This window comes from Pseudonaja textilis, chromosome 2 (assembly GCF_049901715.1).
Source record: "Pseudonaja textilis isolate UNSWEBS1 chromosome 2, rPseTex1.2, whole genome shotgun sequence".
In the NCBI taxonomy this organism is placed as follows: domain Eukaryota; kingdom Metazoa; phylum Chordata; class Lepidosauria; order Squamata; family Elapidae; genus Pseudonaja; species Pseudonaja textilis.
This window is the reverse complement of record NC_141991.1, coordinates 98,417,122-98,481,157: the sequence shown is the minus strand read 5'-3', so window position 1 is coordinate 98,481,157 and position 64,036 is coordinate 98,417,122. Positions and strand designations below refer to the sequence as shown.

The window sequence follows — 64,036 nt, the reverse complement described above, 5'->3', positions numbered from 1 at the left end:
GAGCTTTAGGTCTGTCCTGCAGATAAAAACTCTTTTGCATTTACCATTTCTGTAGGTACATATTTATTAAAAGAGAAATAAGTATTAGATTATTATATTATTTTTGTGTTTGGCCTTCAGGAACTCTGTGCCCTGAATGCAAAGGAAGGGATATCTCATTAATTCAGACACATAGGCCCAGGGTAGTACACTGAGTAAAATCTAGGAAGGAGGTTAAAAACTAATTTCCTCCCATTTAACACAGACTCAGCATGCAGTTCTTTTAAAGTAGCTCTTAGTTCCCTTTTGGCAATAATAGAAACAACTCTAAAACATTCACAACTGAAGACTATAAAGTACTTTGATCCTATTTGTCAAAAAGCACTCTGTTGTAAGTGCTGCGTTCAACTGACATTTTCTGGCCCCTTCTCTCGTTTCAGCCACTGCTACAATATTAATTTAAAAGGGGGTGATCAAGTAAGGCTTAGATCACCTGCTATAGCCTACTTAAAAGTATTTAAAGAAGGGGCACGCTGGAAGAGTTCCCCCTCCCCCCATTACGCTACTTCCTACATAAAAAAAGATAGAAGCGTATTACTCATTGGATCTCAACTTTTCTCCGGCACCAGTTACCAGGCTTAGAATAGATCGGTTCAAGTGGGGTTGCTGGAGCTCGTCCAGTAATTAGGAAATGAGGTTTAAAAGCTCAATTCATCCCATAAACAGATGGAATATGGATTGCTTAGTAAATTTACAATGGCACTAGGAGCTAATTGCGTAACTTAAAAAGGTCTTCTGGCTACTCTGTGCTTGCATCTGTGGGAGGTTTTCAAGAAACATAGCAAGGGCTTCAGGGCCTCACTACTACAAGACAGTGAAATTCACCTGTGCTTTTCCACCAGTTTTTCATTTGGAAGAGAATTTATTTCAGAGATGTTTTCAAAAGAGAAGAAAATTTCAGAAGAGGATTTGAGGGAAGTATTTTGTTACTTATTTAGGGACAAAGTGGGGGAGAATATTGTGTCAATGTTTCTTGGTGCTAGAATCTTCCCTCTAGCTGTCTGGTATCCCTTGGTTAACTATATAGGCTTCCTCATACTGGATTTTTCCACAGCAATACTAAAATTACTAGCAAAGGGAGTTCAGCTCTTGAAAGGTTGTTCGACCCTTTCTTTTCTTTGCAAAAGGTCAGAGAAACTGCCTACTACATTTGGAACCGCGTGCTCAGCTCTACTGTATAAGTTGTTCCCTCCAGTAGAGGATGAAATGATGGGAGGAAATGGAACCAAATTAAAATGGAAAGGCATTGCTCCAAAAATATACTGCAAAATTGTGTGTGATTCATCTTTGAAGCTCTTTTTCAATAAGTGACTCCCATTTCCCGCAGAACAAAGTCTGGCGGGGAATTGGACTACCACCACCATTAGCCCTAACTATCCTACTGATAATCAGGTTATGAAAATGGTTCTCTCTAAGCTGCCCTAGAGCAGTTTATCAAATTGCGTCATATGGAACCTAAATGGGGTTCTGCGAGAGACTAAGAACTAAAAGAAAAGAGGAAAAAAGTTCACTTTAAATGCAACCATTCTTTATAACTAAAACTTCTCCTCTTGCTCAGGGGTTCTTAGAAGGTTCAGTGGCCTGAAAAGTTTGAAAATCTCAGCCATAGACTGCATTCCTCTCTGGTATTGTATATAATTTGTGGCTTATACAGGCAATCATGGAAACATTTACCTTCATCTGCAAAAGATGCTGTAAGTGCGCAAACGGAAATCTATAACATTGCTCAAAGGACTTAAACAGCTCGTTGGGAAACAAATGTTTCCTTTGCTTTGGGCAGTCATTTTCTTTTACCAAGCCAGAAGGGGAAAGTACATATGGCTCTTGCACTAGAAGCTTTTGGCAGTGTAGCTACAGAAGTCATTCTAAAACCATCTTATACCGCAGCTCCTTCCTTGCTGCTTTTCCTAGGCAGAAAGGCATCTAGATGGGGGCTATCAAAGAAGCATTTAGCACCAATTTGTCCCTGTCTGTCGGTTTGTCACACACATTCCCCCTCTTCCGACCCACTATCCAGCTCAAGACAGCTGCTTTACAGTAATTATCCAAATGGATAGTAATAGCAATTAATTCCCAAGCAGGAGTCAGGACTTAAAGCTTTACACAGGGCAGATTGTGCGGGGGTGTCCAAAAAAGATCTGCAAGAGGACATCCTATGAAAACGACTTATAGGATACTGAGATCTCAACCCCTTTCATCATATGGGAGTTTGCCAGGTGGGAGTACATAAAAGCTGCATTATGTACTTCCAAATCTAAAAAAATGAAGCCTAGCCACAACACATAGGGAAAATGCAACTATGGGAATGAGAAATTGATTCACACACTAAATCAGACAATAGCTTCTAGTAGTCAATGCATCAGCCATATTGTAGCCCATCTCTGATCATTAATGTTGCCGCATAATGATGGATGCGTTTCAAACATCCATCATTCATGCATATACAGTATGTGTTAAAGATGACCATCCTTCATTTTCAGATGCAAACATTTATCACAATGTTATATTGGTGTAAAAGTATTGAAGCAGAATAATGTGCCATCATTTTAAAATACATTTGTGCAGTTATGCACTATGTTCCTCGCACTTTAGGTAGCACTGTCCATTCATGCAATAGTTGGCCATGCTCCATACATAGATATGAATCCATTCTAAAAACTTCTGCTTGTACTTAACTTGTATTTTACCTGCATTACTCAGAGATGCAACAGAGTATAAATAAGGGTTAGCTAGAACCCCCACCCTGTTGTAGATGTAACTCAGAAGCTGGAACATTAACTGACAAAAATTATTCTTTCCTTGTTATGATTATGCTTTGGGCTTGACGAATCAATAGGATTCTTAATATGGGTCTAGCACTAAATCAAAAGATGTACCTATTTTCTTCTCACGGCACAGCTGTGAGTTGAGGTACCCTATGTTCTTGACTATTATCCTACTTAGAAACAAAGTAAAATAGACAGGAAGACATGGGAGCTGGCTAAAGGAATCAATACACTTTAGAAAGAGAAATCTACAATTAATTTGCAGTGGTGGATTGTTGGTATATGCTTGTAACCTTATGAACTTTTTTCAAGAAAAGGGAAAGGAAAAAACTTTTGAGCAATACAAATTTTTTGCAATTACATATTTCTCCTCCTCTTCCTCTTTTTATTATTAATGTACTTGTCAATTATGAGGTTGTATTGATCCTTTAATATTGTTATATGTACCTGTACTTTTGCTGATTAATTTAGCATTAAAATATTAATTGAAAAGGACCTCTCTACTTGCAATTATCACAGGATGTAAAGCTACTCCATGTTTAGCACTAAATCAAACGACGTATCTATTTTCTTCTCATGGCACAGCAAATTTTTCTTTTTTCTATTTTTATTTTGACTCTGTAACAGCCAATAGCTACATTCTGTCTGGGCAGTTCAGTGAATGCAGCTTAAATTTGTACAGCATCAGATAATGCAGATAACATACCCCCTCTAAACATTAAGAAACAAATACACAAGAAAGCCTGAATAAATCTGTGCCATAGAAAGAGTTAAACAGTTCAAATGTAGATTAAAAAAAAAAGACAAAGCCTTGTTTATTTTCACAGGCAAATTATTCTGGCTCCAAGGTGATCATTTATGCCAGATAAGTCTCTCTAGAATGAGCGTCATCATGGTCTCTGTCTCATCTTTTGGGAGGGTGTCGGAGTTGGACCATCTGAAAATATCTCTAATAACTTTTAATTACAGAAATGCATAAATAATCTTTACACATTTATTGAAATTTATAAATTTAAAATACTGTAACATCTTTTAATAATAAATACGTTAAATATCTGAAGGTATTCTGAAGATAATCTGGACAGCATGCATGAAAAGAGACAGCTCTGGTTAAATGTTTAATTTGAACATTTTCAACTAAGGCCAGAAATACAAGCAAAGACACTTGTGGAGTGTAAAGCAGTAGCATACATTTCACTGCATCATGAACAGTCTTGCTGCCACATTTTTGACCAAGTATTGTTTTCATGCAGTTATCAGGAAGCCCTTTGTAGTATGTTGTGGAGCAAGGCCAAAATAAAGACACTCATAAAGAGTGTCTTTATATTTCAATTGGCACAGTAACTTTCCAAGATGAAGGCTGACATACCCAATTTGTAATATGGGAAGCAAAAATTATCTTTTTGCCTAACACAGCTTGGAATCTCCTCTACAGAGGAGGACAACAATCTTGAGTTTCATATTTATTTAAAAAATTGCAATTCCTCAGCTGAGCTGTGCAATCTTTATAAAGAAGACAGCACATGACCGCTTCAGCAAAATCAATCATCCTTTCAAGCTAAGTGTTAAAAGAACAGCCAAATTTCTAAATGTGGGAGTCCAGAAATGACAGTTTGTTCCAGAACACTTCCATAAGGGAAGAACAAGCAATCACTTTTGCTGATCAATTTCCTTTGCTGGGGAAAAAAAGGAAAGAAAAAACAGGCTCTGATGAAGCCCATCAAAGTTGTGTATATCAAGTCTAAAGAACTGATTTCTTGACAAGTCCTCATATAATGGAACAAATAACTGCTAGGCAAGAACAGGAGAGACTTATTCATGAATTACATAGCCTCTCCTTCTTCCCTTATTTGTGGGAGGGCAGGAAAATAAAGGGTTATCCAGAAACCACATCATAATAAGAGATGAAGATGAAGATGAAGATTATCTTCAGCCTAGGCCCTGGGCGAGGTCCTTCCAGTGTCAATTCAATCATGATAGCTGGCTAAAGATTGGCTCAAGATAGGGCCAGCCTCAGAAGAGTTCAAACAAAGACATCAATGAGGAAGAAGCCATCTTGATGAAGAAAAAGGTAGCTAATGGAACTACTGCCAGCAAGTCTCTTAGGGGCTAGGAGAAGTTTTAGCTCTTCAGGGGTGCCTGCTCAGTCAGGTTGCGCACATCTTCCAGGAACTGCTTGGGAGTCAAGATGTGGGATGAGCCTGTTGGGAGAGGAGGATTACAACAGAAGCCCATAAAAAACAAGACACGTGTGAGGAAACAGCCTATCTACTGGCTGTGCGCTTACCAATCAGCACTTCCCATTTTCCATCAGTAGCCTCCGTGACTTCATAGGCACAACGCATCTCTGACATGGTAACACCGCCAAGCACATACAGGATAAGGCGGGGTCCTGTCCTATACTCAGTTGCTGTCTTGGTCTTGTGCCAATGTCCAAAACGGGCACTATGAAACAAAAATGGATGTGGGCACAGGAACCATCTGCAAAAAGACTGTCAGCCAAGCAATCTGGGAAAAGCAGCCTTTTCTTGCATGCTAGACAGCTCCCTGGGAACATGCAACACCAAAGCTGGCCCAAGATATGAAGGATTCCACCCTTCCAAATGTACATAGAAAGAACCAGCTCTATTATATACTCTTCAGCTGTTCAAGGATAGGCGATGTTGCACCTACAATCCTTTCAAACAGGAGCATACGTGATGTGCGAGTGCTCTTCAACAAAGCTTAAGTGGAAAAGCAAGTATCTTTATGTAAGAGGTGAGTAAATTTTCTCCTTATCATTGACATTTAGATCTGGTCTCTGTGTTAAAAATGGCGCTGCCTTATGCTTTCTTCTGCTTGGAGCATCACTCACCTCACAGCAGTTTGGGAACAGGGACCAGGGGCAGGGCAAGACACATAGGGCCAGACCTTCCTATCCAGCTTGTCTTCAATGGCATCCTGTGTCAAGATGAGCAAAAGCAAAAAGACAGGTTCACTTTTTTTCTGGTTTGATAAAACCTGGGAATGTGTAAAAAGCTACAGAAGCCATATGGCTGATCCTGACTGCTCAGTTTGCATGTCCGGGCACAGCCATTTTCATTTGTCTTTTTCCCTGTTCTCAAAAATTCCATCCTGAAGACAACTACTGTCTAAGCAAGAAGCCAAAGTTGTGCAGTTTGCCTGCACAATAGGTCTGGATTACAGAACAACATAGTAATGATGATTCATCTTTCATCTTCATGATTCATCTTTCACTGATTTTCTATGGCAATAGCTTAATATCTTTTTTTGTGCAAACCAGGTCACAAAGATACACAGGGTAGATAGATTCTGAACTGGATTTGCCTCAGGACTGAAGCCAAATCCATCTTCAAGTACACAACCAACACTCAAGGCAGCCAGCTCCCCCTCCCTCCTTCTGTTTACCTCCATGACATCCTTAAGAATGGGAATCCACCGGGAGAGTTGATAAGTAGGCTCTAACCGCACTTTCCTCACAGGCTTCAAGTTTCCACCAGTGTCCTGCGAGTAAAAAAAAGCCCATTGAAAAAGTAAAAAGAGCAGGAACTGGCCCTGTTGAAAGAAAGACAGGAGGGGATGGACAAGATGGCTCAGGAAAGTTCAGTGTTTAGAGGAAGATGGAGTTGCTTACCTATATGGCTCCAGCAGGACTGGCTGACGGATAGGCAAGTGAGGAAAGGAGCAAAGAGAAGAATGAGTAGAGAAACATACAACACTGGAAGACTTAAGAGAGATTCTCGTTTTCATCAATAGAATAGCCAGAGGTTACCCTTGTCCTTGAACTGCCAGGGCCATCATTCAGGCTGCACTAGTGAGTGGTAACTATGCACAAACCGCACAGGCACAAGCTACCTGCCCAACAAATGTCACTAGGCAGGTGCTTATGTAAAATACCTCTGGCATGATGGCAGCTCCCAGACAGTGCATATTGTAGAGGATGTCTCTCTCCTGCTGGATGTTGGCATGTTGGATGAGCTTGGTGAGGTTTTCCTCATTAATACCTAGGTAAAGGGAATACAGCTCAAGCAGAGGCATCCAGAGTTTGATAACCTTTGCTTTCTATTATATTATCCCCTGCTATTGCCACATCAATAATCCACATTATATTTTTCTCAACCACTGTTAAATCTGATGTATTATGCTCCAAGGGTTTATCAGTTTGTATCTGGTAATCCCACTATATTTTAACTTGGCCTATACAACTACTTTTCAATTCAACCAATTTATTCCCACCAATTTTTATAGGTGCTGAAGTGAATATTTTTGTGAATCTACTGTTTCTTCTGCTTCTTAGCACAATCTGCATTTTTCAATTGGAAGTCATCGCCTAGTTTCCCCACAAGATGGTCTTCATGTCTAAGGGATTCTAGAACTCCCAGTCTCCTGGTTTCTTGGCCAGCACTTCTGTTTCTGTTGCCATTTCAGTTTTCATCACCCAGGATAGGAAGTAGATGAGTACTAACCATGAGTGTGATGGCTCTGATTGTGCTACTATGGATTTTTATGGTTTTTTTTAATGTTCTGCAGAAACAAAAATTAAAAACAGAAACAAGAGCCTTCTTTTCTGGGGTGGCTTAGAGGATTTTAAAATGGCAGTTGAGACAACCTCCCAAGACTTAGGAGTTTGATGTAGCTAGTCATAGAGGAGATTGAACACCTCCTAGGAAACAGATATAACACCTAGCAGTGTTGTGTGAACATGGCATCTGGGTATGGGCAAGAAGCGCCCTGAAATTTCTCTTCCTTTTGGTCCTTGCAGGGGACCGTTTCCCTAACCTAGGCAGCTGAGAGAGAAGTTATCCAGCAACAGTACCATTCTGGAGAAGTATGCAAAGCAGGATAATGCGAATCTTATCAAATGCCTCCACACTGGTATCAAGGACAATTGGCACGATACTCTTCATTGGGTTCTTGACTTTCTCCCCTTCAGCATCTGCCCCCGTGGCCAGGTCCTGTGAGGAGGGAGAAGAGATGTCCATCAGAATCGATCCTTTTCACCAGGGAAGAGAAGGAGACACCCAAAGTAGGTTGTACTTCACTGTGAATACACAGAATTGGGCTGCCATGGCCATCCTCTCTTGTTCTCAGCTCCTCTGAATTCATAATATGCCTACCTGCTCCACACCGCACAGCTTCTCTATGGTGCCCTTAAAGGCATTCATACAGTCTTCAGCCAGATGCAAATGGGTGGAATACTGCAGGATGAAAGAGGATGGTAAGAAATGGGCTTTTTGCCACCATTAAAGTTTTTCCCTCCTGCTGCTCCAATGAACAAAAAGTTGCCTGTAGCTAATGAGCAAGGCAAGATCGAAGAGACTCCTGAAAAAATAGCCACATTCTGCAATAGCTAGAAATGCCATGATCAATAAAAGATATACACATGAAATTAAGCTGGTCCCTGTGATTATTCTGAGAGGGAGGGAGAGCAAGCGATGAGATTCTCAGGGTGTCTCTGGATAAAGATTTTGGCTCAGCACAGCATGTGGAAAATGACGATTTTGAAGACAACACAAAATGAGAGATATCTTTCTCACAACCAATTATGGTTCTCAAAAAAACAAAACAAAACAGCTAGCTTCCATGGAAGCTCAAGGAAGCAGCAGCAGTTTGGTGCAGAACATTCAGAAAGTATGAGAATAGTGCCAAGATGGGACTGGCTAAGTTTTGCGGAATTCGTAACAACGGGGATTGTAGTCTTTTGGAGCTGTCATTATAAGCTGTCATCCATGTCCTGCCTCAATTCTTTTAGAGCTTAAATTTAGCCAGGCCATTTACATACACAAGGATGGGTGAAGGAATCAAGCTTTTTAGTTTAGAAGTTGTAAACTTATGTTTCTACAGGTTTGCAGATAAAGAACTGGAAAGACTGTATCATGTCAGTTGAAGTCAAAGAGCCAGAAGGCAGGGTGAGGCAAACATTCTTACTGCTGGGAAAATTATAGACCTCCATGTCTATAAATGGGAAAAAGTGTTTTTTTTTTCTGATATTGGATTTGCTGCAGGAATCGAAATATATTAGCTCAGCAATTAAACATAAGTGAACAACATGTCCAGATCTGATTTTGGATTGGTGCAAGAGTCTATGTGGACATGCCCTCAGTTCCTTTTATTCAGCCTTTTAGTGTCAGATTTAATGACATTTTAGAACATGAAACAATTTTCACTGTATACTCTAATTTATGCTAATTGATAGTGGCTGATTATAGGATTGACTTACTTTAAATCACTTATGTAACTGACTGCAGCACACAAATAATTATCTACAGGCACATGATACATTTTGCATCTTTTACCTTGTGAAGTTCTTTCTGGTATTGAGGCATCTTCTTCAGGATCTGAGAGAGGTCTTTAATGTTAGCCTAGAAAGAAAAACAGCCATTGCCCATGACGAACTCAGGGTAATCCAAGTAATAGTACAATTTTAGATAGAAGCAACTCTTTCGTCTTACAACAGCTGCCTACAACTTGACTGAATGAGCTCCTAATACTCCTAGATACCCTGGACTTAGCCCCAAGGTATGTGCAGGGTATTCAGGTTAACGAAAGCTGTCTTACAAGACTTACAGGCTGATAGTTGCTCTGTCTTTTAAGTCTGGCTAAGTAAGCTCTAAATTTCTAGAGCAGTCACTCAAGATGCATGAAGAAACTCAATGTTAAAAGTTCAAAGAACAGAAATAAAGTAATTTTGTCCAGAATTTCAGTTTGTATGCAGGCTCTATGGAGGAATGTCATTCCCAATTCTATACTGGCTCTTATTCTCCCAAATGACTTCAATGTCACTTTTGTTGCTCAGCCTCATTTTGGTGTACCCAAAGGCCCTCTTGTTTTCGCACCATCTGTACCCCTCAACCTTTCTTGTGCATTGTGCACATAACTGGGTTTTCAAAATGTTGTCCAGAACAAATGAGATCAAGTTAAGTAAGGTTGATTTTCCTCCTTGAAAAACCAAACAGCAATCTGATGTTTTCTTTCACTGTCACATAACTTGAATCAAAGAAGCCACACACCCCCACCCCCAACCCCACACAATGTATGTCTCTCGGTAAGGCAAATCACAGTCAAGGCGAAGCTCTGGGCATCCTACCTTATCCGTGGTGAGCCTTTTGCTTTCACAGAAGGTACGCAGGAGCTCAGTCACTTTCCTGTGGAAAGAGGTCACATTCAGGACCAACTACAAACACCCATCCCAAAAGTGCAACTCTTCATCTCTCTCACAACAATGGATTCTGTGCAGCCTTCAAAATCCAGGGCTCTCTGCACCAGAAATGGCAATAATTCAGGATTAGCAACATCCCCTCCACCCTCTTCAAAATGGACACCAATGGCAATCCAGATCAGTTTAGGAAGAAGGGCTCCAGCAGGGTTATTTCACTCCAGCCAGCTATTGTTCTGCCTGATTCACAAACCCATCAGGTAACCAGGCAGTTGTATGTAGGGCTGCATAGATGGGTAAGGTCTCACTTGGATACGTCTGCGATGTGCATATGGCGTAATTGCACCCAGAGGTCATCATCCTCATCCAAGAGTACTACCTTTTCTCTGGAGTCACTAATGCCTGTGGCTTCATACCTGAAGAAAGGCAACATAGTAATATTCTGTAAGAAACTTATGTTGGGTCTCTAAGTGGGAAGGCACAGAATTATTTCATAACTCTCTTATTTGTTCTTTATCCCCCACAATAGCTCTCACCGGTAAGTATCGCTCTCAATGTTGAGCAAGTCGTAGGCCATGGCTTGAAAGGTGAGCTCATGAAGAAGTGGTGACACCAGATCATAGCTGCGGTCAACTATCAGAAGCTGTGATCGAGATTTGTCAGGGCCCTGAAAGCAGAAAAAGGGGAAGACAAAGAAAAAACAAAACAAAACCCCAACCTTGTGATTTTGGTCTCTGTGTTATGCTGCATCTTTCCCTGCTAAGCAGAGTTCTTAGGCATGGTCTGAAAGTCATCCACAGGACACACCTTGCATCTTAAGAAATGTATGAAACCTGGACAAGATTGATTTAATCTGTAATCCTATTTGGAAATAAATTTCCCCAACCTCAGACTGCCACAGAGCTGCACTGCTAATTATTTAATGGCAGCCCTGCTACAGGCACTAAGGAAGAGTGAAACAGCTGAGTAGTGCAGACCCAATCTCCCCTCCAAACGTGGTTGACTGCGTGCAGCCTCTCTAATCATCTTTGGTAGGGATCCTGATCAAAAATTTATTATTCAAACAATGCAAACCCCCTTCCAAGTAAAGTAAACAATCCCATAAGTACAATGGACTTATACTCTGAAAGCAACGAAACAGGCAAATAGAGGCTGTTAATTCTCTATTGTGCAGATTCTGCTCTAAAGCCATTTGAAACAAGTCATTTAGATTCTACTTGGACATCCCGCCATGTCCACAATATCTTTAACTGACCTAATAAATGCCCTGAGTTTTGAGGGTACTTTGGTTGTGATGACTGGGAGAGGATGGCAGGAGAACCCAGTTTTATCTAAATGTCGCCAGCTGTTTAACATCCAGCTAAGACATTTACAAAGGCAGCAGCAAGGGCATCATTGTTACCAAGGCATTTTCAGCATGCACAAGGGCTATTCAAAACAGTTGTAGCACTGTTGGGCCGCAGTACAATGCAATATATCACTTAGCCTGCAGGTGGCGTGCAAATAGTGTATATGGGCATTAATCTTCCTTTCAGTGAGTACAACAGCCCTCCAGATGCAGAAGGTAGGTTAGAACAGCCTTTTCTAAACCAAGTTCCTTGGTTATGTTGCAACTGCACAATCTCAGGAATCTCAACCACACAGGTACTAGCAGGGGAGAGCTAACATATCCAAGCATTACTGATGCAGAAAGATAAATAACATCCTTTTTCATGCATTCAGGAGTTTAATGGCTACTTGATGACTCATAAAAAAACTCATGCAAGGGCTGTAGAAAATATATTGTCTCAAAATAGCTTGTTATAGATAAATCAACGTGAAACTACTACCTCTTTCTTAAAGGAAAAAGCAGCACGCTCCCTATTCAATAGCAACACACTTTCTAGAGCTTCTGTTATAAAGTCATCCTGCCTTGTATGCAGAATTCTGCAGCTGTTGGGTTTTCACACAATAATGTCTTGTGTTTGCTTTTCATTATTTTATCATTTTTGCCACAAAAACTGATTAAATACAGAGAGATGGAATGTCTGCATTTGTCCTTTGGTTAGCAGCAGTAAGAACACTCCTCCAACTCCAAGACCATATTTGATACAGCATTCCTGTTCGTTAATAGTTTTTTAAAAACAAATTACAGCCAGTGGAAAACCTTGCTTAAAAATCATTTGAGGCAAAGGAGTTGATTCAAGTAATGACACAGGAAGATCTCAGCTCATAGATGGAACAAGTTCCTTCTCCTCCTAATGGCTACGTAATTAGGAAATTCTCCTAACTATTGCCTCCCTCCTGGTTAACATTCTTTATTGTATTTTTATTTTAAGAGGATTTTACACCACCAATAAAAGTCAGTCTGACCTTTTCTTTACGCAGCAACTGACATACCACTATGATAAATTACTGTGTTGCAGAATTGTTACAAACTTGAGTGTAATCAAGGGTGTTTTTTTCTAGAAACCTTAGGTAGACTATCTTGGTTCTAATCATAATGAATTGATTGACTGTATACTATCACACTGTTGTGAATTCTTAAATAGATTTTCTCCATAACAATCTGTATCTAACTTGATCTTTCAGGTTTTCCATTAGTGCACCCATCACCACATTAACTGAGTCCACCCATCTTGGTCCTTCTTGCCCTCTTCTTCTCTTTTCTTCTACCTCTTCCAGCATTACAGATTTCTTCAGAGAGCTGCGTCTCATGTCTAGAATATGATGATTTGAGCATGGCTATCTGATTTGATCTGTTCACTAATCTATTGGGTTTTTTTTTTGTATGTCTATAATATTCCAGAGGTGTTCTCCAACATTAGATTTCAAAATGTGACCACTCTTTCTTTCCTGTTTCTTCAAATTCTTAACTTTCCCTCCATAGAGTGTCAGAAAGAATATCTGCATTGCTCTGCACTAGTCCTGCATTAGTCTGACATCAAAGTCATTTGAGTATCTTTTCTAAGGCCTTCATGATTACTCTACCAAGTTCTAGTCTGCAGTGAATGAAATTCAGGTCTTCAAGGCAATTAATGATACTCGCTTTGAAAATGGTGGATATAGGGTCAAGATGGAAACTGGTTGGCTTTCTTCTTCTTCTGGCTTAACATGGGAACTTGCACATAAACAGTTTGCAATCTGTTTCACAGTCACCACCTGGTTATATTATTAAACAACTCCACTTGATTTTAGCAATAATGTAGTCAATTTGATTTCTATGTATTCCAGCTAAAGATGCCCACATAGACAATGTTAGTAAATGAAGAAATAATTGGATTGGCTGTCCCAAAGGTGCTTTTTCAAGAGGTAACTGGACTTTCTTGTTTTTCGGTGAAGATGAAGAGCTGAAGAAGCTTCTTGAATAAGAAGTAAAATGTCTTCGAAGAAGAAAAACAACAACAAAAAAACAAGATTTAAGTCCAGTTGCTTCTTGAAAAAACATCCTTTGGACAACTATGATCTGGATGATTGAGAATCTCCATAGACAATTGGATTGGCAGAAATAAGACATTCTCCTGTTTCATTTTGGTTTCTTAAGACATATAGTCCAACTACATTTTTTTCCTTAATATTTCCAGTTTTGTCATTCCAGTCTCTAATCACAAGCAGCACATATAAATTAAACTTGACCATTAAATTCTGCTTCTGCATCAGTTGTTGGAGGACACATTAGGACACATGTCAAACTAAAAATCTAACTGATGTTAACTGTCCACAAGGTCTTATTGATATATTTCATTGCAGACAAGTACTGTTCTTGTATACCTTTTCTAACTATAAAAGCATTTTTCCAGCCTTGGTTTTCATGTCTTGAGTAGTAAACAGCGTGATTCTCTGACTCAAAATGTGGAGTTCCAGTCTATCTCCATTCGTTGTTGTCCATGATGCCATTTTGTAGTAGTTTGATTTTCACTGTTTTTGAGCTTTCTCATGTTCTTACGCTTTATGTTCCCACTATAATTCTGTCTCTGCAGCTTTGAATTTTCTTTTCCTGTTACAAAATCAGCAACTAGACTTCTTTAATCTAGCCACGTCATAAACATCATTAGTACTCTTCAGGTATTTTTCTTAGTAGTAAGAAAAACAACAGTAAGTTGATGGCCCAGCCTGAACAGCATTATATTGTAGATCATTTTACATTTTTATCCATGCTTTTTTCTTGGATTATCATTGCTTTTTCCTGCGCAGTGTGAAACAATGCTTTTGCCATTGTCATTAGAGTGATCATCAGCCTCCAGCATCTTTGTATAGCGTTATAGGTACCTGTTTTCTTTAGCTGGACAGCTGGGATTCATTCATGCCTTGGGTAATACTTCAGAGAATATATATATTCTTGGCATTTTTTGCTCATCCCATCCCAGAGATATTTCCCATCGCCATGGTGAGGCACCACAGCAGGATGTGGGCATTTCCGTGACTAATCATAAAGATCAACAGTTTATTAGCTAACTAGATGGTATGTGGCAAATCTGGAGGACTTCCCACAACAATTTATTTAGGACTGAAATGCAGCAGTGAGAATTTGTACAAATAGTGTGCTTCAATCTTGTCTCTAGAGACCATTTTTCTGATCGCTGTCTGATTTCCTGACTTCTTGCTCACCCACTAGAAATGCCACTTGGAGAAAGTGATGTTGCTGAATAGTAAGTCTGGGAAAGGGTTAAAGAAGAACCATTGTACACAGATAGTACTATTCCAATTAAATAGATAACCCACGGTAAAAGAGACTGCAGTCATTTTCCCCTGTGATCTCGGTCTTTAGTAAAGGTCTAAATGTGACTTGGCAAGAGCTATCCAGCTGACAAAGGGCCTCTCCTGGAGACCTCTGTGAAAAGCATCTTGACATGCTTGGCTGGGCATCTCCACTTCCACTTAAATTAAATATGCTGTTTATAATCAAGGATAGTGTTTGGAAGATGGATTCTTCCAACTAGAGACAAGAGATTAGAAAATGGTTTCTAAACCCAACCTGTTCATTCTTAAATCCATCACTAAGTGACACAACAGCCTTTGCGATCTTGTTCCGCCCACTGGCCTGCTCTTCAACATTCTGGGATACTCTGGGACTACTCACCTCTCCCATGGTTGGGTTATCTGCTTTGAAGGCGTTCAGCTTCGCCAACACTGCATCGGCCAATAGGCAACAGTCTTCAGAACCACTGCAACCACAAACACATAGTTATTTAGTAACAGAGCTTCTGGCATTCGGAAAGGGAGACCAATGCCTGGACAAAGTAAAGAGTGTCTTGCTCTCGTATTTCTTGGCCCATTTTCTTATACACATATAGCTTAAGAAACTTCGCTTTCAATCCCTGGCAGCAGAGATGTGTCCAGGGGGCTCAACTGATGAAACAATGTCCCGCACATGATTAAAGCATCAGATTCTGGAGATGAACTGGTCTGGCAGCAGCCATTCATTAGAAGCAGTAGGCCAGTCCCTGTCTGCATCAAGTGAAAGTAGCAGGATGCTTCATTGCATAATGGATAGATGAGGCCGCACCCCAATATGCTCCACAACTGCACTCCAATGTTGCCAAGTATTATACCTCAATTTGTCCTCATTCTCTTTATATGGTTTTAAACAGAGCATCAGTAGAATATCAGTTTTCCCCTCCCGCTTCCCTTTGTACTAACTTCCTATAGCGAATTGAGGGGTATTCCTTGAGGGTGTCACACAGTGTAGCAATCTGCTCTGCCATCTTCTCTAAGTGGTTGTTTTTATCTTCCCTGCAGTAGGGGCTAAAGAGATGATGGAAACTTTGAGCGCTGTCCAAGGTATACACCTGAAGAGAAGGAGGAGAGAAAAAATGGGGGGGAATGGGAGTGTTATATTAGTGATCTATGAGAAAGGCAGTGTAAACTCATACAGTGTTCTTCTGGTAACATTTTTTTCCACAATAGTTTCCACAATAGTCCCAGTTCCTTAAAAATAGTCTGACACAAAGCAGATTTATGGGAGTGGGGTGGGGTTTGACAGTTGCCTTCTCCAGGAACAACTATCCTGAATTGACCCTGTCCTGTATTTGTCAGGACACTATGACCTTAGATGTCACTCCTCTTGTTCTAGTTAGCTGGCAGCAGGTGAGGACGGCTAAGGAGAGCAAGGACTCAAATGAGAGGCCAAGACCATTAGGGAGTGGACTGCTGCGTTCAGAGATTGTGGGGGCTGGCAGCAGCGATGAGGAGGTTCCCGAGGAGCCTGTGCCAAGTGCGCATGTGTGCAGGGTTGCTCACAAGAAAGAGCAGCTGCAGCAGCACAGTTGACTCGGGAGTAAGGCTGCGAGGTAATGGCCCCTCCTTCAAGAAGATAAAAGCCAGTTCTGAAGCAAACCTTCTGTGTAGCCTCGTGAACATTGCAGTATCTTAAGTTGGTATTTGAAGACTCTTGTGTTGTAAAATATTTCTTATCTGTTATTCTTGGCAGCCTCACACAGTTTTGGTGAGGCTTGTGTTTATCAAAATTAATTAGTTTGCAGCAGCCTTTTAACTGGGGATTCGTAAGAAACATTAAAAGGTTTCTGTTCCCTTTGGTTCATGTTTGTTTTATTAGAAAAGGGTTTGGGTTAGAACATCTCTAGACATAGTTTCCTCATTCAGACATGCCATCGTATTAGGAACAGAATTAATGGTTATTCTCTGGATGTACAACACTTCATTAAATGCTGGCAGTTTCTTGGCTCTGAGAACTTTGTAATTAACATTGTGTATTCTACTTCATCTAATCTTAGAAGAATCTTGAATGAAAGTTTTAAGGACTTTCTTGCTTGATGTCTTAAAGAGTAATCAAAATGCTGAGTGGGCACAGGGCAATTTGATAGAAAATGATAGGAGAAATGATAGGAGTTTTAAAATATTTTATAAATTACTCAAGGCGGTGAAGATACCTAATGCTATTTCCTCCTATTTTCCACACAGTAATAATCCTGTGGGATGAAATGGACTGAGAGAGAGTGACAGGTCTAAAGTCACCCAACCAGCTTTCATGTCTAAGGCAGGATTAGAACTCACAGTTTTCTATTTTCTAATGCAGTGCCTCAGCCATTAGACCAACCTGGCTCTCAAATAGGCTAGCTATAAATTCAATAGCTAATTCATAAGGAAAAAGAAAGAAAATCATCCTCTCTAGTCAAATACATGAGAATAAGCTGTGGGCTACTTGACTTATAATAAAGCAAATGTAATGGACACAACTGATCAAGAAGTCTGACCAACCCCCCACCCCCACCCCCACCCCCCCAAAAAAACATTCTCAACACTTGGATCATGCAAGTATTTTGCTCAAATTGGAAACTGGGAAGACTACAGATTTTCTTTTAGAAGTCCAAGAGTTACCCAATGGAATTTCATGTAGTATAAATAAACATCACATGTGCCCATTGTATTGATGATTCTTGTCACTTACTAAAGTGTAGATCAGGGGTCTTCAAACGTGACAGCTTAAAGACATGTGGACTTCAACTCCCAGAATGTCTCCTCCACGTTAGACATTACAATTCCAAATTCTCATCACTAACGATGCTGATGACAGTTGGAATCCAAAACAATTGGAAGGACCAGGATGTCTATATGTAATCTCCTTAATTGCACAGGCTCTGTCCTCAAATTCTAAAGGTTTCCCCTAAGGCTAAGCAGTCATGTCGACTCTAGGGGGCGATGCTCATCTCCATTTCTTAGCAGAGGGAGCCAGTGTTGTCTGAAGATGGTTCCATGGTCATATGGCCAACATGACATCACACCACAGAGCATGCGGCAAAAATGAAACGGTTATGATTACCTTCCTATGGCAGAAGTGGTATCTATTTATCTACTTATATTTTCATGCTTTCGAACTGCTAAGTGGGTAGGAGCTGTGGCAAGTAGAGGAGCTTGACCCGTCACGCAATGTTCAGGTCTTGAACCCAGGCTGTCATCTTTCCAGCTGACAAGCTTGGCTTCTTAACCACTGAGCCACTGTGCCACACACACATCACTCTTTAAGTTCTACAGACCCTTAAAATAACATGATATAGTTATTTTTATTAAAAGTGAAATCTCTCAAAGTGCTAATTCATGTGTACTTACAACCTTGAGCCTATAGTGAAAATTAGAGGTCCCTGCTCTGTTCCCTTTTTTTCCTCACCTGTGATTCATAGGGAAGGAAGGCAACATTGATCTCCTTGAGTGTCTTGATTGCTTTTGTGATCCGGGACTTGCTAAGCTCATTAAAGAGATCATCTGGGCAGGCTGAAAGACAAGGGTGGGAGTTTATATTCATCATCATCCAGATGTACCATTCATTTTACCGAAAGTTTTTCAATCCCAGAAACACTTACATACACTTAAAATTTCATCATAAGTGCCTCAGAATAGAAATTTACTTTTGAGCCCTCTTGGTCAGATTCTTCTCTGGAGTCTAGCACAATTCATATTCTCGGTGAAATGGGTTTATGAACTACACTAGGACATAATTTTTTTTGCCTGTTTGGATGTAATGTTAGAATGATGAATCTAGCTATTATGGTGTGTTAAACATGGTTTACCTCTCAAAAGAATTCATTAATGAAATAATTTATTCATCAAATTATGGTTAAACAAACCATGGCTTAACATGAATTGCACAATTTTGGCCAAAAATGGATGAATAGATAAAATGCATCAATTTAGTCACTATGGACTAGAGAGCCGGCTTGGGGTAGTAGTTAAAGCATCAGGTAGAAACTGGGAGACTGAATTCTAGTTCCGCCTTGAGCACAAAGCCAACTGGGTAAACTTGGACCATTCACTTTCTCTCAGACATAGGATGGAAGGAAGGGCAAACATCTGAAAAACCTCATAAAGAAAACTGCAGGGACTTGTCCAGGTAGCCTCTGACCATCGGACGTGGAAGAAATGGAAGAAAAAAAACTTCCTAGGACCAGCAACCATACAGTTCTCCTATTGTATCTCAAGCAATTGCATAAAAGCCCTTTGAAAAATATATTACAAGGCAACACTTGGATTCAGTTGCTTTTGCCTCCTGGAATATTCTTCACTAACCCAGCTCCCAATAAATATTATATCCCAGGATCCCCTAATCTAGAAGACATCAAGTTAGTCCTACACATCTTGTTTGTCTGAGAATATTCCTTGAACTTACTGTCTGTGAAGAAGACGTGGGCAGCCTTGTATGTGAATGTGGGAGTGCTTTTAAAGTCATTTATCAGAGCACGGACAGACTGCAAATGGAGAAGAGGCTGTTAGCAGCAGTTGTACAAATCCTAAACATTTTCTACTAACTCCCATATCTTGACCCTCCAGTTATACCAACCAGCTTAATCATAGTGATCTCTGGGTGAATAATATTCCCCCTGAGGCTTCAGGAAAATCGAAAGTTTTTTCCTCCTTCTGCCAAGGAGTTGGCAGAAAGCTCTAATTACTAGGCTTGGTATCTGCAGAAATTTCACAGGATCTATCTTTAAGGAGGCGTTTATCAATGTATTAACTGCCCAAATAGGCAATGGACTTACCGTCTCAATGGGGCTGATCAGATAGATGGCTTCCAGACTGGGAAGGGGCTCTCGGCGCTTATTTATATCTTCAATAACTGAAGAAAGTAAAATGTGCATTAGATGTTTGGATGGAAGGACAAAGAACTGGGCAACAATTCCTAGGGCATGGAAGGAGGAAAAACAATAATAAAAGGATATACATATCTGATTCTGACAATATCAGAAGAAGCTGACTGCAGACTGATCTAAAGAAACCAGGGCCCAACTGTGCCTGGATGGACACACTGGGTTGGGGAACTGAGGCAAAGAATTGTACCACAAAAGATAGAAGCCTTCCCAGCTCCAATGAAGGCCTCTCCTGATAGGATCAACTGTAGACAATATCTTGTGCCACTCACTTGTGATTCCTTCAGCCAGAAGATCTGACATCTTAAAGCAGGAGGAAAGAATGCGGGTGCTGTAATGATCCATAATGAGGACCTTCAGGGACAGAGAGGGGAAAAATATTACATATAAAGAAACAGTTTTTAAAGTTGAGCAAAGGTATAATTAAAGTAATTGGCTATGTCACAAAAAGGCATGGAACAACAAATAGCTACACTCATGTTCCCAAGCACTTCCTTCTGTGGAAATTATAAAACCAGGGAATTCTATTCTCCTATTCAGTTCTATATTGGTCTTCTGACTTTTTATTGCGACTCCGAAACTTGTAGATAACTGAAATATGCTCACATCCATATCCATTTTTGCATTTTGTCTTATTTCAAAATAACCCTGGAGGTTTTTAGTTTAGGGATCTGACCTTCTTTCTAAGGCATTTTTATCCTTATGAATGGTTGGATCGTAATACCATTTTGCTAGTAAAGGGGTATGTAAGTCAGCATTTAGTAGTCCAGTTCTGAGACTACTATAGAGAAGAGTTAGGCATTTAAAACATTTTTACTTGCATTGGAGAGTCCTTTAAAACCCATTATCTCATCAATGTAGCTTCACTGCAGAAGGGAAGATAAAGGAAAGGATATATATTGATATATATGTGTATGTATGTATGATGCAGATATGTACGTACATACACACACATAAAACTTATATATATATATGTTTTATGTGTGTGTACGTACGTACATATCTGCATCATACATACATACAGAAGCCTGATGATGGCAGATGAGATTCTGCTGAAATGTTGCTACAACTTTAAAAGCACAACTACAATGACGTGGGAAAATAGCCGAACAAAGCTGAATGCCATACATGTAAGTACCTGCGAAAACTTAAGAATATATATATATATATATATATATATGTGTGTGTGTGTGTGTGTGTGTGTGTGTGTGTGTGTGTATGTGTGTGTGTATATATATATATATATATATATATATATATATATATGTGTGTGTGTGTGTGTGTGTGTGTGTGTGTGTGTGTGTGTGTTTTTCTGAGGTTCTCGGGTATTTGTATGTGGATCTTTGGTTGTTCGGGTTTTCTCCCGCGTAAGATTTGAAGTATCTAGGCAACGTTTCGATGAAGTCTCATTCATCATCTTCAGGCTTCTGTCTCCAGCTCTGTGCTTCTCAGAGTAATGGAGATTGCAGCTGCTTCCTCCTTTTAACTGCCAGTGGGGTGGAACTTGATTGGGTGGGGCTTGGCTGTGTTCTGATTGGGTGGGGGTGTGTTCTCATTGGTAGGGGTTTGGCTGTGTTCTGATTGGTTGGGGGTTAGCCATGTTCTGATTGGTTGGAGGCGTGTTCTGTTCAGGAGGGGGCTTGGTTGTGCTCAGGTTAGTTTTAGTTGCTGGGGGATTTGAGCTGGAGAGTTGTGATCTTGCTGTTTGGCTTCTAGTTCGTGGTCCTGCTGCATCTTCATAGTGGGTGTTGGTTTGCTTCATGTATGGCTCAGAGGGGTTTGAAGTGGGTAGTGATGCAGCTGCAGTGCAGCTTCTGGTCCATGGTCGTTTCTCATTTTCTGAATGGGTGGGAGTCTGTTTTCTACATGGAAGTGTGGTGGTGGCATCTTGTGTGGCTCTCATGGGTGTGGGTCCAGTGTCCTTCTTCATGTTAGGTACTCGTCTGTTCATGAGGGCGGGTTTCCAAATGGCTGGAAGGCGGGAGGTGTCATCTCGTTTGTTCATGCTGTGTGGGCGTTTTTCTATCTCTATGGCTTCTCTGATAATTCTGCTGTTGAAGTGTTCGGTTTTGGCGATAGTTCTGGTATTTTTAAAATCAATTTCATGTCCTGTGGCTTTGAGGTGTTGGACCAGGAAGAGGTCGTTTCTTCTTTTTTGATTGAGTTCTTATGTTCTTCAATGCGTGCGCTTATTCTTCTGTTAGTTTGTCCAATGTATGTGTTAGGGCAGGCTGTGCAGGGGATTTGTATACTCCTTGGTTTTCTAATTCGATTTTGTCTTTGGGGTTTCTTAGGATGGTGGATATTTTTTTGTTTGTGCAGAATGCTGTTTTGATGTTGTGTTTTTGGAGGATCTTGCTAATTTTGTCTACTCCAAGACCCCACATACAAACCCCTAAAGACAGACCCCACCACCTACCTAGAAAAAACTACCAAATCCAAAATAAAAGCCTCCCCATCAGTGAAGAAATCCAGCAAGGAATCATACCCAGAGAAAAATCATCCAGATGCCCCAAGCTTTATGGTCTCCCCAAAATACACAAAGAAGGAACCCACTCAGACCAATAGTCAGCTCCATAGGCTCACCTCTACAAAACCTGGCCAAATTTCTTGCCAAACAACTACAACCCTATGCAGAATCCATCAACTCACACGTAAGAAACTCATTCCAGTTCATCGAGATCATAAAGAAACAAAACTTACAACCTAGCGACCTACTAGTAAGCTTCGATGTCACATCCCTCTTCACCCAAGTGCCAATAAAAGAAGCCTTGACAGCCATCCAAAACAAATACAACCCCCAAGCACATCCTAGATCTAACCAACCACTGCCTATCCAATACTTACTTCACCTACAATGGACAAAAATACAAACAAATAGAAGGAGCACCTATGGGATCACCCCTCTCACCTGTCATCGCAAACCTCTACATGGAACACTTTGAAACACAAGCTCTAGAAAAATACGACCACAAACCCAAACTCTGGCTCAGATACGTAGATGACACCTTCATAATCTGGCCACACGGGAAAGAAAAACTGAACAACTTCCTCACATACCTCAACAGTCTACACCCCAAAATACAATTCACCATGGAAACAGAAGCCAACAATCAACTTCCCTTCCTAGATGTCTTGGTATACAAAAGATCCGATGGCTCCTAGGACACACCATCTACCAGAAGAAAACACATACTAACCGCTATCTACATGCACTCTCACACCACCACCCAGCACAGATCAATTCCGTAGCCAAGACACTCATCTCCAGAACAAAATGCTTAGCGATGAACAACACCAAAAACCGAACTACACACTCTCACCAACGTACTTACAGCCAATGGATTCCAAAGAAAGAAGATTACCCACCTAATCCAAAAAAGAAGCCCCAACCAAAATCCAAGACAGAGAACAAGAAAACGGAAAAGCCCTCCTCCCATATATAAAAGGCACTACAGACAAAATTAGCAAGATCCTCCAAAAACACAACATCAAAACAGCATTCTGCACAAACAAAAAAAATATCCACCATCCTAAGAAACCCCAAAGACAAAATCGAATTAGAAAACCAAGGAGTATACGAAATCCCTGCACAGCCTGCCCTAACACATACATTGGACAAACTAACAGAAGAATAAGCGCACGCATTGAAGAACATAAGAACTCAATCAAAAAAGAAGAAACGACCTCTTCCTGGTCCAACACCTCAAAGCCACAGGACATGAAATTGATTTTAAAAATACCAGAACTATCGCCAAAACCGAACACTTCAACAGCAGAATTATCAGAGAAGCCATAGAGATAGAAAAACGCCCACACAGCATGAACAAACGAGATGACACCTCCCGCCTTCCAGCCATTTGGAAACCCGCCCTCATGAACAGACGAGTACCTAACATGAAGAAGGACACTGGACCCACACCCATGAGAGCCACACAAGATGCCACCACCACACTTCCATGTAGAAAACAGACTCCCACCCATTCAGAAAATGAGAAACGACCATGGACCAGAAGCTGCACTGCAGCTGCATCACTACCCACTTCAAACCCCTCTGAGCCATACATGAAGCAAACCAACACCCACTATGAAGATGCAGCAGGACCACGAACTAGAAGCCAAACAGCAAGATCACAACTCTCCAGCTCAAATCCCCAGCAACTAAAACTAACCTGAGCACAACCAAGCCCCCTCCTGAACAGAACACGCCTCCAACCAATCAGAACATGGCTAACCCCCAACCAATCAGAACACAGCCAAACCCCCTACCAATGAGAACACACCCCACCCAATCAGAACACAGCCAAGCCCCCACCCAATCAAGTTCCACCCCCACTGGCAGTTAAAAGGAGGAAGCAGCTGCAATCTCCATTACTCTGAGAAGCACAGAGCTGGAGACAGAAGCCTGAAGATGATGAATGAGACTTCATCGAAACGTTGCCTAGATACTTCAAATCTTACGCGGGGAGAAAACCCGAACAACCAAAGATCTACATATAAATACCCGAGAACCTCAGAAAACAAATATATATATATATATATATATGGATCTTTGGTTGTTCGGGTTTTCTCCACAGTAAGATTCAAGTATCTAGGCCTAGATACTTTGAATCTTACGCGGGAGAAAACCCGAACAACCAAAGATCCACATACAAATACCCGCGAGAACCTCAGAAAACATATATATATATATATATATATGTGTGTGTGTGTGTGTGTGTGTGTGTGTGTATGTGTATGTATACGTGTATGTGTATATACACTGTATAAGCCTTTGCACATGATCTTTGGTGACAATGCCAGGCTGCAATAAGGGATTCAATCAGCTCCTACTTGGTCTTCGGATGCTTCTTATTTCGTAACCAATCTTGGCTCACAAGTTCTCAATTGGGTTCAAATCTGAGCTCTGAGCTGGCCAATCCAGGAGTTGAACACCATGCTTCTTCATCCACTGCTGGATGGACTTGGCTCGATGACAAGGAGCGTTGTCATCCTGGAAGTAAAAGTCCTTCCCTACAAGTTGCTGAGCTGAGGAAGCATGGTCTTTTCCAGGACTTCAACTTACTGCTTGGAATTCATGATTCCCTGCATTTGTATTCGACCAATACCAGAAGCAGCGATACAGCCCCAGATCATCACGTGCAATGGATGCTTCGCAGATAAGATTCAGGCAGTACGCCTAAATTCTTCAACGGGAAATCTTCTGACATACTTATTGCACTGATTCCCAGTCAAGTAGAAATTGCTCTTGTCACTGAAGATGACCTTGGCCCACTGTTCGCTGGTCCACTTGGCATACTGTACAGTCGATGCTAAAGCGATGCCGCCTGGTGATAAGCAATAAGGGCTGCCAATTTCATATTAGTAACTATGTTTAGTTACCTAACAGTCCTTTTCAGGGCCACAAACAATAAAAATGTTAACAAAACACTAGCATCAGCCTTAGTAATTGCAACACGTATGCCACTGGGTATGCCTCAGTTAATCTGTTTTCATAGTCATTGTAAGCATGCATTGTAAGCATGCAAGAAAATTCACAATCCCCATCCAAACAGCACCAAATTGCAAAAAGTTTATGCTTTTCACTTAAAAACCACCAGTATTTATTTAAATATAACAATATTTGCATAGAAGTTAGCATAAAATATCATAACATCAATGGCCTATCCAAAAAATGTCATAAACCACAAACTGTAAATCGTGCAGGACTTTTTCACAGTTATATTGTGGGTATGTAGCTTAAAGGGGCAACTATGTTTCAGAATAATCTGAGATGGAGAATATTTACTAACTTGACAGCAAATTGTAGGATAGATATGAGATAATCAGCATAGCCACATAACACACTTGCAAACCCAGTAGAGCAAAACTAATTTAACAACATCTTTGTCTCAGTAATTTCAAGGCTCACTTGCTACCTTGCTGCATCGGGAAAAGATATGAGAAGCGTGAAGAACCTTAAGTGTCGCAGTGGAGGATACAGCAGGTCTACTGAATACATAGCCCATTGTTACCTGTATGAATTAACTGCATCAGAGATTTTTTTTAAATACACAAACAGAAAGTCCAGTGCAGATGCATACAATTTAGATTAGTAAACTGATCAGACAACTTTAACTCATCCAAGGTTAGGTGTACTAACCTTCCATTCTCCTTCCTTCTTCATGCTGTGTATAACATCATTCAGGATCTCTGAAAAGTGAAGGTCAATTAAATTAGAATGAAGGCTTTTATTTTATTTTTTGCTATAATGAGAACGATTAGCTGAGTCCTATGTCAGATAAATAATTTTCTTATCACCCCAGTATAGCTTTTTGTCACAGTAAGAGAGATTGTTCTTGACATTGATACAAGCCAAAATGTAGGACTTTGAGTAAAATCACAAAACACACACAGCAGGTGTTTTTGCACGGGTTTTAGAGCAGAAGCACGAAGCAGCAGCAAGTGTTCAGGTTTCTGACATACAGCAGCATCTCTGAGATGAATCTCAAACTATCTGGAATCAACTATTTAAAAGACCATTCCCACAACAACCTGGACAGCACCTCACCTCATCTGTTGACCTGGTTTTCAAGATCTTCAGAAGCTTTCCCCTACTGTGAGAAATAAGAGGATACCTATTTGAGAGGAATGCCCCACGATAGGACTCTGGTTGAGGAATCCGCTCAGGTTACACTGAGGAATTTTATACAGGTGACAAAAATATTATTCCATGGCAACATTTTGCCATTTATAGGCAAGGACATGCTGTTGCAAGCCTGTTGTCATCATGAGACAAAATGACTATTAGTAGTCCTAGTAGTTCTGTTTTCTAAAGATTTTTGGAGGCTGTTATTAAATGTTTTAGATATTATAATAAAATACTATATATTTTAGACTGCCCTCCTAAGAAAGGTTCATCTTATAGTTATAGTCTTTTCACTATTCAGTGAAGGTATTTTTGTTTTAGCTTAGGTTTATAAGTCTGAAAGCTTTTCAGAGCATGTAAAATCTTGCATTTGTGGCTTTCTGCCGGAGGTTCTAACTTTAGATATTTTGCTACATACAGTATTTTAGGTTTTCAACTGGTTCTGTGGACTCTGCATTGGATTCTATTTGTAAAGAGCAGACTGTGTACATTGTACATAAACACAACGTTAGAGGCCTGATTCCACCTCCCCCTCTAAAGTGAGGCAGATGGGCAGGTCCTTTTTAATACTGCTGCCTTGTCTGTGCAACAATGCTCGGCTAACATTTTTCCAATACAGGATTCATCTTATTTGGATGCTTGGTTGAATTTTCCCTGAAGTCAGTTTGAAGACTACTGTTAGAAAAACATCATTTAATAATTAAGCTGTTAATTTGAATTTAGACTATATTATGTGTGACTTTTAAAATATTTTGCTGAAAAAAGTGAGATAAACATGGTTGTAAATAAACAGGATGCTGACAGGGAGGGTAAGCAGCATTCAATGATGTATTTTCTGTACCTCCATGTTAATTTGACCAAATACTAAAAACAGAAGGATTGCTGGCAGAGACCCAAGGAATCACAATATTGCTTATTATAATATTGTATTTTCAAGACGGCAATACAAAAATAGCAAATATTAGTAAGAATCTAGAAGCTTTTAATCAGCCTTTCAGATTTGTTGAAATTATAACTTCCAGATTCCCCCTTCTCTGGCATCAGCAAACAGGGCACTGACTTGTCCCAAATGACAGGGAAGTATGATTTGAACATTGCTTCTCCTGCAGAAAAAAAATGGAGCATCAGCTCCCTGTTGATTATACATTTGCTCAAAGAGGAGGTGAAATTCCAGGGATCCTTAAAGCTCATTTTCCCCTAGTCAACAAGAGAAAAGAAACAAGAGCCAAGAATTCTATTTTTAAAACTCATTCTGATCTCTAATTGACAAATGGCAGATGTTTCCCATGGATTAATTATAGAAAGCTGTTCCTACAACAGTAACTATATGACAGCTTGAAACAATCTCTTGAGCTGTAATTCCAAATATCTGATAATTATCTTAAAATTCAAAAGGAAAATTGAGCTAGTGGTTAGGAATGAGATATGTTGTCCTTCTTTACTAAAAAAAATCTGAATATATTTATAAAGTGCCTGAGTTTATGAATCCAAACGAAATTTGATGGAATTAATCTTCAGAAAGCAGCTCGATTGTAGTGGTGTTGTTTTTTAGTAGTGGTGCTGGGGGTGGTTTTCATTATCTAAATTAATCACACAGGTTAATTAAATCTACCAGGCACTTAAAGTGCATAAATATTCAGATTGCACCAGACGTTTGCCTGTCTGCCTCTCTCTTACACACGCTTATTCTAACAGGACAGATAGAATTTTTTTTAAAAAGAACTGGTAAAACTGGTTTGGTAAATTGCAGCAACAACCAGAGAATGTAAAACAAGCTCTAAAAAGTGGTTGCACCAAGATAAACTGAAGGATTTCAGTGTCTGACCTCTGACTGAGTATAGCCGGCTCCATATGACATTTTCCAATGCAAAACAGCTACTTGCAGAAAATCTTCAGATTAAACAAAATAAAACTAAAGCATGAATTTGAACCTGGAACAAAGAAGTCTGGGTTGATTTATTTAACAAGAGATTAACATAATTTATCTAGCCGGTGACTATATAAAGCAGAACATAAAATCCTTTCATCAGATGCTTAAGTTATCATAAGGCTGTATACTGTCTTAGGCATAAATCCATTGACTGATTGCCAATCAATGGTGGGAAAGATCTCATGACTAGAATACAGTTCAGCACAGTCCTTGATTAATGACCAGGCATTTTATGACTGCTTCCCAGTTCCAATTATGGTCTGAAGTTGAGGATTGCCTGTACTGGAAGGATATAATTTATTTAAAAAAAAACAGGCCCAACAAATTGAGAGCTGGAGCTTCATTATATGTAGAGAATGAAAGGATGAAAACCCCACTGAAAGTGCCTGGGTGGGTATTAAGAAGAAAGAAACAAAAGTGACATTATTGGTATGGGCTTCGGGACACTCAACCGAACAGAAGATACAGACAAAAGTATTCCCAAACGAGATAACCAAGGTATCTAAGGAAAGGCATCACTTTGAGAGTAGGGGAATTTAACTGCCCTGACATCAACTGGGAATCAAACCTTGTGGCAACTGAGACTCCTGCAAGAATTGAGTAGAGCAGTGTTTCTCAGCCTCAGGCCCCTTAAGATGGGTGAATTTAAATGTCCAGAATTCCCCATTCAGCATGCACTGGCTGTGGAATTCTGTGAGCTGAAGTCCATCCATTTTAAAGGGGCTGAGGTTGGGAAACACTAGAGCAAAGCAAGGCTGCAGCCACTTCAATAGAATATGAATGTGCATTAACTTTGTGAGGTTGGATTTTTTTTCTATGTTTTTATAGGTTTTATTGTTGTTCCATAAGCTGCCCAGAATTATAGTATGCAAGATGTGTGTCTATATCAGTTTTTTAAGTAAATAAAAAAAATAATAATAGATCCAATAGATTCTTGATATGCTTTGCAGGCAACTTCAAAGTTCAAAAGGACCAACTAGAAGATCAACTATATTGGACTTAATACTAACAGGGAAGAAGTGGAAATGGTAGGATCCTTGGAAGGCATTATAGATTTCAACAGAACTGAGTTCAACAAGTTAAAAAGAAAAAGTAGGAAGGTTGAACATCCTAAAGGGAAAAACTGTTCAGGTGAGTTGGGAAATTTTGAAAAACAAAATGATTAAAACATGAATACAAACAATACCAAACCAGTTGGTGGGGGTTGGAATGGTGAAGGGAGATACCTGATAGCTGTGTGGTTACAGCAAGACCTCTTTGATGGACCAAAAAAAAACAAGAGGGACAAGTTTAGAAAATGGATAAAGGGCATATTACAGCAGCAGCATATCAGGAAATGGTTTTAAATCTGCAAGAATGGGGTCAGGAAGGCTAAGTTGATCATAAGCTAAAGCTTGCTAGGAATGCAAAAAGTAATAAAAAGGGTTCTTTAGACGTAATAGCAGCTAGTAGACCTTAAGAATTAAGCAAGGACTACCTAGTTCCTTTAGCTACCCTTCACTGAATTTCCCCTCCAAGCTCCTTACCATCTTTTTCTTGTCCCACATATAACCAAAGAACCCTTTTTTATTACTTTTTGCATCAAAAATCTTTCTTCCTCCCTGCCTCCCTTGAATACCTGCTGGCTTTCCCTTTTGCTGTATATGTGGGAAGATTGCAGGGAGAAAGTTGGTTTCTACACTGGCAAGTTGCAAGTCAATCTACAGTACCAAAAATTGGAAGAGGGGGGAGGAAACACTATTAAAATTCATGAATAAGCATCACAAGTAGTTATTGATTTATGACCATTTGTTTAGTGCCGGTTCAAAGTTAGGAAAGCACTGAAAAAAGTGACTTATGACTACTCCTTGCACTTATGATCGTTGTGGTGTCTCAGTTGCCATGTGATCAAAATTTGGGCACTTGGCAACTGGCATGTGTTTATGATAGTTCCAGCATTTTGGAGACATTTGGGAGTCAATTGCGATCTCAGCCAGCTTCTGACAGACAAAGTCAAAAGGGAAGCTGGATTTATTTTATTTTTTTTGTAAATTTTATTTGAGTTTTCACACACACAAAAAAACACATAATACAAATAAAACATCTTGTTTGAAAGTAGCATGGTCCCGGGTTACACTTCTTCGTACAGACACCAATTTCATGCTCATTTTTATATTCTGTTCCATATCTTATTGCTATTTTACATTTTCTACAAAGCTTTTCCCCTCTTTTAATTTTCTCAATTTTATTTTGATTATCTTGTCTCAATTCAAATCATTATATTTATACTTTTTGTCTGTCCTGTTTCAATTTCATATTATCTTTTCTCATTAAACAAATTTTCTCCTATAATTACTAATTGGAGTATGACACCTTTATATCTTTTAGTTTTATCCATTTAACTCTTATTTAATTCAATATATACCTTAAAGCTTCAATATATACCTTAAAGTTATAACATTCAATTTAATACATAACTTCCATTCGAATTCTGCTTGGTACATTCTTAAAATACATACTATATTCTTAAAAAAATAAATATATATAATTAAAACACTCATTCCATTCCAATTCAGTTCTATCATTAATATTAATGTTCATTAAAATCTTAACTTCTTTAACATTACTTTTCAAATAAATATCATACTTCTTTGGGAACAGTTATAAGCTTTCCATAATTAATTTTTCCCTATTCCTCTTCACTTATATTTTATAAAACATTAAATAATTAAAATGTTCCCATCTTTTCCTAATTCAATTCTCTCATTCATTTCATTTCATCTATTTATTAACAAACATTTCACTGGGTTACAATAACTATTTTATCCATCATTTTAATCATACATTATTTCAAATTTTCTAAAATTTCTATTTCTAATATAACCATACAATCTTATGTACCTGTACAGAATCCCTTTTTCAATTAAATTTTCACTCATTATCCCTAAATAGGCCCTGTTTCTCTATATCTTGTTTCTGTCCTTTGTAACTTCTTTTCCTTTCTTTCTTCCCTCTCTTCTTCTCCCTCCCCTTTTTACCCCCTTGTCTCTCTAGTTCTATTTCTCTCTTCTGTTGCTTTCCAATATTATACGTGTTTTTCAAACTATTTTTCTTTTCTTTGGTTGTTTTTTTAAATCTTAAACTTTTCATTCTCTTTCTCCCCTTTCCTTTTTCTTGCCCACATAAAATTACTTGTTCATTAAAGATGGCTTCTTCTTTGTCCCAGTCTTCTTGTTCTGCAGGCATTTCTTATTGTTTCTCATAGTTCCAAATCTCCATTTCTAAAAATTGAAATACGAAGCCAAAAGAGCTTCTTCCTTCTTGTGCATCTTCTTTATACTTTTTAAGTTCCATCTTCAATGCTTCTAAAAGTGGTGCCATTTTAAAAACTTTTAAACAACCACACGATTGATTTTAGTCATTCAAATGCAATAGCCAAAAATCCAGGAAGCTGGATTTATTTAACTGTATCAAATAAGGTTGTAAAATTAGGCGTAACTCACTTAATGACCACCTTGCTTAGCAGTGGAATTTCCGCTCCCAGTTGTGGTGGTAAGTTAAGGACCATCTATACATACCGTATTGTTACTTCCTAAAGTGACACTCTGACTCTTTTACATGTGAGTGGAAAGATTTTGTAAAACTCCTCAAAACATATTATCAGTCTATTCATTGCTACTACTATATAGTTCTAGATCACTTAGATCTCAGGTCTGTCAACTCTCAAGATAAAGGATCCCTGGCTAGGTATAGTTATTTTCTAAAACAAACATTCCACTCAAGAGTGTGGCCTATTTGCTAGTCTTTCTTGCTGGACAGGCTCTGACATAAATCGTGGACGTGAAATCTACATCTGCATGAAAGACAGTTACATGCCCTGGGCTACCTACAAAGTGAGGTCACCATGCTCTTGCTTTCTGTGGAGAAAAAAAAAGGTTGTCTCTGTAAAACACAGAGAGAAGATAGAATTCAGACTGAGAAAATGGAGGCCTTCTCCATTTCCCCAGCAGCCTTCAAAAGAATTGACTGGACTCTTCTAGACTGAAACAGAAGGAAATCTGTTTCACAAAAAGCAGCTTTCTTTAAAAGGATAGGCAAAAAAACACCCCCATTTAGTTAGAAATATTGTATAAAATTTCTTTCTCTGTGTTTTTAAAGTGCACTGTAAAGTCTGGTGATTATTACCTCAACTACATTATTTTTGTATATGCTCAATAAATTGTGCTCTTTTAATCAGCTTCGAATCTTTTTACAGGAAAGTTCCTCTAAATTAGAAACAAACCAATATTATTGGATGTTGGTCCTGAATATTATGTTCACCATTGTAGTATTCTATGGGAGATCCTTTGAGGTCATGAATTGTAATTTAAATAACAATAATATTTTACCCCGTGTGCCAGTGAATATTTCATTTAGATATTTTCTATTTTTTTCTTTAAATAAAAATTAATTCTGTATATACCTTGTGAATTTGATTCATGTCCCAAAGGGGAGGGTCCTGCATGCCTGTGTGTTTTTCCTAGCCATATGCCTCAACACTATGGATTTTTATTGTATCATATTTTTTCCTCCTACTTATCAATATGTACAGGCTGTTGAGGCCTATAGGATTAAGGAACCATAAAGACGTCCCCTTGGAAGATAGACGATAGGAACAGTTCTGCACCCAAGAATGTGATTCTAGGATGTGTAGACTGAGAGGGATTCTGTGAGAGAAGACTGAAATTACCCATTTTTCACACTACAAGCTTAGCCCGTCAGCCTATAAAATAGACCAGACACTAAGAAACAGACACTCTGTGGACCTAAAGCTATTATTAGAATAGCTATAGTAACAGAAACCTGCAAGTCTGAATGTGCTTGTTTAACTTCATGTGAATTAGGATGGTCCTATATGAAGGCCATCCTAATGTGTAAAAGTTTGTGTAAATTTTTTTTTGGTATGGGCTCAAGCCATGTCTATCTGACCATTGCCTTGGAAATTAATCTTCCCTGTGTTCATCAAGGCCATTTTCTGTACCCTTTATAGCCGTCTCAAAACAATGTATTATTTCTGTTCTGATGTGGAATCCAGTTTGTTATAGTGCTTCTAAAATTGACATAAGAATCTCAATTTCTATCATATTCACATTCCCTTCCCTCAAAGCAATTATATACAAACAAAGAAGTTGAACTAAATAAAAAAAGGGAGGAATGCAAATTTGAATAAAATATAATAAAATTAAACACAATAAAAATACAAATGAAATTTTGAAAAATTGTTTAGAAAGAGAATAGATGTAATGGTTATACTGAGTACCGTTTGTAGAAATAGTAAAGTAAAACTAAATGTAAAACCTATAGTAAAGTAAAACCATATTTCTATCTAAGATACATTGTGAAGGCATATTAAAATAGTATTCCCATGGAGTTTTCAACAAGGTAGATGACAAACTACTGAATTATTTTTCTATCACCTGATCTCTTAATTCAGTATATAAGTGCTCTCATCTTCCCAGGCTCATCTGCTTTTGTCCTTAAGAAGTTCTCTAGCAGGAAATGATTCACACCTATCCATTCACTCTTGTACAGCCATCCCCTTGAACATTGTAACTGATAAAAGCTCTTGAAAAACTTTTACATAATTTCATTTAATGAAAAAAAAAATCATTTTGAACCAATCTGAGTTATCAGGCAGGCAATGTGGTATCAAGTCTGGTTTCCATATTTTATGTTATTCCCTATAATCATAGCCTGCATTTCCTTAAGAAATCCAAAGTAATGTACATGGAAATCTCTGAATATTTGATCTTCATCACATAGCCATATGGGGATGGGTTTGGCTAAAACAGAAGTTTTGACTGTGAATAGCTTCAGGATCAGATGGGAACTGAAACTAAGATTCTTCATTGAAGTGCAATCATGAAAATATATTGGATTTGCAACTTTCACTATTTCTTTTAAATCAACAGGTAAAAACATTTATTAGTTCTAAATTCTAAAAAATAATTTAAGCATTCTAAGCACTTGAAAATATTCACTATTAAATCTTCCAGCTTAATATTCACTAACATTGCATTTTACAACCTCTTTGTACTATTGTTAATTTGCAAAAAAGATATTAGCAAACGAGCACAAATCACCCTAGGCTCTGGCCAGAAAACACACGGAAAAACCCATTGTAAAAATTAAAATATAAAAAAAATTTAAGGCTTAGATTATCTGTGGCTTAGATTGATGATATTTTAGTTAAAAATTTGAGGGTTGGTTCACCTACAGATGGAATTCTAGAGTTTATATGGTAATAAATGAGTGGCTCAGTGGCCAAGAGGTAAAGACACTTGCCTCCCACTCAGAAGGTTGGAAGTTCAGTCCTAGGCAGGGACAGATGTTTCTCTGTCAGAGCATAAAGAGAAAATATCTGCTGTGAACTCTGCATAGGCGTCAGTAAGTGCATCTGGCCAGTAAACGCTCAGTTCCATTCAGTCACCCAGACTTCAACTCAATGCAAGAGATCCCAGGGTCATAAACAGAAAAAAAAAATCTAAGGTAATAAATAATCAAGCTATCACTTCCCAAATGTCAATTCTGGATTGATGATTGCATCAGCTCCAATACATAGAAGGGAAAGAACCTTTCCTCTGAATCAGATAGCAAAATGCCTTGAGATCCTCTTCTTCATCCTCTTCATTTATCTCTACTTTGCCGACTTCCTATTTTAATTCTGGAGCCAATATTAGAACTGTGGGTTCAAGTCCCATCAAACAGGTATAACTGGTAATACTTTAATTCTTTATTAAAAAGACATCAGCCACCACTCTGGCGTTAGGCTCCATCTTTATCCTATTTTTTACTTATAGGAATAGGAAACAAGGAATGCAGTTTTTCACATTTAAGGGCAGCATCTCACTGTACACAGCCCAATTGTGGCTATCATAATGTACAAATATATTTTGGCTAGAAAGCAAGAAAGTCACAAGTCTTTCACAAACATTTTGAGTGCCTATGACGTTTATAAATAGATAGAAAAGCATTTTGTTCTTTAGGCTAAAAATACTACTTGTTCAAAATGTCCAACAATGATGAACATTTTGTTATAGGAACAAGTTGCACTGGGACTTGAACTCATTTATGTTTCTTTTTCATTCCCTCAACTTGAGCTATAATGGGATTGGAAACTCTTTTCTCCAACTTTCCATTAGTCCCAATTTAGCACTTCACATGAATTCTAAAGGGTTGTTAAATTTGTTGAAAAAAAATGGAATATGAATCTGGGTCACATAATTTGACTACAGTTGAGTTAACGTTGCCTAAGACTAGGACAGGGGAAACCCAAACCACAGAAGCCCACTGGGTGATTTGGGATTTCTCCCTCTTTTTCTCTCCAGCTGAACCTACCTCACAGAATGGTGGAGGTAAAATTAGGGGAGTTCTATGTTCACCACCATAAGCTCCTGGAGGAAAGGACCTCTAGGAAATCTATCAAATAAGTCAATAAATGAAAAACTAAGTTATCAAATGGACATAAAAGCACTTGATTTTCACCCCACAGCTATGCTATGCCAAAGAAGAAAAAGACAGAGTTGATTCCTATAATCACACAACAGTTTAGATGTATTTCATTTGGTCCCCTTTCTCTCTCATTCTCTTTCTCTCTCTATACACACTCTTAGATGCTTATCTATTGTATAAACTGGGAGATAACATTTGCTTAGCATATCTCATTGATTTTCCCATTGAAATGGTATATTCTGAAATGTAGTCTTTAGCCAAATATAAACTGTATGAAGCATATCAGTTGTCTTATGTTGTGGGGATTATAGTAAGTAAATCATGCTATAGGATAGGGTCATTTTACCCAGGCATGCTGGGAGTGGAATCAGAGCAGAATCTAAATTTGAATTGATTTTATTTGCAACATTAGATATAGTTAATAAATAATTAGTTTCTAATAATATATTTAATTTTTTCACTTCCATCACATTAAAAATTACAATTTCTTAACAATATTTGAAGGGCTCTGGAACTAAATCCTGCATGTAATCTTTACAGTTTGTTATATCAATGCAGGTAAATGTCATTTAGATAAGATATTTTTAGAATGTTTTCATTCTGCCTTTAATATTTTTAGAAACAATTCAAGATGGTGAACATACCTAATATTTCTTCCTATTTTTCTTGCAACAATGACCATATGATGTGAGTTGGACAGAGAGAGAATGAATAGCCCCAAGTTACTCAGCCAGCTTTCATGTCTAAGGTCAAACTAGAACTCAGTTTCCTGGTTAGTAGCTTGGTGCCTTTATTTTTTATTTATTTGTCAAATTTCTATACCCCAAACCATCATATTTGCATGCCTCTGGGCAGTTTAGAGAAGAAGGCTGACTTCACTACACTGTACCAAACATCAGCTAAAATTTTCAACTAGGTGCAAATGGATATGTGTATCTTTACTCAACCTTGAACATGATGCTACCAAGAACAGAATGCAATATATATCAAGTAACAGTGTGTGACTTCTGAACTAATTATTTTTTCACAGTCTGATGAAGGTAAGTTCCCCCACCCCTCCCCCATTCATAGACATCCTTTGAACAGGTCTACTTAATGGTAATGAAAAGGAGAATAAGTGACAGCCCTGAATTCAGGGTTTCATTTACAAAGGAAGATAAGACAATTCCAAGCAAACAAGGGACTAGTGGAAACCAGTGTTTTATGTCCCACCCTTCCTTTCTGTGGTCTAGAATTAAAATAAAGCTCTAGAACAGGGGTTCCCAACCTGGGGTGCTCGCATAGGGATGTGAGACGATATTCCAGGGGGTGTGAGAAAAGTCCAGGTAAATAATAGGATATTGGCTATATGTTGGCATTTTTATTTTCTTTTGCAATCAATTAACTTAACTGAGCAAAATATAAATTTCAGTGGGTACGAGGTTTGAGTGAAATTTCTTTAGGGGTGCGGGGCGAAAAAAGGTTGGGAACCACTGCTCTAGAAGAATGAAGGCTTAGCAGACATTAATTGGAGACATTATTCTCACAATCTTTCCAAATTAGGAAATTCAAAGAACCAGATCACACAAGTTTTAAGTTTTAAAGACTAGAAAATGAGATTTAGAAAGCAGAGATTATTTATTGTATTTTAAGGGAAAGTGATAAGTTACTAAAATAGTTATACTTGTTATGAAGGGGGAGATAATTTATATATTTTTCCTTTTCTTTACTATATTCTTTTCTTTCTGCATATTTTTTTTCTTTTCTGCATTTATTCTGTCATTCCTTTTTACTTTGTATTAGTTATCTTTTAAATCAAATATTCAATAAGATTGCAAAAAATGCTACAATATTTACTTCAAGGCATAAATTCCTCCAATAACTTTTTAAAATTAATCTCCTCATATACAGATAAAACATGCAGAATAACATCTGGAACAGAATATTAGTGGGTTATTTTCCTCCTCTGTATTCAACTTGTGGTTGAAGGGGAATTATGCCAATATCCTGAAATTTTAGTGAATTTTTTTCCCAATCAAATGATGATAGGTAGATGAACCAAAGTGTGAAGAAAACCAATATGTTTACTAAAATGTTATGTATTTAACAACACAAGTCATAGGAATCAAATCATGATACACAAAAAGGAAAAAAATATATTCTAAAAGTATATGAGACATATTCCTTTTGAAGAGCTTAAATATGAAAATGCTTACTGTGTCCGATAGTTGCTGAAGAGATTTATTTACAAGAAATTAACAAGATTTCAGTCTTGTTTAAAATATTTTCAGTTTTGTTTAAAACAATATAAACAATACAATTTTGCATGTATCATTAGATTTTAGTTTGGGGTATATCCTGAATCCGCAACAAAATTGGAATATTCCTCCTTTGCTAACTGAAGATCCTGATCTGTAAAATGGCCATTAACTGTAGAGCAATGCTGAAAGCGAAAAGATACTTTGGATTGTAAAATACTAGCAATTAAAATCCAACTCTTTATGATACATGAGCCAGAATATTTATTTATTCTTAAGTCTAGTATAACAGCAACGTACTAGCCTTTCTACTGTCTCAAAAACAAATATCAAAATTTTCAGGGTATGATGATGATGATGATGATAATAATAATAATAATAATAATAATAATAATAATAATAATAATAGGTACCAAGTCCAAGAATTTTGCAAAATACATCAAGAAGTTGCAGCTGCTGTAGTGCCAGCCAGCAGAGCTGCAAAAGATTCAGAGCAACATACATTTTAAGAAGATACTTGGTTGATACCTAGGATGCTGGCAGCAATTCATCAGAGCCAGTCAATGATATGTGTGATACATTTCTAAATGTTCAGTTGACTGAGTTTTATGTTTAATGTATAAAAGAGATGATGATGATGATGATGATAATAATGTTATGTTTTCTATCAGACATGTTACATTTACAATAAACATACCAAATAGTTATATATATCGTATGGCCATAGAATATAATCTTTTTTTATCTGTAGAAATTAAATTTGATTTCCCTTTTCTTGTTCTTTGGGGATCAACTAATAGAAGGTTAACTAGAGTACTAAAATTCAAAAACTCTGGAGTACAAGCATTACTTTGAATACTAGAATTAAATAACATTTTGACATTTTACTCCTTTACCCCAACCTTTATTTCTATGATTGGTTGGATATATTATGGTGATGGAGGGGAAGCCATTTTGTTTCAACTATACTAGAAGTGAGGTGTCACAAATCCTCATTAAAATGAGATCAGTCAGTAGAACTAGACAGAGCACATTAATGATCAACAAAACATGAATAAGTATTTAACATTAATCAATTCCTACTACAATGTTTTACAATGTTTTACAATGTTTCTGTCTTATCTAGCCTGTTCCCTTCCTATGTGTTGGAATGACAATTTCTAAAATTATATATTTCATCAGTATATTTGGGAAACATCAGGTTGGTTTAATCGGTACTTTTCCTAGTTCAATAGCTGAACAGAGCTGAATAAATCCCATGCATGGATCCTGTTGAAACAGGATTCTGGAGAACTACTAAAACCATTATTAGGTTTCAGGATTTATTGCAGGGCAAGAAGTACGGTCTTATCAGGAAGATAGAAATCAAAAGGTTTTAGGGCTTGAGGCTGCGCTAGTGTAGGCAGGTGCTAAATAACATCATATGGCAACAAAGACGTATTAAGGGCATATATAAGAAAGGTTCAAAGCTGTACATGCTGCTTACTGATAGTGGCCTACAACTGCACTTGCAATTGTAGGCCATTACCACTGATAGATTGAAGTTAAATATTTTACTATGAAGAAATGAATTCCCAAGCACAAAGGCATGTTTATGAACTTATGAAGCTACAGAACCAGTTTGGTCTAGTCTAGTGGTCGAGGCACCAAGCTAGAAAGCAGCAGACTATGAGTTCAAGTCCTGTCTTAGCTATGAAAGCCAGTTGGGTGACTTTGGGTCACTTCCTCTCTCTAAGCCCAACCCTTTACCTCACAAGGTTGTTGTTGTGGGGGAAATAAGAGAAAGGTTTTACTTTACTTAGAAGAGAATACTGTACTTAGAATTCAAGCTTCCACTTTTAAACCTGAGTTGGAAGAAGGTATTCAAAGTCCCATTTTAAAATTAGCATTTGTCAAACAAATCACAATGCCCTAGTTCAAATATGTAAAGCTATGAGTGGTGGTTACCCAAACATGCTCAGTCGATAATAACTATATCATGACTTAATGTTGCTCATGACTCAAATTTATTGAGGAAGAAAACATGTGACTTTTTGAACTGCTCTTTCCTCAAAAATTATGTTGCTGTACTTTTTAATAAAACGTTTGCATCTGGTAGTTTAAGGAGGAGAATGCAAACTAAACTAAACTAATTTGGATTTACCACAGAGTGTAGAGCATAAATTACACTGACATAAAGGCAAGGGTGTTTGATTTAGGACAGTGGGGGGAACAACATGATACCCTAAAAATATGTCAGCAATGATATCTGGTGCGACTTCTCTGGAAAAAAAATAAGGACACATTAAGAAAAAAAATAAAGGCTTTATAAGGAGGGGACTTTTCTCTATGATTAGTGATTGCAAATATGTTGACGGTTTAGTTAAGACAGAATAAATTGTTGTGCGTGGAGGTGAAGAATTTAAGAAGCAAGCAGCAGGAAGAACGAAGAAATGAAAGCAACAACGATCACCAGAGTTGAGGAAGTTCTATTTCTATATTCGGACCTTAGTGGGCCATGAGAAGCAGGTTAGGAGGAGGCGACTGGATTGTCAACCCGCCCTTCCTCCCCCCTCCCCGCAAGCCTGCTCCTATCAGAGAAGCCCCTGTTGCTACCAAAAGCGTAGGACAAATAAACCCCGGGAAAACTCGCGGGAAAAAGAGACGTGGAACGGAAGGCGCTACTCGCACCCCCGTCCCCCCCCGATCAAGAAAGGCTCACAGCCACGAATTCCGCAGGTGTTTAAGCGACCCACATGGCCCGTTCACACTCACTCTCGCCAACGACCGCCTTCAGCCCGGTCGGCGCCATGTCCCACCCAGTCCCTCTTTGGGTCCTTCCGTTGTTGTTGCTGCTGCTCCGCCGGAGGCTGCCACTTCCGCGTCTTCAGGCGGGAGGAGCCGAACTCGAACCTCGCCACCTCTCAGGCCGGCCCGCGGGGACACACCCCTCACGCGCATCAAGCGCTCCTGGGCTCCCGCGTTGGCGCTGCGGACCGGATGTGGGAGCCCGCGTAGGCTCGGAATGGGTGGCTTGTTACGGGTTGTACCTGCAATTGCGGGTCAGCTCGATCCTAATCGCCCAAGAGAGGCAGCCTTTGCACGAGCAGCGCGCGCTTATGAAAGGAGCAGAGGTGATTAAATCCAAAGGCAGCGACTGGCGATTGATAAAAGAAACAACTCAGTATTGAACAAGAGCTCCTATCGGTGCTTCGATTTGTTCCATAGCACTTCGGAACGAACTTTCTCACTTTAATGTTAATGCTGCTATTTAGCTTTGGTTTGGTTGTTTGGGTTTTTTTTTATTTTTGAATAAAATAAAAGATTTGAAGGGGGAAAAAAAAGAACTTTCCTCTTTCTCACTTTAATTGGATCGAGGTATCATTTGTTTCGGGTTATGGAAACTGCAAAGCAAAGGAAGGTTTTGAAGGAAAAAAGAATAGTTTCATAGGAAGATGCGAGTTGTAAAATAAAGAAGGAGGTGGGTTAGATGGAGAGACAATCTAGGCTAGGGTCACAGAATCAAAAGAGGGTCCTGCCAACTTGTTATGAATTCCCTGAAAAGCCATATGATTTGAGACTTTACCCAAGAACGGACAGCCTTGTATTTTACCCTATGCAATTTGAGCGAATAATCGGGCCTGAGATAGGAAACTGCAGTTCAACACTATTTCTGGGCAGAATTAAAGTTAAAGAGAAGTATGATTGATGTCCTGTCAAAATACTTTTATCACTTGTTCCTAATTTATGGAAGACATGGCAGGTTTAGGCTAACATCCCATATATAAGGAGTGTACTTAATTGGCTGAGCTTTTCAACCTCTGATTTTTTTTTTAACATAGTAATGATGAACTTTCTACTTCTGGATCTTTGCCTGGACATTCTTGATCAATTCTTGACCACAGTTTAATATTACCTTTCCTTGTTGTAATGGACCCACTTGCAACGTTCTTCAGCACAGCTACAAAAGGCCAGGTAGACTAACACTTCTATAACTGAAGCATTTGTGGTCAGCCTTCTGGTGTCTAGGTGCTATTGCTAATGACTGATTCTAACAATGGCTACATCAAACAAAAGCATGGACAAACTGATTAAAATGGACTAGCTCTGGTTGAAGCTACTTCACGGCTCACTTGCAAAAGAACCCTTCAATAGTTTGCTAATAAATTAATAACAGGCCAGGCCCTCAGCCCAACCCTGAAAACAAATCCTGGAATTCTGAAAAAGAAGAGAAGAATATCTTCTTCTCCCTCTTGAGGCCTGGAAAGGATGGAATAAAGGTACAACCTAAATGATGAGAAGAGAGCTAGAATCCAATTCTTGGGGATTTTTAGGATATTTCAGACATCCATTCTGGGATGAGCACTGTGCTCTTGTACTCTGCTTGTTCTTGGCAACTGAGCCAATTAAAGTCCAACTGGTGCCAAACAGGTATATGGTGCCAAACAGATATATGCAGATGTCACTTCATGGTACCTATCCTGGGGTGAATAGTTTAAATTAGCATTATTATTTTTTGTCTCATCTCATCTTCTGACCCCTGGGCTTCTTCCTCCTCATGAAGGTTAAATGCTACACTATTGTTGCACACTATCGTTGATTGAATGCCAGTTTTTGCTTTCCAGCTGAAGATCAGCTGGAAGGCATGTTAGAAAGCTTTTGTAGAGATTTTAGTGGGCTCATCCTTATGTTCCACTAAACATGTATGAAATGCCTTGCACAGAAGACATATCTGCCTGTACATCACCAGTCCATTTGTAGAGTCAGTTTAGATCTATCTTCTCTACAGATTTTAAGGAAGTGCTTCCTTCCTTCTCCAATACATGTTTAGAGTGCCGGATTGGCAGTCTTAGTGATGATGTGCTTAGGAGCTGGGATCTTCTTAGCTCTCATTGGCCGCTGAACGATTCCTTTCTAATGACGGTATAGTGTCTTCTATGACCATTTTAGCTTGGACCTCTGAGGAAACTGGGCCCCTGACTCCTGCAGAGAGATCTATCCATGTAATATCTCACCATACTTTGCAAACAACAACAACAAGCATTACAGAAGCTCCTTATGCATTTTGGGACGCCTTATTTTGAATCCACATTTAGCAATCTTGGGAAGCACAACTGAGTTCTGTCCTTCAGTGAATGTGTAACAACTTTTTTTCTGCTTTTTTCAACAGTAAGTTCATGGAGTTGTACTTTCCATTGTGACTTTTGCCTATTCCTGTACCATTTTGCTTCTTGCTGGGCTGCTTTGGATGCTGCTAGTCACAGTCAGTTGCTACCTAATTGATCTGCCATTTTTGCTTCACCACATAAGCCTTCAACTCACGTGGTGGAGATGGAGTGAGATTAGACAAATTGGAGGCAAGAGAGCGCACCTAATGGGCCAAATCAGTCTTCTCTGATTTCTGATCAGGCCCCTATCTGTCAGTCATGCGGTACCATGAATGCTATTAATGTAATTGTGAGGAAGAGCCCACTGTTTGGAGAAGGCTGGTGATGATAACAATTATAGGAAACTTAAACATTCTGAGTTTAAGGATTGAAAATGATAGTTGTATGGAGATACCCATAGTTTAAAAAGAGAGAAAGGGAAAATAGAAAAATAATTTCTTTCCCTCAAGATCTTGGTCACCAGTGGGCATGTCCACAGAAAACAAGAATATGTAGTATAACAATCACATAGATTTATTGAATCAAAGCTGGAATAATGTTTATTCATCCATCCATCCATTTATATTTCATATTTCTAAACTATCCATCTCCATCAAAGAAGGACTCTGGGTGATGTACAATAAAACATCAAAATATAAAAGCAGTATATACAAATTAAAATGTTAGTTAAAATTTAGAATTAAATTACAATTACAATTCTGAAGACAATTTTGAGAGGGTTATTGCCGTTCTTGAACAGTTCTTGTCCACAGTCTAACTCTTGGTAAATTTTCCCATCAGTCTTATTTTCATTTTTTCCCTGGTGTTAGGCACATCATTATTTTACTTTATCCTAACTTTTATTATTAAAGCAACCATGTCTTTTTCCAGATTCATTTCTTTGGAAATTGCTCTCAGGTGTTCACGGCATGTATGTGTATGCCTGACACATTTCCATTTTTTTCCCTCCCAAGCATACACACGTGAAGATAGCCAGGAGCAACTTCCAAATCAGTCTGGAAAAAGATGGGCCTGCTTAATATTTAGAAAATAGGTGTTTTTGTCCAGGCTCTCTCTACTCTGAAATGGTTGTTCTGAACATTTTGAACATCTCTGTTCATGATTAATAGGAAGCCAAACAACTTTCACTGGTAGATCTTCATTAGGTAGGTTCACACAACCATTTAAACCAGGGGTGTCCAACCTTTCACCTTCCCTGGGCCACATTAGAAGATGAAAATTTGGTTTGGGCTGCACATAAAATAACAGTAACGATACCTGATCATCCAAAAAAACCGTAGAAAACATAGTTAACATATTAAATTTATTTGGAAATGAAGTTAGTGAGATGTTTTTATTATTTATTATTTATTAAAAATTATTTATTTTTTATCACGGTTTTTTTATCACGGTTTATTTTCTGGCCAAATTTTGCGAGGGGTGGGGAGAAAGCTTGCCCGTCTCGCGCCTACCTCTCCTCTTGCAAATGGCCCGGCTGGATGAGGCAGGACTGGAAGGCAGAAGCAGCGGCGGGGGCAGAAGCAGCAGCAGCAACAGCAGGAGGTGGCGATCTGACGGCACCCGCCTTTTCTGTTGCTGCTTGGCCTGGCGCTCGCCTCGCCCCTGCCTCTCCTCCTCCTCCTCACTGGCTCTGGCACGAAGGTTGGGGTGGGCACTGGGCCGCATTACAAGGTGACCTGGGCCGCATGCGGCCCCTGGGCTGCGGGTTGGACAAGCCTGATTTAAACCATCAAGCCTCACCATTTAGAATTAGAATAGAATAGAGCTGGAAGGGACCTTGAAGGTCTTCTAGTCCAGCTTGCTGTTCAAGCAGGAGAACCCAAACCTTTTCAGACAAGTGACTGCCTAGTAGTCCCTTCTTAAAAACCCCCAGTGACGGAGCACCCACGATTTCTGTAGGCAAGCTGTTCCACTGATTGATTGTCCTCACTGATCGGAAGTTTCTCCTTAATTCCAGGTTGCTAAGAGCTGCTCTAGTGATCCCTAGGTATAGTCAGCAAAACAAGCCCATTGAAACTAGGCCCCTCTTTCTTTAATGAAGGAAAGCACTGCTCTTCTCACGCAATGGGGCCAAAATGCATCTTGCTTTTCCATTTGAGAGTTGTAGTGCATTGCTTGCTTTCCTTACTGAGATCCTGTAATGCTCTGACACTCGAGATTAGATTATAGTATCATAACAAAGGGTTAGAAAACTAAGCTGTACCACACTTTGGATTCAAAAGCAGTATGAAAGGTACTTTAGACTAAACAGGGATGTTCATGTATGACTTTATTCAGCTCTTTAAAGCAGCTGCATCTTTTCCCAGGATCAGGCAGCTATCCTCCACAGATATGTAGCAGGATCCCAGGAAACCACACGTTTGGCTTCAGAAGCGTAGACAGTTGCTGTGTGCATTTTCTGATAAAACTCATCTTTTCCCCTAAGGATCTAAAACATTGCATAACCTTAACAGAAAACATTTTGAGGAAATGAAGGTTATTGAAATAGAGAACCTTCATCCTTTTCTTTATTCTAAAATAATGTACTGTGCTGGAGAGTTTTTGTTTTCCCTAAACCTGTTCACGTTTTTCAATAAAATACAAACAAAAAGGGGCAAAAAGTTATTCTCTCATTTTTTTTTCTATTTCTCCCTCCACCCCCTCCACCCTCCTTTTGTGTCACCTATTGTTTCACTCCATTATTTGAGAATAATCCCAAAGGGGAATACAATAAAGCAAATGAATTACAAAGTTGAAAAGCATTTATCAAGGCAATGGCAATCATGACAAAAATACCCCCCAAACTCAGCAGTTATTCTTCCCAAAGTAATTCAGTCCCATCCATGAGCAAGCAGCTTAAAAATAACAAACAAACAGAATAGAATGGTGTCCTACCTATTAGAGGATGGGGGAGGGGATACCTTATTTTTAGGAAGCATGTTTATTTTCTTTCTCATTATTTATGAGAATTCATATTTTTCTCTGACTTTTCTTTAAAATATTTTTTTAATCCTCTAGCACCCAGAAAGCAGGGTTCCAGATCATTAAACTTAGAAGAAATTTCCTAATCTTGCCAAGGCTATCTTGATGAGATTAGTCACTGGAGTTAACATATTCTTGAAGACAGATTTGTACCAGATTCGTCTTAGGAAAACTCTTTGACTTTTGCTCCTTCTTGTAATGTGGTTCAACAGTGAACAAACCAGGCTCAAGTTTCTGGGAATATTTAAAAATATTGTTCTTTGCTGCAGACAAGAATGATATCTTAGGCAGGTATGGGGAGGAGTGAACCCACTCTTGAAACATTTAGGCCAATCAGGTGAAAAAGAGTGGACAACTATATGATATTTAAAGGTGGGTAATTTGTTCGGGACATAGAATATTTTTAGGGGGCAAATCCTTGTTATTAAAGATAAGTTTGTACTTCTTTTGGCAAGGGAAGGAGACAATAAGAACAGCAGGCTATTCTCAGAACATAGAGGATCTATAGCCCCGTAAGTTTATCTCCAAATTCATCCCACAGAATACCAAGGGACTTCTAATTGCACTGCCAAGTTATAGATTGCTTGGTTGTTGATTTGACTCCTCTCCATAGAAGATTAATTTGACTACATAAATGGATAAAATGGCGATGAGCAGCGGAGACGGAACCCGTTCTCTCCACCGCTCTGCTGTTGGGCCCACCTGCCCACCCGGGCTCCCACATTCACCTTTATCCTCTGAATTTGAAGCGCAGCTGCTTTGCGCAGCACAGGAGTGCCACACGGCAGCTGCTGAAGCGACCGGGATCATGCAAGCTTGCAGGAGGCGAGTTACAACGCCTCTGCGCCTGTGCAAAGTGCGTGTTTGGTGCGCACGTGCATGCAAAGTGTGTGCACACACGCAAAGTGCACCCACCAAGTCACACCCACTGAACCGTTGGTAAAAATATTTGAATCCCACCACTGGATGAAATGCTGTAATTGCCAGTTAAAAACTCAGTAGAACTGTCGACTTAGGAGCTGAAATATCTGTCATGGTTTATTTGGACTTTGCTATATTGATCATGACTAGAGAATCTAGTGGTTAAACATTTTGTTATTTTACCATATTAGTAGCCTACCTAAGAGCAATGTTTTCTGGCTGGTTTATAGCAACAGAATATTAAAATGCAATAATAATTTTAAAAAGACAACTAAAACATTAAAATTTCAACTGCAATATCTTTGAAAGAACCCAGCATAGCTACATTTTGGTGAACTAAAAATTTATAGGAGTCAATATGCAAATATTTTCATAGCCTTCATCAGATACTGGAAGCAATCCTGTGTCAGGAAAACATTCATGGCTCTAAATTTTATCACAATAGTTCAATATTCTTCCCAGTTGTAATCGTCTACATTTATTAAGTCAAAGAATGAGAGAGGAACCTGCAAGAATTTATATGACAATGATATGATTGTTCAAGGAACTTGGATAAATAAGTAAATAATTCCTCCCCCAATTTATAATTGATTTATTTAAGAGGTCCTTATATCTGAGATATTTTTTTCATGAATTAAACTGGATCAAATACATCCGTGAGTGTATAAATATTTCAGTATGTTTTCTTCATATATTGCATTTAATTAATATTTTCCTTAATTACAGACTATGGTAGGAGTGATAGAGAGGGTTATGGGTTTAATTGGACAAAGGCAAAACATTTGCCTTCCAGAAGTTGCCTACCTACTCCCTCTCTCTCTCTCTCTCTCTCTCTCCCCCTCTCCCTCCCCCCCACAAACACAAAGAGGCAGGGGTGAGATTCAAATTTCTTAACCAATTCTGTGGGTGTGGCTTGGTGGTCATGTGACTGGCTGGGCATGGCTTGTATGTAAATATTATAAATATTTATATAAATATTGAATTTTTTATAAAAAAGAGCAACTTTTACTCAAAATCAGGCAAAGCAGGCAGGTAGATTGAGTTGCTCACAGAATCACAGATTCATTCAGAGATCTGTGAGATCAGCTACCTGAGCCTCTCACATAAAATTTGTTTGCAAGCAAACCCATAAAATTTGTTAGCAAGAAACTCACAAAATTAATTCACTTTTACCCAAAATCAGGCAGAGCAGGCAGGCAGATTGAATTGCTCACAGAATCACAGATTCATTCAGAGATCTATCTACCTGTTATCTACTTGAGTCTGTCACATAAAATTTACTTGCAAGCAAACTCATAAAATTTGCTAGCAAGAAAACTCACAAAATTAATTCACAACACACTATGTATGTAAATATTGAATTTTGTATAAAAAGAGAGCAACTTTTACCCAAAAGCAGGCAAAGCAGGCAGGCAGATTGAGTTGCTCACTGAATCACTTAGAGCAGGGGGCCCCAACCACCGGTCCCCAGACCGGTACCAGTCCGTGGAACAATTTCTACCGGGCCGCTGGTTTGCTGGGAGCCACCATCTTGTTTTGATGAAAAAGTGCTTCTGGTGAGCTTTTCCAGGTAGAAAGCGGCGTTTGAGTGCTGAAAGAATCCTCGCGCCTTAGCTTCATCGAAGGGGGGGCAGCTTCGAACAAAACTAAGGCTTGAGGATTCTTTCAGCATGCATGGCAAGGCGAGCCGAGCGACCGTTGCGAAGCCGTCGCGAAGCCCATCGACACAGGTACAAAGGAGGAGTTGAAGGTGGTGGGGAGAAGCGGGGGACAGCTGGCCGGCCGGTTGCTCGGCTCGCCTTGCCATGCGTGCTGATGCTGGTACCGGGCCGCGGATGATTTTGTGATGCCGGTGCCAGGCTGTGGCACAAAAAAGGTTGGGGGCCACTGACTTAGAGAGATCTGTGTTTTTGCCATCGGCTATCTGAGTCTGCATCTGAATAATAGAACCTTCAGTCCGAAGGGAGGTTAAAAGCAGAGCCAAAGATCTAAAGATTAGCTAGAAAGCAAGAAGTCCAACATTTTCCTGCTTTCTAGCTAATCTGAATCTCCCCACACAGCAGAACAGCTGATGGTCGAAAAAAGGAAAAATAGCAACTTAGCAGGCAAGTTTGCCAGGTAAAGAGTTAGTTCCTATGGGCCGTGTGGGTGGCGCACCCTTGTGTTCCTGCGCAGCCTGGATTAATGGCTTTGGGAGGTGCTCTGGGGGTGACATTTCTCTGCTGATCACCGACATTTTCTCGAGGACCACCAGTGGGCCACAGCCCACCAGTTGGCAACCACTGCTCTAGTTGACAAGGGAAGTGAGTTCCAGTCCCCAGGGAAATAACCAACTGTCCACCTTGACTTCTGACAGCAGTGTGTAAGAAAGGCACATGGTGAGGAAGTCTCTGCAAGAGTGGATATTTGTGTTACCAAAAGTGAATGTGGGTTGTAGCACTCACTTTTTTAAAAATTTCGTCCATTTATACGTACAAGCATACATATTACTTTCTACTATATGTAGATACTTATACTACTATATGCATATACTTCTTTCTCTCTGAATGTTGGGTAAAGTGCATATGCATGGAAAGGAAAGAAAGATATAGGAATAAGTGGGCTATAAAAGGCATAGAGTATGTCAGAGTGAATGATTACATTTTTTTTTTCTCAGAAGGAAGTTCTGCACCCGTAAGATGAAGAAACTCATCACATTCATCATGTCTATTGTGTTGTTTTCTGAAAAACATGCAAATACTCAGACATATGCAGTTGACAGTGTGAATGAATTGAAGACTAAGGAAGCAATTGATTCTGCAGGTATTAAGTGTTTTATTTTTTATTTTTATTTTATTTATTTATATATGTCCTTTATCATTATTTTTAAATAACTCAAGGTGGTAAACATACCTAATACCCCTTCGTCCTATTTTCTCCTAATACTAATACCAGTACTCCTTCCTCCTCCTGTTTTTCCCATGACAACAATCCTGTTGCTTGAGTTGGCTGAGAGGGTGACTGGCCCAAAGTCACCCAACTGGCTTCCATATTAAGGCAGGATTAACAGTTTCCTGTTTTTTACTGAAAAATGTAAGGAGATGCAAAAGATGTCTTGATGTTGATAACAGTGTATAAAGTTTTATTTTATGTTTTTAAAATTTGAAAACTTAATAAAATTTATTAATAAAAAAATAAAAGTTTCCTGGTTTCTACCTTTGTTTATCAAATTTGTGTACTCCTCATCACTCTTGCATGTCTCTGGCCAGTTTACAGAATAAATAACTTTTTTAACAAAGTTAAAAAGCAGATTAAGGCAAATTTGAAAGGGACAATTACAAAGTAGAAAAAGGCAGAGTGACCTCCAGCCCCCCAATACCCCCAGGGTTGCATAGCTCTCTTGGACCTGAAGATAAGTTGGCAGAGCCAGGTCTTAATGTTCTTCCAGAAGGCCAGGGGGATTTGGTTTGCCTGTGGGGATAAGCTGATCCATGGGATGGGGACAACAGCAGAGAGGGCTCTCTTCCTGGACTCTGTCAGTCAAGGTTCTTTCATCAAAAAGGATCCATAACATGCCCTGCCTGCCTGCCCATAAGGGACAGGCAGATGGAGTTGGGTAATGTTCCTCAGACAACCTGTCCTATGCCTTAATCAGTAGAACAATCAGTAGTAAATCTTCTGGACAGAGATTTACATATCACTTGCCTTAGAGTTACATATCACCTTAGAGTTACATATCACTTGCCTTAGAGTTGAGTCATTCATTTCAGATTTCCTATCTAACCCAGAGCAGTAAATAACACAAACGGAAGGGAAAGTAGCATTATAAGTATTATAGTATTACAGCTATATAAGTTATATATAATTTTAACACTTGGTGACCCCGTTATTGGTGAAACCCATGAAATGCAGGGTGTCAAACAGCGAATCCACACAGCCTCCTTGCCCTGGTATCAGGATGGTTCACTAACCATTTCCAGAAGTTGGGTCCACAAGCCACAGCCTACACTTCCATTGTCCATTTCCAGAGGATGAATTTAGACACTGCTCCAAATGTGGCGCTTTTCCTCCTCTCCTATCATCAGGTGCTTCATGTAGGCAACATGGAGTTTGTTGCTGTGCATGGGAGAGGCAGCCTGCAACAATTTGTTCTCTGTTGGCACATGGGTGGTTCCAATTGGGTTTGCTGATATTTTGAGGGTCCAGCTTCTTCCATCTGGAAGGTGTGCAGTCACTTTTGGGGTCACTCTTTAAAACTTGAATAAATGGGTTGATAACCAGACCAGTGGTTGAAACTGACTAGTCTGTCTCTTAACATGTCTAATGGGAAGAAATCATCTTTTGTGTGCTCGAATCTGCCTGGAAGGGAATTTCCTTCTTAACGAAGTCCTAAGCCCTAGTTCATGTTGCCCTTTCCTTAATCTTTTTATTTTTTTCACAAAAAAACCCAATATTTTTTACATTTGTAAAAAAATTGTAACGTGTACCCTTCTTATGGGGTTCAAATTAAACTATTAGGCATCATAGAAGAAGAATTTTTTTCTTTATTGGCCAAGTGCGATGATTGGACACACAAGATATTTGTCTTGATGTAAATGCTCTCAGTGTACATAAAAGAAAAGATACATTCATCAAGAGTCAAGAATCATAAGGTACAACTCTTCATAATAGTCATAGAACAGCAATCATTAAACAAATCATCATAATAAAGGAAATAATGAAATGGTTCTCTTCAAAAGTTTGCATATCCTTGAATGTTTGGGTTGATAAAGCTCCTACACTTAAGCTTCCCCCAATTCTAGCTTTTCAAGAACATTTATCCAGCAGCTGCACAAATCTCTTGGCTTCCACCTAGTGGTTAAGAGGTAGAAAAACTGCCTGGTCTTTTTAAGATACTAGTTGACCATATGACAAGAAAGAAAGGGGGTGGGGGTGGGAAGACGGGGTGGGTGGGTGGGTGGGGGATTACACTCTATAGAGAAACCAGTATGTTATGCATGTCAACCAGAGGAGAGTTTAATGTGGTGGATTAGGTTGGATAGGGAAAAGGTGCTAAGATAAAGAAAGAAAACGGAAGCAGTCACTCCTGACCTTTTTCATTGCTCTAGAGCAGTGGTTCTCAACCTTCCCTTCACCACACAACCTCTTTAAATATCTTTTGTGGCCACGGACCCACAAGACTTCAAGACTTCGCAGATCCCTTGTGATGGCATCAGCCCCCCGGGGTCCATGGACCACAGGTGTGAACAACTGCACCAGTGTACAGGAAAAATCATAAGTTCAACTTTTTGCTTTACATTTCTAATTAATTCAAACCATTTCTGTAACAGCAAATCTAGTCTAATCATCAAAACCTAAAATCAATTAATTTTTTTTCCTGTTTCGAGTGTAAAGTCCAGAAGCAATTACCAAGTAGGGAAAAAACTATATAAATTATTCTTTTTAATTAAAACAGTTTTGCCATATCCAGCATCACCTTTACATCTATTCTTCTAATGTGGGAACTGATGTGTGTTTCCATCTTTGTAGATATAAAATTCTCAGCACCGTCAGCATACAGAGGAGCAAAATTCTGGTTTTTATTTCAAGTTCTTTATCTATCATGTTTAAAAGTGATAAAGTTCTGGTTTCAGCTTTAAATTTATTTTAAAATCTTCTGAATTAAAATAAAGTTCTGGTCCCATTATTTCTTAGTTTTGTCACAAGTCCACTAGAGATAATAAAAGGTATCCTTATTGCCAATCCTTATTACATTCTCAGCATACATATACAATTATTTTATACATCTTTGATGGTTTCCTGGCATTAAGTACCAACAATACATTATTTTGTGGTTTTTTTTTCAGGTTGTAGTTCAATATAAAAGTCAGTTCATTCATCCACATATTTTCCCATTGATTCTAACCAAAGTTCTTTGCCCATTAAGCCATGGAGTCATTAACCAAGCCATTTTCCAAACTCAATTTCAATATTTTATAAATCTTAGCAATAACATGTTTATCATTAGCACACAATGCAATTTCAAATTTACTTTTTGCAAACTCTAGGTATAGATTTTCTTATCTAAGCTAAAGCTTTCTTTTAGTTGTAAATATGTGAGTCAGAAAAAAATATGTCCTTCTAACTCCAATTTTTCTTCAACTTCAAATTCTGTTCCCCTTGAATAAAATATATGATAGATAGATAGATAGATAGATAGATAGATAGATAGATAGATAGATAGATAGATAGAAAGAATTCTGTATTGGCCAAGTGTGATTGGACACATAAGGAATTTGTCTTGGTGCAAATGCTTTCAGTCAGGGGTGGGAGTCTACCAGTTCACACTGGTTTGGTAGAACCAGTTGTTATGATTCTGCACAGTTTGGAGAACCGGTAAATTGCGCCCCTGGCTGGCCCCGCCCCTTCCTGCCCCTCCCAGTCATTCCTTATCTTGCCCGCCATTGCTAACCTGCTTCCACTTGCCATTGCTGCCTGTTTCCACTGTAGCCCTGATCTCCCAGGGTGAGTGATCCTACAAGTAAGCCCTGGTCAAGTCAACTCCTGAGACATCCTAGGCTGCTGCGCTGTCCCTCCCCTCTGTCCCTGGGCTTGCCTAGCTTGCTTCACCGTGACCTAGCTAGCCAGCTGCCCTGCCACTGCAAAGCCATGGCTGCGCTGCTGGGGAGAGAAGGGAACATTCCCTTTCTCCCCTGGCCACAAAGAAGCCTCAGAGCCATGGCCGTTCTGCCCAGGAGAGAAGGGAATGTTCCATTTCTCCCTCAGCCATGAAGAAACCTCTGAGTCATGGCTGCGCCACCTGGGAGAGAAGGGAACATTCTGTTTCTCCCCCGGCCACGAAGAAGCCTTGGGGCCATGGCCACACTGCCCGGGAAAGAAGGGAACGTTCCGTTTCACCCCGGACATGAAGAAGCCTTGGGGCCCTCCCCATGAGACAAATCAGATATAACATGAGAACCATAATTGATATATTAGAGTATTATGAATTCCATCCAGGAAGTCAACTGGCCCTTGTCTTCCTGGCTGCACAAAAGGCTTTTGATAACCTCAGTTGGGATTTTATGAAAAAGCAGATTAATTTGATGGAATTCGGGGATAACTTCGCAAAAATGCTAAATTCAATTAACTCCACACAAAAGGCTAGGGTAATGATAAATGGCGATTTTACTAATACATTTGAGATAAGTAAGGGGATAAGTACATTTGATAAAAGTAAGGAGTCAGGCAGGGATGCCCATTGTCCCCTCTGCTTTTCAAAATAGTACTAGAAACATTACTGGATAGAATTAGACTGAACAAAGAAATTAAAGGAACAAAGATTAAAAGGCAAAAATACAAATTACAGGCATTTGCAGATGATATGGTATTTATTATAGAAGACCCAATTGACCCAGGACCAATATTACAAAGGGAAATAGACAAATTTGGCAAATTAGTAGGGTTGAAAATTAACAAAGAAAAGACTAAAATGTTAGTTAAAATTTTAACAGAAAACAGACAAAAAGAATTAAAAGAAATAACGGGATTACAAATTATTAATAAGATCAAATAGTTAGGTAGTTAAGATCCAAAACTTTAGCTTTGAAGGAAGATAATTATACAAAATTGCTACAACAAATTGGTAGAGATCTGGAAAATTGGAGTAAAATGCAAATTTCATTACTAGGCAGAATTGCCACCAATTAGATGAATGTCCTACCAAAAGTTATTATATTTATTTCAAAGTTCCCTATACAATTAGATAGAAAATTCTTTAAAGATTTGGACAAGATTACCATGAAATTTATTTGGGCTGGTAAAAAAGCAAGAATTAAAAAGAGTTATTTACAAGACAATAAAAGCAGAGGTGGCTTTGGACTCCCTGCCTGGGAAACCTATTACAGAGCGACGTCATTAGTTTGGGTGAAAGACTGGATCAAATTGGAAAATAAAAGTGTTTTAACATTAGAAGGTCATGACTTACAAATAGGGTGGCATGCCTTTTTGTGGAATCCAAATGTTAAAAGTCATATATATTTTCAGAGGCATACCCTTCGTAAATCTCTGATAAAAACTTGGTCAGGTGTTAGGAGTAACCATTATACTAAAATCCCAACATGGTTATCAACAATGGAGACAATGTTCCATCCTAATACAATGGACATTAGTAAAAAACTTAAATACCATCAAATACTAAATAAGGAAGGGAAACTTAAATCGATTTATGAATTAGAAGCCCAAGGACTATCTATTGATCAGTGGTCTTATCTTCAAGTAGCTATGAGATATGATAGGGATGCAAAAGAATTTGGATTAGAAATAAAAAATACACAATTGGATAAAATCCTCCTGGGCCCAGAAAAGAACATGATATCCAAACTATACAATTATCTAATAGAATTTGACCTAGCCAAGGAAATTGTGAAAGGACCGATGATAGCATGGGCACATTTTTTTGGTTATAATATAAATTTAGATGATTGGGAAGAGATTTGGCAGAAGAACCTTACACTAACAAAATCAGTACCAACAGTAAATCCAACCTGTTGGAAATGTAAGGAAAATTATGGTACCTTCTTCCATCTCTGGTGGAAATGTCCAGAAATTCTGGATCAGGATTAAGGTATGGATAGAAGAAATAATCCAGGATGGATTGGAGTGGAAACTAGAATTGTTTCTCCTGGACATAATTAAAAGGGATTACTCTCTCAAAGTAAGATACTTAATTATCCACATCTTAACAGTGACACGAATTTCACTGGCATACTACTGGAAAAACCCTAATGTACCACCTCTATATTTTGTCATTCAGAAAATATACCAATGTGCTGAAATGGAAAGGTTTACACTGAAATTAAAAGAGAAAGATAATACAGAATATTATTGGATCTGGGACAAATGGTACAAATGGATAGATCATAAAGAAAAACAATGTATAAAATAAAAAGAAATAAGGACTTTAAGAAATATATTATTATATATAGCTCGAAGGACGGAGAATCATTGAGTATGAGGTTTTACCCTTCCTTCGTTTCGATTAAGCCAAATAAATGATTTATTTATAAAATTATATAGTCATAATCAAGGAGTAAGAAATGATTAATAGGTAATATATATTATTAATATAGATATTTCACAATGGATAGGAATTAACCGCCACTTAATAATCTATATGGAATAGTTAAATTACTATCAAACTGTACTAGAGAAAAATAAGATGGGTTGTTTTATTCGTTATGATGTTTAATTGTACAATTTTCTATTTTTTTTACTTTTGTATATGTGTATTTAACTTTTTGTATTTAATAAAGGTTTTTTTTTAAAAAAAAGAAGCCTCGGGGCCATGGCCGCACTGCCCGGGAGAGAAGGGAATATTCTCCCATGCTCCCTGGTCACCACACCTTCCACCCCCACTCCTAGCAGGCAAGGCCCAGCAGCTGTGGAGAATCCAGGCAGGACCCAAGCAGTGATGGGTCAGCCCTGGCTCCCCTTCCTCTCGGCCACCAGCAAGCCAGGCAAGTGGGGTGGGGAAGCTTGCTAGGCCACAAGTGCTGCATGGAGCCACGGCACTGGTGGCTAAGCAAACCTGGCAAGTCGGGGGTGAGGGTGGGAAGCTTGCTAGGCCATGAGCACTGAGGCGGTGACAGCATGGCAGTGGCGGCCTAGGCTGGTCCAGGAGTCAGGACTCAGCCAGGGCTTGTGGAAGCCGTGGCAGCAAGGGTGAAGGTGTTGTCGGCGTGGCGGTGGTGGCCTAGGCCAGCCCAGGAATCAGGACTCAACTGGGGCTGGTGGCAGCAGCGGCATGTAGGCGACCGGGGCTTGCAGAGCCTCACTCACCTAGGAAGATCAGATGGTGGAAGGCTAGTTGGCTGGCTGGCTGGCTAGCTGCTGCTGCTGGAAGTGATGGCAGCAGGTGGGAAAATGTGGGAAGCAATGTAGTGCACATGTGCTATAAGGATGCTGGGTGGGGCGAACTGGGGAAGAATGCCATCAGTGATTGTCGTGCATGTGCACAATGTTGTGCATGCACAATAAGGACTGACTGGGAATGGAGGAGCGGGTGGGGAGGGGAGGGGCCAGTCAGGGGCCCATTTTACTGGTTCTCCGAACTACCGGGAATTGTAACAACTGGTTCTATAGAACCAGTCCAAACCGGTAGAATCCCACCCCTGTTTTTAGCTATTATTTTGATTTTTTTTCTTTATTTATTTTCAATCCTGCCACTTCTCCATATTCCTCAATTTTCCCAATCAATTTAGGATCAGTTTCTAATGATTCTTCTAATATAAAAACTAAATAATCTGCAAATGCTTGTAATTTATATTTCCCCTTTTTGATCTCCATTCCTTTTATTTCTGGGTCTTGTCTAATATTTCCAGTTAATACTTCTAGTGTTAATATGAATAATAATGGGGATAATGGACAGCGTTGACTCCTACCTTTTTCTATATAAACATTTTCTATCTGTTTTCATATATAATTCAATTTCATATAATTTAATTTGCAAAAGATGTGTTATTTTTTTTTAAAAGAAACAGGCTGCATTAATAGAGGAAAAGAATCAAGATCACATGAAGTGTTAATACCACTTTATAATGTCTTCGTAAGACCACACTTTGAATACTAAATCCAGTTTTGGTCACCATTGCAGGCGATGCAGATCCAGATTGTCCAGGCCCAGAATTTCAAGCCTGGAGGCATAGGGAATTCTACTGTGAGTGGAGAAGTGGAGTACTTTTCTCAAGAAATACCTCTGAACCCGCTCAATTGTGTTAATGTCTGATATACAGTGCGGGTTCCAGGCAGAAAAGCTGTATTCGAGAATTGGTCTGGCAAAAGTTTTTTGTGCCCAAGTTAACAATTCAATGTTGCCAGAGAAGAAGCTTTGCGAAATAAGGTTAACAATTCTTAAAGCCTTTTTGGCAATGCTGTTACAGTGAGCTGTGGGGCTTAGTTCATTTGAGATAAGTACTCCTAGGTCCTTGACAGAGTGAGGGTCATCTATGAGATCGTTTCCGCCTAACTTGTATTTGATATTCTGATTTTTTTTTTTGCCAATGTGTAGGATAGAGCATTTGTTAGTTGAAATTTGGAGTTGCCAAATGCGCAACCATTCTGACATATAGTGAAAGTCGCTTTGGAGGGCAGCAGCATTGTCGGTGGTGTTAAATAATTTTATGTCATCGGCGAAGATGCAGCTGCTTTTAATGTTGTCACATAGGTCATTGATGTAAAGCAGAAAGAGTGTGGGTCCTAAAACACTGTCTTGGGGGACACCACTATTAATTGGTGCTGAATTTGATAAGGCCTTCCCTATTTTGATCATTTGTTGCCTGTTTAACAGGAACATGGCTATCCACTTGTGCAGGGGTCCGGAGATGCTGTAAGAACTAAGTTTCAGCAGTAGTTTGTCATGCACCACTGAATCAAAGGCTTTGCAGAAGTCTATGTAAATTGTGTCTATTGCTTTACCCTGGTCCAGATGTGTGGTCCAAATATTTCTGCAGTGTAGGGGTTGCAGATTACAGGACAATTTTTTCCTGAAACCAAACTGCTTGTTAGAAAGTAGGTTGTTTGTTTCTAAATGTAGGGTGATGGATTGGTTTATAATTGATTCCATGACTTTACAGGTGATGCAACATGATGAGATTGGTCTGTAATTTTCTACTAGACTAGGGTCTCTCTTTTTAAAAATAGGTACGACCATGGCTAATGACCATAGACAGGGAGCTGGTTCTGAAAGATACCTCATAGATTGTGCTTAGAGGCTCGGCTAGGGCAGTGGCAAGCTTTTTCAAAAAGTAGGCACATAATCAGGGGTGGGATTCAATTTTTTTAACAACCGGTTCTGTGGGCATGGCTTAGTTGGTGGGCTTGACATGGTGGTCATGTGACCAGGACGTGGACATGGCTTGGTGGTCATGTTATTGGCTGGGCGGTCATGTTATTGGCTGGGCATGGCCAACTCAATATCACTCACATCAAGGCACACATCTCCTTGCCTGGCCTCTCATGACTGTGGGGATGCTGCAACAGTCGTAAGTGTGAAAAATAGTCATTAGTCACTTTTTTCAGTGCCATTGTAACTTTGAATGGTCACTCCACACAAGCAGGTATCAGCAAAAGAAGGAAAGAAAACTCCAAAGAGGTTCCTGAGACAGGAAGTCTAGTCCTGCCAAGAATGTAGTAAGGGTTAACGGAGAGGCAGTTTCTGTAAGCAACACCAGAATGTTTCCTTCCTGCCTTCTTTACAGGATTAGGCCAGTAATTTCTTCTAGCAACCGTTCTCTGAACTGCTTAGAATGTTAACAACCAGTTCTAGAGAATAGGTGCAAACTGGTAGAATCCCACCCCTGCACATAATCCTTTAGGTTATGTAGTGCTGTTTAAATGTTAACTGCTGCAAAGTCAATATGTAGTAGTTAGAATTTGTTGTAGTGCGACTAGGAAATGGGGGCCAGCAGCCATTGCAGTCGACAAAGACTGAACTGAAGAACATATTAAAGAGGTTGGCCTTTATAGCTTCATTGTTACAGTCTTCCCTCTTAGGCTCTTTTAGAGGTGGGATAGTTTTTGAGTCTTTAAGTTTGGCATTAACAAAATTATAGAAGGCTCGGATATGGCAGACCAGAAGTGAAATAGATCCCATTCTTCTCAAACTGCAGAAGAGATTGGAAATAGCAACAATTATCTTTCTGACTTTCATGTAGGAACAGACTAGATATCATCTATCTTTTGAACATACAAACTACAGTGGCATTTTGAGAAAGGGTAACCAATGGAATATTCAGGGGATTGGTTACCATGATATGCCAGATAAGTTTAAAAATCTCTGATATCACAGAAAAACATTGTGGGATTTCTGAAGGATAAATTAATTACCTATCAATCTGAATCTCCTTGCATAAAGGATTAATTCCTTTCCTCTCCTCTCCTCTCCTCTCCTCTCGTGATCATGTACATACAAAGTGTAAACAATTGAATATTCATGGGACTGGTTACCATGGTATGCCCGATGAGTTTTAAAAACTCTGATTTTACAGAAAGATATCCTGGGATTTCTGAAAGACAAATAATTACTAATAAACCCTCCATTTTATCCAGAAAACCCTCAGCATAAAGGATTAATTCATCTCAGTTATATTTTCCTTTCCTTTCCTTTCCTTTCCTTTCCTTTCCTTTCCTTTCCTTTCCTTTCCTTTCCTTTCCTTTCCTTTCCTTTCCTTTCCTTTCCTTTCCTATAGGCACAGTAAAAATAGTTATCTTATTTATACTCCTTTTTAAAAAAATAAACTTTATTAATTTTATAATTAAAACAGACAAACAACTCATACATAAATGTGAAAAAGAAAAAAGAACAAAAAAAGAAAAGTAGAAAAAAAGATAAGAAAACAGTTAAAAACACTTTCGTCCTCGACAGTTTGTGGGACCTTATTTTCAACCTTATCTTAAACCCTCTATACAATTGATCCTTGTGCGAATATATATATATGTGTGTGTGTGTGTGTGTGTGTGTGTGTGTGTGTGTATATGTATATATATATATATATATATATATATATATATATATATATATATTTTTTTTTCTTAAGTTTGGTTGGGAGTCTTGGTCTGTGTTTATTGGTCTTGGAGTTTGCTGTGTTCTGCTTGATTGGTGTTTTTAATATCCTCTATCTGTTTTATAGGTTTTTTTGTCTTGATTGGCTGGAAACATTGTGTTTCCTGTATTGGAGGCTTTTAGGGCGGCTTGGCTCCGAGAAAATGGACAGCTATCATTTATTAGGAAGCTAGGTTTCATCTGGGTGCCTGGTTGGGGTGTGTTTGAGCTCTTACAATTCTTACAAACAGAGAAGAAGTGATAGAGGGAGTTGAAACTGCAGGAACCTTGGGTGTGAGTGACCATGTCATACTAGAATTCAACATAACACAAACACAAGCAACAGAACATAATGACACCAGAGTCTTGGATTTTAAAAGAGCTGATTTCAATAAACTCAGAGAGAACTTGGGAAAGATTCCATGGATGAAAATCCTAAAGGGGAAAACAACTCAAGAATCTTGGGAAACTCTCAAAAGTATGATCATAGAAGCCCAGACCAGCACAATACCACTGAGAAAGAAAACAAGAAATCCAAGAAGAAACTAGCACACTAAGTGATTACATTTGGACTGGGCTGGTCAGTTGAAGTACGTGGATGTTTGTGCATGCAGGACAGGGTTGTGGCCACCATATTCATTCTCCTTCATCCCTGGAGGTAGGAGGGAGAGAAAGAGAAAGAAAAACAGAAAGAGACACAATGAGAAAAAGAGGAAGAGATGATTATTCACTTTTCCTAGCATCTCTCATAGTCACTACGTTGCATTATTGACCGGAACAATAGGCAAATTGACATAGCTTTTTGGAATTTTCAGACATGCCAGCAAGCCAGAAAAGAGCTCCATTCCTCAGCAAACGCTCAATTCAAAAGTACTCGGAGTTCTCTGATTCCTCCCATCCTTGACCAGCATGCCAGAAAATAACTCATTCCTCAGTGGGCACTAAGTTCGGAAGTGCTCCATTCAAAAGCACTCAATGATCTGCGACTCGACCCATCCTTGCTAGGAGGTAAGGTGGTGGGGCTCACCAGTACTGGGAGGCTCAACTATCATCCTTGCAGGGCGGTGAGACGATGAGATTCATCCCATCCTTGCAGGGTGTTGAGCACCGGGAGCTGTGAGTCGGTCTTCAGACATTTGCACTCAGGGTGTGAAACAGACTGCTTCCCCGCTGCTGCCCCTCCTTCCCACTTCCCTCTTCACCAAATTGTAAATCCGGACTTTCTCTTTAAAAGGACAGTAACTTTGGACTTTCAATAAGTAGGGAAGTATTGTTATAACCGAACTCCTGTGAAGATTGGAAGCATTTTTATTTCCTGTGATAGAAGCAGAAGTATATTGAAGCCAGGAGCGAATGCTCAATACAAATCTGAGCCTACATAGTAAAAATATAAACTGTTCAAATTGCCAGTGCAAGACCATCTTTCTTTCTCTTTCTCTTAAAAGCAACAAACTTTGAAAGTGTATTTAAATTAACTAGGAGGGGGCCAGAAATCCCATTCATCAAGGGAAAACAAAACAAAAAGTTTCCTGTTGCCTCCCAGTGAGGGGCCAGAGATCCCCACTTCAACATCTTTGCATCTTTACTATTTCAAAAACTCAATCTACAAAACAAGAAAGAGAGTGTAAACCCTTGCTCATTGATTGTTTTCAAAGAGCCCAGAAAAAGAGACCTCCTGCCAGTTTATAAAGGGTTATAAACCTATTCTCAGATATCAGCAACAGCTAAAGCATTAACCCTTTACTTACCAACTCTCAATACTACTTCATAATACTTACTTTCATTATCTCAAAAAATCAATTTCTTTAAAATAATTAATTTTTATCAAATGATCAATTGATTTATTGTTATTTGCTTAGTATGATTGAATGTTTAGTGCATATAGTGTAATTACTGAATATCTGATTAGTAAAATTAGTGATTTAGTGAATTTAATTGACCACTGTGTTTAGTAATTACTGTAATAAATTAGCCTGTTTGTTGCTTAGCAAAATTTGATTAGAGTGATTTGAATATCCAGTTGATTGATTGATTGATTTTTAGTAATAAGCAATCTTACTTTTGATTTGTTCTCTAATATATCAATTAACATTTATTAATTACCAACATTCATTAAGTAACTGTCTACCTATCACATTAAATAGCTATTGTAATTTTTAGTGTACTATTGCCATTGACCATGCCAGCCAAAAACTTCAAACCAAAACCAAAAAAATATCTCTACCAATGACCTCCCAGACTCCTGCACATGTTTCAAATGTCTTGAAACCATCAATGAAAGCAAAATTTACATCAAATGCCACCTATGCGATAATCTAGCCCACCCTGCCTGCTTAAATGCAAACAAAAACCTAGCTGATATGGTTAAAAATTCAGATACATTCTTTTTTCTATGTCCATCATATTCTCCTAAGCTAAACAAACTGAGTACCCCACCTGACAGAGTTGAAAGTATAGAATCACTCATTCACTCAATAGAAGAATGCTTAGCAACACATTTTGAAACAACTATACAAGCAAGCCTAATTTCTCTTGGAAAAAAAATACAGCACAGGTAAGTGAGTACTATCAGCTCAAAATCAAATCCCACAACAACCACAACCTCAACTACAATCACAACTACAACCAAAAATAACCACAGCCACAAACAATTACTATCCCTTCAAATAATTCCACAAATAATATCTCCTTACTCATCAGAGACACCATGGAACGTGAACAGAAATGTCCAAATGCCATCTTATTTAGTCTTGAAGGCACCAACGAATAAGATGACATCACCAAAATTCGTGATATCATAAGCAATTCTAATAAAACAAACATCTCTCCTGAAGATATCACTGAAATAACCAGAGATGGCCATGGGTACAAATACAATGATGGCTCTGTGGCCCCAAGATTTTGTAGAGTTGTGTGCAAAAATGAGTCCAGCAAATGCATATTCATTCATACAGTAAATGCCATTGCAAAAACCAATCCTAACCACAAAAAACTTTGCTCAAGACCAGGCTTATCCATACTGCAAAGAATCAGCTCCCATGAACTCCATGCAGAACTCAAAAACCGTCTAGACAATGGAGAAAAGGACCTGTACATTGACTACAAAACTGATTGCATCAAAAGTAAGTCACACAACCCACAACTCAGCATCCAACCCCACCCCATCTAATCCAACATCACTCAAAACTAGGCATGCACGCCCCTAACTACCTCTATTCCAACCACAACTGGCCTTAAATGCAGCTACTCAATGCAAAAGCCTTGCAAATAAAATACCTGAATTTCTCCTCTTACTAAATATAGCTAAATTAGACATCATATTTGTCTGTGTAACATAACTCAACGCATCTCTCCCTGACTCCATTACTACAGTAAGAGACTATCACGTTTACCGATCAGATCGTGAAATCCGTAGAGGAGGTGGTGTTGCTATCTTCTATAAAAAGTCCCTACATCTAAAAAACACCCAAGTTAACCAGGAGCTTGCTATTTCAGAGACCATCATCTGTGAACTGTCCTTAAATATCACATTTCGGTTCTTACTATGTTACAGAGCCCCTGATTATGACATTGAACATGCAAACAAGCTAAATACACTACTAACATGGGCAGCATCCTGCCCACGTGCTTTTAACTTTCTTGGTGACTT

The 64,036-nt window shown here is 39.0% G+C and overlaps 1 protein-coding gene across 2 annotated transcripts; it reads right to left on the bottom strand.

Annotated features, from left to right (window-relative positions):
• Nucleotides 1-3,784: 3,784 nt before the first annotated feature.
• On the bottom strand, nucleotides 3,785-40,665 carry STXBP2 (syntaxin binding protein 2). 2 transcript variants are annotated; one of them, XM_026696245.2, is made up of 19 exons: nucleotides 40,558-40,665; nucleotides 25,681-25,730; nucleotides 19,811-19,892; nucleotides 19,431-19,507; nucleotides 19,061-19,139; nucleotides 18,065-18,168; nucleotides 15,580-15,728; nucleotides 15,020-15,104; nucleotides 10,497-10,627; nucleotides 10,269-10,376; nucleotides 9,892-9,949; nucleotides 9,101-9,166; nucleotides 7,922-8,002; nucleotides 7,621-7,759; nucleotides 6,702-6,808; nucleotides 6,213-6,308; nucleotides 5,659-5,744; nucleotides 5,092-5,249; nucleotides 3,785-5,005 (listed from the first exon to the last, which is right to left on the bottom strand). In XM_026696245.2, exons 1-19 carry the CDS (start codon nucleotides 40,592-40,594, stop codon nucleotides 4,926-4,928), a joined length of 1,773 nt encoding a protein of 590 aa, XP_026552030.1. In that variant the 5' UTR covers nucleotides 40,595-40,665; the 3' UTR covers nucleotides 3,785-4,925. The 2 variants fall into 2 exon arrangements, with proteins under 2 accessions (XP_026552030.1, XP_087780802.1); XM_087924676.1 differs by lacking the exon at nucleotides 40,558-40,665 and adding an exon at nucleotides 26,089-26,129.
• Nucleotides 40,666-64,036: the final 23,371 nt, after the last annotated feature.

What these genes read in the sequence shown, in the direction of transcription:
- STXBP2 (XM_026696245.2), bottom strand. Translation starts at nt 40,594, where the DNA reads ATGGCGCCGACCGGGCTGAAGGCGGTCGTTGGCGAGA. An exon ending in AGCTGTGCGGTGTGGAGCAG is followed by an intron (nt 7,760 to 7,921) that starts GTAGGCATATTA and finishes CCCTCCTCACAG; the next exon opens with GACCTGGCCACGGGGGCAGA. An exon ending in GAGCTGCCATCATGCCAGAG is followed by an intron (nt 6,309 to 6,701) that starts GTATTTTACATA and finishes TTTTACTCGCAG; the next exon opens with GACACTGGTGGAAACTTGAA.